The 72,089-nt window shown below is 45.0% G+C and overlaps 1 long non-coding RNA gene across 1 annotated transcript; it reads left to right on the top strand.

Moving 5' to 3' along the window:
• Positions 1–68,452: 68,452 nt before the first annotated feature.
• Positions 68,453–71,702, top strand: LOC132655441 (uncharacterized). Its single transcript, XR_009593252.1, has 3 exons — positions 68,453–68,584; positions 68,915–69,262; positions 70,539–71,702. It is a non-coding gene; the product is annotated as an uncharacterized LOC132655441 (long non-coding RNA).
• The last annotated feature ends 387 nt before the right edge of the window (positions 71,703–72,089 follow it).

Below are 72,089 nucleotides of genomic sequence, written 5' to 3'. Positions count from 1 at the left end.
TCCAGGTTATGTGTTCCAACTTCTGAGGGCACATTTCATTCTGGTGCTGAACACAAGGACCAGGGATCAAGAGAACCAGCCCCCTGACTAAGTGCACTTACTGCTCTTGCAGAACACATAAATTAAAAAATTAGAAAACAGAAAGAAAGCTAACTAGCTTTATGAACACACAAGAAGTCTCCAAATAGAATTCAGAGTTTTCTTACTCATTTTGAAACAGAATTCCAGATTTGTTGTTCTTTATTCTAACAATAGGACCCTCGGTTCCAACATTGGGATTTATGTTGTTTTTAAACAAAATCCCAAATGTTTGATTTTACCAGTAAAGACTCAGAAGCCAGATGCTGGGGTAAATGCTAGCTAAAAAAGACAGAGAAAGCACCCAGCTGAGCTTCATACTCGCCCATTGTCCCAGGTGGAAAATGCCCCTTCTTCTCCACACTGTCTTGAAGCCCTTCAAACTGGATATCCCTCTTTTCTACTTCCTGTGTGTCCCTCTATCTGTCCTCTGAACTTCCTCTCATCCTCTAAGGTTTTTTCCTATGTTCACTCCCTTTCAGCTGGTTGCTGGTTGACCTATGGTTGACTTTATTTAATCCTATTTGCAGAAAGCTCTTGGATTAAAGGTATGCACTAGGGCTGAGCCACGCCACAACTAGACACAGGATTTTCCAGTACACCATCTTGGGGTTCACAGTGTGATCAAATATCCTGCAACAGACCCCAAATTGAGATTAGAAAATGTTCAATCTATGGCTGTTTTCTATTTGAGATTCTTAGAAGATAGTACATAGGAAGTCACAGTCTCAGAAGAGAGAAGAGAAAGAGAGAGAGAGAGAGAGAGAGAGAGAGAGAGAGAGAGAGAGAGAGAGAGGTAATAGCAACAGCAGATTTCAACACACTGACGAGATTTTAGCTATGGAACTGTGATGCCCCAGCTTACCAGTTCTGAGAATGTGTGATACCCACAAACAAAACAGCTCTTGCTAGAGTGCTCTGTACACTGTTGCTTACAGCACACAAAAGCAGGAATTGTGCCCCTGTCATACCTGAGTCACTCCCCAAGACATGGGTTGCTGAAGCCAGAGTATTTTGTGCTCCAAATCTTTCAGAACTCTGAGCCCATTAGTGTGAACAGACACAGACTCTCACTACGCTGTGCCAATGGCATCATTACCTCCTGTTCAGTGGAGTGAGACATGCTGGCTCTCCAAATAGGCTATGTTTACTGAGGTAACAGCCCTCCCTGTCTATATTCCTCCTTGAGGAGGATATTTTTTAAAAGCCTATTTCACAGAATCAATTTTAGTGGGAACTTTAAAACGGGAGTTGATCCGGAGGTAGCTCAGTTTCTTTTAACAATAACTTTGGCTTATTGAAGCAAGCATTAGTGTATCATACCCCCATACAGCGGTCATTACAGCTGGGAAACCTGAAATGCTTATTGCTCTGACATAGCTAGTAAAAAGAATTGAGGACACTTTTATAGGACTGAAAGATTGTGCCAATAAAAGGAGAACAAAATCCCTTTGTACATGATAGGCAAGAAGAAGAAATCTGTGAGGAACTAAAAAATCTGAGCTTGGTAGAAGATAGAAAAAAAAAACAAAGATCACTCAGCTAACTGTTTACTAAGCACCTATTAGTTCCCAAATGTGACAACTTCTGATGATATAGTGACTAATAGGACAACATCCCTGCCTGCACAAATTTCACAGAATAGAAACAAAACCATTGGAGGTAATGGGAGTAAGAAATAATGGGAGGGTTTTTGAGGACATAAGGAATGCCTCTTCCTTAGCCTGTCAGCATAAGACTTGAATATGGCTGCTTCAATCTAGAAGCAGGTGTGTGTGGTTCAAGGAGGTGCAAATGGTTCAAGGAAAAAGAAAATAAGATGTCTGAGCAACTTTCAAGAAGTTCTTTATGTTTCCACTAACTCAAAGAAGGAACTGTCAGGAGGAAAAGCTGAAGAAATGAGCTAAGATCAAGGTCACAAATAGCCTTCCATGGCTCTGGGCAACAGAAAACCATTTAAAGTTTCCAAGTAGGAGACTGATGCAATCATATTTCCATTTTGGAAGACGGTGTCCTGGTTAGTTTTTTTGTCAACTTAACACAAGACAGAGTTATTTGGGAAAAGGGAATCTTAATTGAGAAAATTTTTTTCATAAGACTGGGCTGTAGGCAAGTCTTTGACGGTATTCTCTTGATTAATGATTGACTTGGGAGAGACCAGCCCACAAGGGTTTGAGGGAGCACCACCTCTAGTCAGGTGGTTCTGGATGGCATGAGAAAGTATGCTGAGCTAGCCATCAGAGGTAAGCCAGTAAGTAGCACTCCTCCATAACCTCTGCTTCTGTTCCTGCCTCCAGGTTCTTGCCTTGAATTCCCACCCTGACTTCCCTCAGTGATGGACTGTGAGTTGGACTAAACCTTTTCCTCCCAGACTGCTTTTGGCCATAGTCTTTTATCATAGCAACAAGAGTCCAACTAAGATAGATGGTATTGGCTGCAATGTGGGAAATGGGGCAGAGTCAGGAGAAGAATTGTTGGGAAGCAAGTTGAGACCCTGGCAAAGTAATGATCAAGGGAATGGTCACAGTAGCCTGGACTCAGTCAACTGACATGGAATAGAGAGACGTGAACAGACTGAAGATATTTTAGGAAGGAAATGTTAACAGGACCTGGAAATGTGTTGGAACAGAAAAGAGTGTAAGAAAGAAGCTAAGAGTACTCCGGTTTAAGCCATTGGAAGGAAATGGTACCCTTCACTGAAACGGTGAACCAAGAAGGAAGACCATCCAAAGGAGGCAAATGGTAAATTATATTTTAGAGCTCTCATGTCTGTTTATGGCATATCTAGTAGACTCCATGTCTGATGCACAGGAGAGGGGACAGGTGAGACTTATAGACCAGGAGGCTTTGCCCTAGTCTCAGAAGCAAGGTGATGAGATAGGGATGAGTTTCCTCCAGGTACAGGGATAAGAAAATACTCCTGGGGAACAAAGTAATAGTAATACTTAAGAGAAGAAATGAAATGCCCAGGAGGTAGAGTGAGGACCAACAGGGGAGACCCCGGAAGGGATCTCATCAGAGGGATTGAGTAGAGGCTTTTGGGAATGAGTGGATTGTCAAAATGTCAAAGCCTGCAAAGATGGTATCCATGAAGAAAAAGAAAAAGAACCAAAGGTTCTTTCACTACATTCAACAACTCAAAAACCATGATGAGCCCAGAAAGAGCAGCTCCAGTGGTGTGATGGACAGGAAGACGAAGCTGTCTTCAGTCCCAGAGTTAAGGGAAGGTAAAAAGTGGGGTTTGAGAGTGGGATAATCTCTCCCAAGGAAGAAGTGAGACAAGATCCTTGAAGAAAAAGGACACCAACAGAGGGCAAATATTTGGGAGCTGAGACCTAGAAGATCTTAGAGCTGATTCAAATGCTAATGAGAATCAGCCAATAGGAAAGGAGGGGTGCATGAGATGGGAGGCAGAGGAGGTGATAAATGGAGTATGGGAGGGAAGAGTGAAGTTTGGGGGTGGAGGAAGATGTGTGAAGAGAGATCTCCTGTCTGAGTGGGGAATCTAGTTATCAAATACAAAACATCAAGGCCCTGCAGAAGTAAATGTCAATGCCCTTGTTTCTCGAATTATTCACAGCTCAGTTGTGTGGCTTCCCTGATTTTAGTTGACTTACTTGTCCAAGAAACTGATCGCCTTAGACAGCAGCCAGTGGGAAATTCTGCGAAGAAAATGAGATTCCCTTGGGAACAGCAAAGTTTTGTGATGGCAATGTGAACAGTAAAGTCAGTGATAAGTATATTTAAGGAGGCTGAGGCAAAGAGGAGGTTCTAAAAGCAAAAGTGAGAATTATGTAAGCTATCTGGGGATAATAATCATTGGAAGATGGCCCTGGTGGGAGGCAGTGTAGGACAGAGGTCTTCACAGAAGCATTTGTGTGGAGTTGGAGTGCCAGCACAGTGTTTCTTGCATAATTCTTGTTATCAGGCAACCTTCTTCCTAACCTCTAGGCTTTATTTATTGGCTAGAGCTAACAAACGTGACTCCATTTTGAATCTGACAGCTCTGAGAGGTGCTCCAGCAGTAAGCTGAAGTAGGTATACCACATCTGCTCCACAGGACTTCAACCTGGGACCAGTGGACTTGGCTTCCTCTGAGGGTGGCTGATTGCTGGAGAGAAAACTCCAATAGTCCAATCCTGCAGCCTGTTGCTGTCTCCTCTCATGTCATGACTGCTAATGTCTCGTGGGGTGAAGCATGTCACTGAATACTTAATGTCAGAGAGCACAAGTTCAGAGCAAGATAAATATTAAAAAAAAAAAACTTTTTATTGGTTATTTGTGAGTTTCACATCATGAACCCCAATCCTACTCATCCCCTGTCCCTTCATATCTGCTCTCCAGACTTGCAACCTCCCCAGGCACCTTCAAACAAACAAACAACTAAATTAAGTAAAATAAACACACACACACACACACACACACACACACACACACATACATCTTGTTGTGGAAGCTGTAGTATGCCATCGTGTTTCCCACAGTATACCGTTTTGTCCAATTTAAATTTATATTTTGTGTATACTTTCATGTACATAAAACAGAATAGTGGTATAATTAAATCTTATATAAATAAATACATACATAGTTTAAGAAGTTGAGGGGTATTTTATTTTGTTTTGTTTTGATGTTTTGTTTTGTTTTTGACACAGGGTTTCTCTGTGTAGCCCTGGCTGTCCTGGAACTCTGGAGATCAGGCTAACCTTAATTTCAGATATCCACCTGCCTCTGCCTTCCCAGTTCCGGGATTAAAGGTGGGCACCACCACACTCAGCTAGGAGGGTTTTTGTTGTTTGTTTCATTTTCTTTTTATTTATTCTTCTCTCATAAAATACTTCCCAACCTCACCCTCCTCTCCCTCCACCCCCTCTAGTTCCTTTCCACCTCTCCTCTTCTTTCCCCAGATCCAATGCTCCTTCATTACCCCCCCACCCCCAAGAAAAGAGTGTGCTTCTCAGGGATAGCAACCAAACATGAACACAGCATAACAAGATGTATCAAGGCTGAATGAGGCAATCCAGCAAGAAAAGAGTCCCAAGAGGAGGCAAAAGAGTCAGAGATACCCCAATTCCACTGTTAGGAGCCCCACAAAAAGCCCAAGCTAAATAACCACGACATATTTGCAGGTACCCTAGCACAGACCCATGCAGGTTCCATGATTGCCACTTCAGTCTCTATGAGCCCCTATGAGCCCTGCTTAGTGGATTCTGTGGTCTGTGTTCTTTTGGTGTCCTTGAACCCTCTAGCCCCTTCAACGCTTCCTCCCCCTCTTCTGCAGGATTTCCTGAGCTCTGCCTAATGTTTAGCTGTGGGTATCTGCATTTGCTCCTATCAGCTGCAAAGAGGAAGCCTCTCTAATGACTGTTGGGATAGTCACAGATCAGGAGCGTTGGGAGATGTTCACTGCATAGCAGATGCTGATTTCTGTGCTCCAAAATCTGATTGCAGTCCGAAGGTGGGCCTTGTCATTTCAGTGAAGAATCTCCTCCGTCTCAATGTTGTGTGCCAATTGCTCCCCAGTTATCTCTGATTGGTTAATAAAGAAATTTATGAGCCAAAGACTGGGCAGAGGAGAGAGCAGGCAGAACTTCATTCCCAGTCTGGGGGTCTCAGGTAGAGAGAGGAAGGAGAGAGAAGTGTCAGTGAGGAGAACTAGCAGAAGTAGCCATGAGAACAGAGGGCTACAGCAGAAGGCCAGAGCAAGACTGAGATGGCAGGTGAGAGAGCATGTGGCTAGGAGGTAGCCAGACTAGCATAACTGGCTTAGAATAGATGAATCCACCCAACTCTAGTGTTTTAAAGCTTATTAATAAAATCTCGTAGGTCTCTGTATTAATTATCTGGGAGCTAGGGCAGGTAGACAAATAATACCTTAATTATTAGTAATACCCTACTAACACCTTAATTCAACAGGGGAGCACTGCAGAAATGAGTAGGAGTCATTTCATTGACTTTTTTTTTCCCTACTAATACCTTAATTCAACATGGGAGCATTGCAGAATATCAGTAGGAATCATTTCATTGACTTTTTTCTTTGCCAGTCATGCTTAGTTCTACCCCAGGTCTCCTGGCCATCCAGCCTCCAGTTCTGGGCATGCAGGCAGTGCCAGGCATGGGCTCCCTCCCACAACCAGTCATCAGTTGGTCACAAGCTCTGAGCTACCATTGCCCCAGCACATCTTCTAGGCATGACAGGCAATGGGTCAAAGGTTTTGTGGCTGGGTTGGTGTCCCGGTTCCACCACTGGAAGCCTCACCAGGTCATGGAAGATGGCTGCTTCAGGCTTCGTATCTTCTATAACTGGGACTTATCACAAGGGTCACTCTCATAGGCTCCAGGAAGGTGTTGTTGTTGTTGTTGTTTTTTAAGTAGGTTGTACAATTCAGTGAGACTGGAGGCCTAATGTGAACTAACACATTTATAGACTATAAACTCTGGACAGTCATTTTCGTTCGTTCAGTGGATATTCATAATGTACAAATATAGTTTTAATGAGCACTGCTTACATGTATATTCTAAAATACATTTCACCTAATGGTGATTGGATTTTGTTAGCAATATGCAAACACAGTGAGTTGTCCATGTCCACAGGGAAAAAAAGTCATCACTGGGCAAGATGAGGTGTCTGTTCTGTGGCACGCTCTGCTTTTGGATGGTCCCTGGACAGCCTCCTTCCTCTTCCTTGAGTCAGGAAGGGTGGGATCCTCGTAGCCTCACCTCAGTGAGGAGATCTCTGATGGCCCTTTGGGATGGAGTGTGCAGAGCTCTTGTGCAGGGAAGCTCAAATGCCCAGGCAGGTGCTTGGCAATCACCACCTTTCTGTGGTGAGGGGCTCTAGCTCTCTCTCTTGGAAAAGAGTTTCTGGGGAAATTCTTATCATGAAAACAGTTTTTATAAATTGCCTCTTGTCAAACCATTGCTATTGGCTCTGATAAGCTAAGTCCTATTGTACATAATCAGTGCTTTAAAGAACTCCCCGTGGGAAAACACAACGGAGGCGGTTGACTGCTGCTTAAAGAGAAGTTGAAATTACTTTCTTTGTTAGAGAGAAGCAGGCCCAGAACCGCTGTGCTTTCAGGATAATGGAACAGGAATTCCTTTCTTTCTGTGTAATTGTGTTGCAGGGAAGGGAAGCAGCGGGGCAGGTGCTGAGAAGAGGATGCCGAGGCAGTTGGGAGACTAAGTCTTCAGCAGGCTCTAGGGGAGGACAGGGCTCAAAGCCTACTCCAGGCCTTGCATGAGTCTAGCCGGAAGGTCCAGCTCCTCATAGCATCCCTGAAGCGGGGGAACTCAAGTGGAATCCATAGTCATAAGCGGGGAATATTTCAAAGTAATAATAATTAAAAACAAATTAATTAAAAACAAATTTCTTCTTCTCAGCTTTTCAAGTGGACATACTTGAGATGTACTATACAATTTAATTATAAAGTGGTTCGCATAGACTCTAGCTAATGACTTTTCTTTGTCAGGTCTAGGGTTCATCCCAGGGCCTCGTGTATGCTATTCAAACACTGCCCCAAGGTGGCTAACCTCTAGCCCAAAAGACATAATTTGAATCTCAGGAAGGTACTTGCACCTAATACAGTACGTATAATCAATACGGTGTCCCCTGCCACTTGGTGGTCATACTTGATAATTGCAGGAAAAGAGCCTACAGATTTTTTTTTTTAACGAATCCATTGATTTATCTGTTTGCTCACTTTTGTCCTGTTGCATAAAGTGATAGAAATTTTAAAAATTCAAGGTTACTTACTTAGCAGGTCACTATGGAACAGACATAACTAGGGAGGGGTAGGAATGTTAATGGGTCAGTGTTCTGGTTAGGTTCATTGTCAACTTGACACAACCTTGAAAACCCGGTGTAAGCGTCCAGGCTCACTTACCTGGCCAGAGTCACCTGATACGGCCTCGAGGAATTAAATTAGGCCAGTCGGAGGGGGTCACAGAAAAACCTAAGATGTGGCCATTTTACTAAGGGCAGTCAGACTTTTAATGCCTTTATCAGAAGCAAAATATAAAGGCAATTGCCGGGATCGATACAGTTGTAGTTGCCAGTATTCAATGAAGTACAGAGTACACAACCTTAATGTCTAAGACCAAGCGTCCTGTCAGGCTTCCGTGCTTCCTTGACCACTAAAGGGACACAGAGAGAAACGCAAAGTGGCCTGATCATCCTGCTGCCTGAGGGAGTGCGTCGGTCTCTCGGGAACTGGAAGACACATTGTGCCCCAGGAGCCGTGGACTCTAACCTGAAAGACCAATGTCACATGCCTGTCAAGGCAGCTGGCCCAGGACAACTCCATGGCTCCCTGCAACCTGGGCGGACGAACCTCAACTGAAGAATCACCTTGGACGGACTGGCCTTTAGCCATGTGTGTAGATGATCGTCCTCACTGGTGATTGATGTGGAAGCGGCACCATTCCTAGGCAGGTCATGGGTCTGAGCTGTGTGACGAAGATAGCTGAGCTTGAGCCAGAGAATAAGCCCGTAAGCAGCATTTCTGCCTTGACTTCCCTCGTTGGTGGACTGTCACCTGGAAGTCCACCCCGAGTTGCTTTTGGTCCCGGTGTTGATCTCAAACAGCAGAAAGCAGACTAGAACAATGAGTGGCTGTGCTTTCGTGGCGTTCACACGCTGGGTGAGAAGACAGCTGGTAAAAGACTTACCTGATATTGCTGGGTGTCCGAGGAAAGTCCAACAGGACAAGGCGGCATGGAGTGACTGGGAGAAGCATCTGGGAATGTTGCTTTAGAAGTCGGCATTTGAACTAAAAGAGAAAACAGAATTCCATTTCACCTGGAACTGAGAAAAGGGTATTCCACACAGAGGAAACACCCCACAGAAAATCCCTAAAGTGAGAGCAACCATTTATAGCAAGATAAGGAGACGTGGGTAACCGATTAATTCAGAGGGAGAAGCCGGTGCTAGAATACTCAGGGTTATTTTTTTTTAACTTTACTTTTAATATGAGAATTTGTTTTTAAAAAATGATTAATTTAAGCTTTATTCTAAGTGTGAGGGGAAACTGTGAGAAATAAAAACAAACCAAGAAGCACAATATTTTGTGGTTCTCCACCAGCCTGGAGGACTATTTTCTCATCTCTGCAATCTCTGCTAACCTTAGAACTTGCCCTGCCCGCCGAACATGGCAGGGATGATGTTTTAATTCCAAAGCCTCACCCTCAAGGGTCTCTGTAGCATCCACCTTTACCTTACCGGGGCACGTCTGCCACCAAGTAAGAAATCCCAGGGTGTGTTACTAAGTGGAAAGTGACCGTACGGTCAAGCCCTAGCCAATAATCTGGCCAAGTCATGAATTCCCGACTGTATAAACTGGGGAACTGGACAGTCAGATGGCGAGGAGTGCCTCAGGGCTGCGAACACGGACAAGGACAGAAGAAGAGCTGCCAGTCACCACCTACAGTGGTGACCTGCAGGATTGTAATGGTTTTAAGACTAAATTTTCAGGGTGCCTTGTTGCATAACAATAGCCTTCTGAAACAGAACCACAGGGGAATTTTAATCCTGGAAGTGATATGAGGCCATTTGCATTTAAAAAAAAATCACTCTGGCAGGCTGTACACAGAGAAACATTGGAAACCCGCAGAGGCAAGAAATACCAGGACTTCCACGGAAACACTTCTCTGAATGAGCAATGTTGTCGAGGGGCTGGATGGAATGTTCTCTGTCAGCCGTGAGTTTCACCATAGAAGAACCTGCACTCCCTCAGCAAGTGGTGCCTCAACAGCAAAGATGAACTGATATAAGTTCCGAGCAGACACAAGTTTCCTAAAGCCTGGGAAAGCCTTGCTTTGCTTACCAAAGTGCCCTCTGCAGACCAAAGGCGTTTCTGTGGCAGTTGGTACTCTAAAAGAGCACAGCGCAAGCATGGAGAAGGATGGATCGGTCCTTGGTTTCTGACTCCAGCCATCCGGAGCAATAGTTACTGATCCTACCTGTTCCATACATAACATATACATACCATTTGATACAGTATTGCTCAGATATATTGGGGAAGACCTAGCTGAAGACAGAGATACAGGGTTTATAATTTGGAAAACAATGTTGTTTTTAAAATGTCACTCTTCCTCCAACAGAACTCTGCATTCTATGAGATGCCATTCAAAACCCCACAGAACTTTTTACATTTTTTTTAAATTGGTGTGCTCATTCCAAACTGCATATGGAAATGCATTCAGGATAGAACAGTAACCTTCAAAAACAATAAAAAAGAGTTAGAGAATTTTTATATTTTACATTTCAGCATATGGTTAGAGCAGTAACCCAGTTATGTGGGTTTTGTGTAAGGATAAGTAAGTATATCATTGGAAGCCAACAAAGAGGAAGGAAATTGCATACCAGGCAATTGTCTTTAACAAAGATGTCAAAATTATTCGCTCGGAAAAAAATGTCTTTAACAAGCAATACTCTAAAAACTGAATTTTAATAAAGAATAATGCATCATGGCCTCTGCTTCACATTATATGCCACAAATACATTACAAATGAATCATAAACCTAAGGAGAAAAACCTCAGGCCACAAAGCTTTCGGGGGACAATACTCTTGACCTGAGAAAAGACTATATTTAGACACAAAAACAGTGACCATAAAAATTGATATGCATGAATTTGTTCATGTGAGATACCATTTAAAAATTTTTTACACCAAGGTACTGGTTGCTTAATAAAAAGACTTCTAAATGGGCCCAGGTTAGTTTATTCTATAGGTTTTCTTGTGGTGGTCCTGGTCCCTCCAGCTCTCTCAATCCTTCTCCCCAATTCTTCCACATGACACCTTGAGCTCCGCCTATTGTTCGGCTGTGGGTCTTTTCATCTGTTTCCATTAACTGCTGGATGAAGCATCTCAGAAGATAGTTATGCTAGGCTCCTGTCTACTAACATAGCAGAATATCATTAATAGTGTCAGGGGTTGGCTCTCTTCCATGGGGTGGATCTCAAGTTGGGCCAGTCATTGATTGGCCATTCCATCTATCTCTCCTCCATCTTTTTTCCTGCATGACTTGTAGTCGGGACAAATTTTGGATCGAAGTTTTTGTGGGTGGGTTGGTGTGCCCCTCCCTCCACTGGAAGTCCTGTCTGACTATAGAAAGTGGCCTCTTCAGGCTCCATATCCGCCTCTGGTAGAAGTCTCAGCTAGGATCACCCCCATAGACTCCTGTCCCAGAGATGCACCCCCCACTGATTTCTGTTCTCTCTCTCTGTCATCCTGCCCCCTACTCCTTATTCCCACCTCCATTCCCCTCCTTATTCCTCTACTATCCAGTTCTCTCTCTACATCTACTTCAGATGTCTATTTTATTTCCCCTTCTAAGTGAGATTCCCTTCACAAAACTCAAGTCCAAGTGGATCAAAGACCTCAACATTAATTCAGATAGACTAAATCTACTAGAAGAAAAAGTGGGGAACAGTCTTGAACTTGTTGGTACAGGCGTTAACAGAACACCAACAGCTTAGACTCTAAGATCAACAATCAATAAATAGGACCTCATGAAGCTGAAAAGCTTCTGTAGAGCAAAGGATACTGTCAATAGGACAAAACGGCAGCCTACAGAATTTGAAAAGTTCTTCACCAACCCTATATCCAATAGAGGGCTAATATCCAAAAATATATAAAGAACTCAAGAAATTAAACACCATAAAAGCAAATAACCCAAATTAAAAAATGAGGTACAGAGCTAAACGGAGACTTTCCAACAGAGAAATCACTAATGGCCAAGAAGCACTTAAAGAAATGCTCAATGTCCTTAGTTACTAGAGAAATACAAATCAAAACGATTCAAAAATTGGAAACAATTCTACCTCAAGACCCAGCTATACCACTCCTGGGCATATACCCAAAAGATGCTCGATCATATCACAAGGACACTTGCTCAACTGTGTTCATAGCGGCTTTTTTCATAATAGAAATTGGAAACAGCCTACATGTGCCTCAGACCAAAGAATGGATAAAGAAAATGTAGTGCATTTATACAATGGAATACTACTCAGCAATTAAAAACAAGCAAATCATGAAATTTGCAGGCAAATGGTGGGATCTAGAAAAGATCCTCCTGAGTGAGGTATCCCAGAAGCAGAAAGACATACATGGTATATACTCACTTATAAGTGGAGATTAGCCAGAAAGTACAGGATAAACAGGCTACAAGCCACAGACCCAGAGATTCCAAGTAACAACGAGGGCCCAAGGGAGGATTCTTGAAGGTGCTGGATCTTAAAGGAGCCTTGGAGCATCCGTGGAACATCTCCCACAAGGTAGACAGTGGGCAGGTGCTGAAGAAGGAAGAGCTGGAGGTGGGCAAAGAAAAGAAGCTAAAGCAGGGGTAATGAGACTCTAAGGAAGCAATGATAGCCTTCCAAAGACTCAGTTCCCGACCTAGGAAAACTGCCCTAGCCTCTGGGTCTGTAGGACACCCATCAGGTGGGATCCTGGCTGGGCTGCAGAAGCCCAGGAACTGAGGGATTTGAATTGAGACTTTAGGCTTCAGAACATTTTTAGAAACACTTACCTACCCATAAAATGTACACAGATCCGACTCAGGCCCACTTCGGTCAGAACAGAGGTAGAGGCTCTGGACTTACGCTTTAGGGGATCAAGCAGTGTTTTTACCCCTTGATGCTTAGAGTTGCCGTGTCTCTTTAGTTTGTTGATCCTTAATTAGCAGTGGCAAACTGCTTAAGGCATAAATCTTTTCCCTGATTGCTAATCAGTCTGTTGAAGTCTGCATGCTGGATAGTCAAGAACCTGGAAACCCAGATACACAGTGAAGTCCCAAATCATCCATGTTTTTTTGAAGGTGGTCATGAGATACCAATGGCCTCCTGGAGAACACCTCTGAGAATGAGGGGAAAAGCCTCCAGCTAACATCTTCCCTCTGTCCCGATACAGTCCCACCTTCCCATCACACAGGACAGTGAACATAGCTGAATTGCTTGTAAATAGTGAAGTCAGGACTTGCCCTCTGCTTGAGAGAACCTATTCATGTCCCTTCTGGAGCAGTATGAGAAACTTCTACATTCTAGACCTTTGTTTCTTCAAAACTCCCTCCTGAAAAGTTACCTCTGCAACATGGCCTCACCCTCCAAAAAACCAAGAACAACAACAAACAGCTACTGAAGAGCAAGTCTTGACCTCACATTAAAGCGGTTGCCCAACCCAGCCCAGCTCAGGGGTATCTCTTTCATCACTTGGACTATACAGTTTCAGCTTAGGCAGGAGAATGCCCATCATCTGTTGCTTCTACCCCTGTTCGGACCCAGCTCCTCTCTCAGCTGCGTCTGCACATGATTCAGTGACGATGAGGAGCAGCCCTCACTGAGACCTACCTTTGAAGCCTCTAGGCTTGATACCATCTCTTTCTCTTCTCTCTGAACATGTCTGTCCTGTCTGGACCTGGTCGTACTTGGAATTCCAGGCTGAGTAGCCCTGATTGAGACACGTGTGCTCTTAAGGACAAGATCATATTTTCCCACGTGGCTTTGTTATTTTCTAAGAACTACAACTCCCAGCATTCCAGGGAGTTACCTGGTCCTTGGGCAGGTGGGGAGTACAGGTTAACTTTGGGTCTTACAAAGCCAGCTCAGGAGTTCCTGAGTTACAACGTGTTCCAGTTTTGATGGATGATTCCAAGTTCTATTCCCACCTTTATTCCATTTTCCCTCCAGCTTCTGGCCAAGAGCAACCTGAACAACAGACAAATGTGAATGACCTTTATTTCTAAAAATTCTGACCACCTAGTGTTTGGGAGACAGATATAGTAGAGTCTTATAAGCTGTCCAAAGCATCCACTGTTCCCAAGGTGAAGCCTCAACATGGTTCATGAATGTGTGCTGATCGGTAATGATCTTGTCACTTAGTAGACATTCCCCAGCTACGCTAATGCCAAGCAAGCAGCTAATGCTGGCTCCTGGGGTCAACGAAAGAGTGAATTTAATCCTATAAATGATTTAATATAATACTTTTGAAATATTAATGGGTGCTATTTCTCCTGTCACACAAGGGGCTCTACCCCATCCTGTATCAGGCAGCAGAGCTAACATGGCAAGAGACAGAACAGTGAGGGAGCAAGAAAGGAGAAGAAACAAATGATGGCAACAAAGCAACCAAGGATTACTGCAGACTTTCAGGTTTTAAAAAAGACTAGGGTTTAGGAAATAAGATAAGGACTGTATCTTGGATGAAAATTGTATTAATAAATTAAAGTTCCTCAGGCTCCAAGGTGGCACGCAAGAAAGCACGTGAGTAAATTATGAGTATCTCTTTATCAGTAGGTTTCTAAAAGAAGGAGAAAAATCAATTGAGCCCTTGTTAAAGAATTTCCCTCTTTCCACTCCTGCCCCCAGGCAGATGTGGCCCCCCTCCTCAGCTGCTCCAATCTAAGATCAGCTTATTCCCACAACACTCAATCCTCAACACTTCCGCCAGCCAGGCAAAATGGATGGTTGGAAACGGGACTCCCCAAATAAAGAGGAGGCAGAAGCCCATGCCTCAGGCCTCTGCCCTTCTCTCCCTGTCTTTCCTCAGAACCAGTTATCCCTGCTGTCCACAGGGCTGGCCCATTGCTGCTTACACACATAGGTATTTCTGTCTCTGTTCTCAGGTGTTCTCACGGGTACCCTGGCCAAACTGGTCCAGGCCTGTAACCAGGTCACTGATCCAACCACGCTGGGGTGGACGAGTGACTTCCTTGTCCCTGAAGGAGACTCTGGAATATTGTGAGAGCCCTACGTTTTCAAGTGCTGCAAAGTTGAGTTCCTAAACGACTCTAAGCAATGCCACCCCAAGCCCAGACTTCCTGACTATTTCCTATCAGAAACTTCTCACTCTTGACCTATGAGAAGGTAGAATTAGCACATGAGGTGCACTGGCACCAACATGTCTCCGGTAGATGGAAGGTTGATGGAGTTCTGTTCTTTCCTTTCTTTACTTGGAGCAAGTAATTGCCAAGATGGACTAGCAGGACAGTTCAGTTAAGAGATTAAATCACGAACCAGTGGAAGCTTGGAAGCTGGATTTCCGTGCTGACTCCCCTCTTTATTAACTCATCAATTTACATTCCAGCCTTCATTCCCACTACCATGACATGAAAGCAGCTAACGCTGAATTCAAGATTGTAGTGAAGATCACATAAGACAGTGCTCCTGGAGTGTTCACCTCTATAGCTATTGTCTTGCACATTTTTAAGAAGTTGGTGGTAAATCATGCTTCAACCCACACATAATTCCACCCTCTCCTTCAAAGCTGTGTAGTTTCTTGGCATTGCTCGGTTTTCTCCATGTGACCTGTGGAATCTAATTGTCTTCATGGTGGCCAAATTCACCCTCCATAAAATTGAGAAGCATCTAAGAGTAATATAAGTGGGAAGACAGATTAGAATGTGATCCCTTACCTGGTAGCTTTGCCCAAAGGAAAACCAACCTGACTCTGGAAGAAAATGAGAAGCACCCGTGAACAGCTACCGCTGATGTTCACGGTCCAGTCATCCTGTGGTTGCCAACTAAATGTCCCTGTTTTTGCTTAGTTCCATGGCTTTGAAACCAGAGATTCATTCAAATCCTAGCTCTGCTGACTGGGCGTTATGTGGTCTTGGAAAAGGTCAATCGTTTTGAAGTTCATTTTCTTACATTTAAACTTAGATAACAGACTATATGGAGGTTAAGGATAATATTCTCATCCCATCAGAAGCTCTTTAGAAACTTGGGCAATTTGTACTTCTGTGTCCTCCAAGCTCCCCCAGCCTTGTTGGGAGTGATGCTAATGGCCAGCAACACAACTGCACGATTGTAAATAAGCTTGCTTCCCTAATCACTGAACCAGCAAGTTCATGCAGCTAAGAGAAAGCCAGCAGACAGCTGTGCCTCTCAGCCCTGGCTGCACATTAGAATCACAGAGGGAGCTCTTCAACCTCCAGTGCCCTCCCCACACCCCGGACCAATTAGGCCAGGCTCTAGGGGAGGGGCTCCGGGTCCAGCATCAGAATTTGTAATGCTTCCCTGGTGGTGCCAATATGCCCTCAAGGTTGGGAAACTCTAGGCTGCTTCTCCAACATTAATGTGCATATTTAACACCTAGGAGACTTATTAAAATGCAAAGCCTGATTGAGAAGGCCTAAGATAGAGGTCCAGATTCTGAATTCCTAATGCACTTCTAGGTGATGTAAGGGCTAAAGGAGACTTTCTCGTTATCAAGATAAAACAACCATGAGCCCAGTACTTGGGGAATGAACAGAAAAATTGTAAAATAAGCCTTGAGCTCCAAAAGCCAAGCAGCCTGGGGACCATTTAAAAAAAAAAAAAAAAAAAAAAAAAAAAAGAGGCGAGTAGCCCTGAGCTTATGAGTGACACTATACTGCAACAATGGTCGGGTTAATAGCCAAAGTTATAACCCTGAGTCTCTGAGAAAATTATACTTTCATAGCATAGTGGTGTTTTTCTTAGCCAGTCTGGGTTTCTGCTGAAAAGACTTCAGATGGAGTGACTTATTAACACCAAGAATGTATTTACTGGGGTTCTGGAGGCTGAAGCCTGAGATAAGAGAGTGACAGACAGTGTCAGGTTCACAAGGACCTCCTCGGTTTTGCAGGCTGATGATGACTCTCAATTTGTCCTCACCATGAAACAGGATGAGCATGATTTCTAAGCCTCCCTTCAGAAGGGCACTAATCGCATTCAGGAAGTCGCTCCTTCCAAGCACCCTACCTCCTAATACACTCACTTTGAGGGTCAGACACATGATTCAACTCCCAAGAATTCTATCTGTATAGGGTGAAGAGAATGAGAGTGAGAAGCTCCCTGGTAAGGGAGGGGGGGCATTGTTTATAGTAAATGTTCTCTTTGAAATGAAGGGAGGACATAACAGGAAAGAATACTGGTAGGTGTGGAATCGGCTAGTGAATTATCCTCAGAGATGTGATCTGAAGCCTCAATTTGGAGTTAAAGTCGAGGAGCCCAAAAACGGTATGAGAAATGGCTGCGATCTCTGATGAACTGACAAGCTTAGTTTCCTTGGACACCACATTTTTAAGGTGCATCATTTCTAGTCTCCATGAAGAAGGCACTTGAGGCCACTTGAGCTCTTCCTCATTAGCCCCTCTCTACTCTAGAGGCCTCCTTCATCTGTGAGGAGCACAGGTACACACCTGACCAGACCCCAAGATGCTGATTTCATTACTTCCTTCTTGTTTCTCTGGTTCCGTTCTTGACGATGTTGATGGGTGTGGTTTAAGGGAGTAAGATTCCAGCTTAGGGAAAACTAGATATCCTGGGACCTAAGGTGGCTCACTCAAACTCTGCCCACCCCCTTCCGGTGAGCAAAATCCCCAGGTGTCACGGAATACAACTCTACCTCGTTCAGACTTGCCTGCGCTCCTATCTCCCTGGAAGGGTTCACTTGCAAGAAATAAGTATTGGAGGCAGGTTTCAAGTATTCCCTGTGTCCTCTGGCCAAGTCTTCATCTGTAACAAACACCATTTCAACACTAAATCTCTCAGTGATTTCTAGCACTTCTGGTTGCATGCCTGCTGTCTCTGTAACTATCAATTGGTAGAGATATTTTCAGCCCCAGTGAAGTCTTGAATATAAAACTGCACTTGTGTCTTTTTAAACACTCTGATTGTGCCCATGGAAGGAATATTCTCTCAAACTTCCTCTTCAGTGTATCAGCAGCCAAATGGGAACAAAAGATCCAAAACCTCTGAATGCAGCTCTGCTAATTCTAGACATAAACATGGTGGAGCCAAAGCAGAGGAGGGAGAAGTGACAGTAAAGGGTCCCCAGTGAAGAACAGTTGGTCTCAAAAAAGAAAGACATGGTGAACTCATGGCTTCCTCTGCCTTTTTAATCTCATCACTCCCTCATCTGGTGAAGTAACCACTTTTGGCTTGGTGAAGAGAGCGTTTCTTTCTGTCACAGACTAACAGTTTTACAAAGCTGTTTCTTTTTCTTTTCTCTGCATGCAAAATCCATTACAAAGCTTGAGGCCATCTCTTTACTCAAGAAAAAAGGAAAGTATTTGCGAAGAAGGCAGAAGGATATCTCCATACACACACTAGACAGAAGGCCAATTAAAGCTCTCTGTAGGGGAAGAGTTTCGTGAGCTTGTTTCTGTCAGAAATAGAAAAGCTTGGCCATCAAACCAGCTCCCTTTAGATGAGGAACCAGACTTGAGTCGTAGGATAAGAAAACTGAGCAGCCCATTGGACTTTAGCAGCCTGTAACTGTCCTCTGCCATCATGTTCCAGGCCTCATTCATGAGAGTGCCAGGCTTTTCCCACACTAGCAAAGCTCTTTAATGATCCAGAGCAATCATGAGAGGTCACAGCCTCAATCCATCTCCATTTATTGAGCTGCTTATCTAGGCCTCTGCTTTTCTCCTTTAGTATGCTTCGTTTCTTTTTATTTTTTTTTTCCTGACTCCTTGAGGAATAGAATCCTTTTACTTTCTCTTAGTCACTTCCATTTTAATATCAACAAGGAGGGCTGTCCTCCAATTTAATACCTATCTCCAAAATGAGGTCAGTGCACAGTGTCCCTTGTAGATGCCCCAGCAGGAGTGGAGGTTGAGACAGAGCTTTGCTAGAGGGATGAAAAGATGAGGGGAGTAACACCAGGGCTGAGCTTGAATGCCAGAATGCTGTAGGTGCTGGTGGGCCATGAGTACTGGGCTAGAAGGTGGGACTGCCATATCATTCCAGTAGAGCAGTCATTGTTATGACCAAGAGCTAACAATAAAGAATAAACCCTGTTTTCTGATGTTTGTTGATGGCTATCTAGCCACCCTGCTCCATTCTCCTACATGTCTGCATCCTGTCTGCATTTGGACATGCTATGAAGAAAGTCTGGGTGCTCTCCCCTTTTTTGAGGAAAGTAGGTTCAGGGGAAGGAGAAGGTGGCCAGGCTTGCCGGGAACTCTCGAGCTGGCTGCATCCCTGGCTCACAAGAGAAACACCGAGCCGATCTCCTCTCATGATTTTCACACACCATTTCAGACTTGCTGAAGGGCTGGCACTGCCCTCCCTCAGAGACTGAAATTATATAACTTTGGTCAAGTCAGGTGCTTGATGACAAACATCTAGTGGGTCATCTTGCTGGCCCCTGAACCAAACATGGTAGGCGTGCATTCACCTCTACTGGTAACAGGAAGAATAGACATGGAATGAGCATCGTACTTAAAACACCCAAGAGAATCTCTCGATGGTAATAGAATAAGGAGAGAAGCATGCTTGGGGAAAAACTGGACCATGCTGACAAGAAAAAGGCAAGGTTAGAGGCCACTGTAGCTTAAAGGTGGATGAAGATGCAACTGGTAAGATGCTTTTACCCTGAGCTTCTTGTTCAGGGTGTGTCACTTATGTTGCTTCCTATGATGGTCTGAGTAAAAATGACCCCTATCAGCTCCTAGAACGTGGCATTATTTGAAAGGATTAGGACATATGACCCTATTGGAGTAGATGTTAGTATTTTGGAACACGACCTCCTTCTGGGTTACCTAGCAACTTATGATGTCATCATGTGTCGAGGGGCGGGCCAGGTGGCCACACCTGGAAAGCGGGGTTTCCTTGCCCCTTAAAGGGACAACCCCAACACGTGGTCTCTCTCTTACTCTTGCTTTTCTCTTCTTCTCTTACTCTCGATCTTGGGGCACCCCCTCCCCTTTTCTCTCTCTCTCCCCATCATGTCCTGTTCCCCCCTTCCCTCCATACCCAAATAAACCTCTTGCATAGAAGATTGGTTGACAGCCTCATTCTTTTAATAGATCTAACAGATGTGGCCTTATTGGAGGAAGTATGACATGGGGGGAGGGGTTTTGAGGTTTCAGAAGCTCAAGCCAGGCCCAGTGGCTCACTCTTTCTTCCTGCTGCCTGCAGATCTGGATGTAGAACTCTTGGCTTCTTCTCTAGCACCATGTGCCTTCCAGTGTGCCATCATGCTTCCCAACACGAAGACAACGTAGTAAACCTATGTACCTGTAAGCCTGCCCAATTAAATGTATTCCTTTATAAGAGTTGCCGTTGTCATGGAGTCTCTTCACAGCAGTAAATAAAAACCTAAACTAAGACAGTCCCACAAATTAGACTCTACAAAATGTATCTACTGTAACATCTAAGCCGTGAGCTGATGTCGTCATCTGTCTGGGATGCAGCTGTCTGCTTCTGCACAAAGAACAGGGCATTCCTGGGATTGCAGTTCCATGTCCTTTGGGAATGGTTAGAGTACTTTAGGGTGAGGCCCATGTGCTAGGCCTGAGCTTGAAAAGAGTTTTCCACAGAGTGGTACGGTTGGTTAGCTCTTTTAAAATGACATTGCCTATGGCGGTGGGAGCTCAGGCATTCCAAAGCCTATGGTGATACCGAAGCATTACAGCTCTTTGGTTAAGCCACTGTGCTAAGCACAGCAGAGGCCCAAAGCCAGCCAGAAGGCAGGTCTGGTGAGATACAAGTCAATGGCTTCTGGGAGGCAGTGCTGCATGCACATGCTGGTCACAGTCAAGTCCAGGGTCCAGAAGCTTTCTGTGGCAGGCAGGTAGATGCTTGATTGGCAGCCAAGTTCACGGCACTCAGTGGCTATTCTCCAGGGAGGAAGGGAGCCCTCCCTCCCCAGAATAAATGAGACTCTCAGGCACCCATGGTATCATGCAGCACGAAGCATGCATCATGCAACATATATATTGCATGTGAAATCAGGGACTTATAAACCTTGGGAAGTAGGAGGGGTTTTGAGGGTGAATGTGTTTGATTATCTGGGCTAGAGGTGTTAGGGATACTTGATTTACATGTAGTGGTACCTCATTTACATTCAGTGGCATGGTCCTATCATAAGAGGAAGAATACAATACTTAATTATCCTCTGGGTGGGGGAAAAATCTACAGGTATAGTTGAAGATCATTGCTGAAAACTAAGATCTCCTTAGCATAGGGTGGGGGTGGGGTTCCAGGAATCCCCAGATGCTTGATAAACAGGTTTTATTATAAGGAAAGGGTCTGGTTTGTAATCTTCCCTGAGGACTATGTGATACTCCTTAGAAGTTTTTAGGGTTCAGAGAGAACCCCACTGAGAAAAGGGAGTCCACCATAATAGACATAGCACAGAGGCTATCTAGAAATCTCAGACTTCAATCTTATCCAGCAGAGTTCCAGAAGCTGGAAGCTTTGACAATGGTTCTAGGGCCCTAGCCAACCACCCTTGCTTATTTAACCTATTCTGACACACTCCAGCTTTCCCAGTTTCTTCAGTTTCTACCTACTTTTATCTCTGCCACCCCCCCTTTTTTTTTTTCCTCACAATTTAATGAGCTGCCTTGGATATGACAGTATGTCTTAAATTTGTATTTTCTTTTTATTTCAGCTAGAATTTTATCTTTGTTTTTGCTACTGTGCATCAAGGCTCTAATTAAGTAATACTTCTATAAACACACATACACACACACACCCATACACACACCAAAGGTAATTGTGTATGAATTAGATACATAGATACATAAATACACACACATACACACATACATACATACATAGATGGATAGATACATAGGTAGGTAAGTAGAAAGATAGATAGATAAATAGATAGATAGATAGATAGATAGATAGATAGATAGATAGATAGAGGTCTAACCAGAATAGAGAACTCTTGATATATCTTCATAACCTAGACTTTCCTGACTTCTTCCCCACTCTCACCCCAAGTAAACTATACAGTATAAGGAAATTTTATATATATATAATTTATATATAAATATAAAATTATATATATATATATATACATATATATATATATATATAGTCTACCAGCACCCTCTATCTTGTCTCTGAAATGAGGGCAGGACATCACTGATGGAAGAGTAGAGATTTTTTTTTTTGGAGGTTTTGCTTTATTGTTGTTGTTTAAAAAAAAAAAAAGAGTACTTGGCCCACTACTGTTTGACAGTTAACTAAGAATCTGTTGATAGCTGAGAAGTAAGGTTGAAACTATGATATTTTATGTATATCATAAACTAGCAAAAAATAATCTGTGCAGCAAAAGAGAGAGGTAAGTAGAATATCCAGGTCAAGCTTTGCTATTCTCTCTGTCTTCATTTCTCTAGGCCTCAGTTTTTTTTATCTATAAGTTGGTGATTTTAGAGCAGACTCCAGTGTTCTTCCAATATTAAATTTATAGCAAATCTCCTAGACAAGACAGCTAAGCTGTGTTGTAGTAACAAACTGTGAATTTCAATGGTTTAGGGCGTAAAGTTTATTTCTCACTCATAAAAACCACTGTTGTGGATTCTCTTCTACATTCAGACTGACAGAGACCTCCCTCATTTTATAGCTATTTCTTCTGGAAGACATGGCCTCAAGGTCTTTGCAGCAAGCAGAAGAGAGATTTAAGGTTCAAGCATTCATTTAAAATGCTCTGTCCCAGGTGTGACATGCACCACTCCCACTCACAGCCTTTTGACAGCACTGTTTAACTGCAGAAGGATGGGGTAAGGAGGAAGAACTTCTGAACATTCAGGACCTTAGACCAAGGTCATATGCTCACATTATGTCGGACACAGATTTTTCCAGTGACTGCAGACAGTACCTTCAAGAATGAACTGCTATCTTTGCAGAAACACCTAACAAACATACTAGAAAGTGAACAGCTCCAAGCAAGTAACCACTAAGAAAAAAACAACCTAAACACGAGGTCTAATAGTGGGAGGAAAGGACAGGACATCTATTTGGATTTTATCTGGAGGAGGGGTGCAGAAAGAGCCTGATACATGAAGCTAATAACCATACAATAACTAAAAATGTGTCATGAGTCTTGGTGTCTACTTTTGAATCATGTACTGGAAGAAAATGTATTTTAAAAAGTTGCTTAAAGACTTCTATATTATTCAGCAAGACACACCCATATTCAAACCAACCATACAGGAGACAGGGAAGATATTTGAGCCCAGTAATGTGTTCCCTGTGTGGATGATAGTTGACTCACTCAAATTCAGCAATCAAGGCATAATTCTCCTACAGTCTATACCAACCTCAAGAATATTGTCTTCCACAGAGCTTATGCTACCTTGATGAATTTTGGCAATGAAGATCCCACTTTGCAAAATAATTTAATTTATAGGAGAAGGGAAAGAGGATGGAACAGAACCACTTGGAGTTCTGCCATATTGTTTCATAGTGTGACAGAACAAGACAGTTTAAAGTTTACTCCATCTTGTTTTCTTTCTTAGCCTATTTCAGGTTTTACTAGAACTTGCTCTCCTTAATGGAGAATCTTGTAGAAATTATCCAAATCTATTCTAAGAACCCAAGGTCAAGGTGCCATAGCTAACTTATCTTACCTTTTGTTAAACTGTCTGTTTGTGTGGAACCCCCTCCAGCTAACCACTTATCTAGCTTCTGTTAAATTGCTTGCTTACCCAAAACAACCTTTGCAGCTGCTGAGCAAGATGCCAGAACATGGTTTCTGCCTTTAAAAACCTCAGTGCTCTGGATGCTAAGGGGTACACCTACATACCCAAACACCTGGGTCTAGTCCCAACCACCTGAAATAAAAACTTCCAGTTGCTTACAAACCATGTCTGAGGGGTCATCTCTAATTGATTCCCTGTAATAATAGAAAGTGCATGAGAGTTCCTTCCAAGTCTTGGAATATATTCTACCAGCTGTTAACTTCATAATAAGAGTAAATTTTATTTCAAAGGCATTAAAGGGTCCAGGAAATGTAAGAGGAAAGGAGGACAAAAATGGAGTGATATTTCAGGTTGTAGTCCCGTTTTTCTTTAAGCTTGGACTTCAGCCATGTCTTCATCTTCAAAAATATCCACTGGAGAATGTTTTTAAAGGGTAAACTCTCCTTGGTTCTACTGAATCCCATCTTGAAAAATAAGTCTCCCTCGGTAACACCCAACTTGTCTACATGACTCCACCTGTAGTTTTTCTGAGAAAGAACTCTTGCAGGGCAGGAGAAAATCCCAAACGTGGGGCTACTGAGTACATTTGCTGAGACTACGGGTTCCTAGGTCTCCTCCACCTTCCCTATCCCTAGTCATACTCTTTCGGAACATCCCGCATCAATTAAAGCACACCTAAGATGGATAAGACCAGCTGGAGGTTAGGCCCTATTCATTTAACTCACAAGGTGGGTTTGTCAGAAAGCAAGTATGCCAGAAGATCATTCATTCTGGACAAAGACAGAGTCAAGAACAGCCATCTGCACCCTCAGACAAAACAAAACAAACACAAAAAACCCTGAGTGATCAGAGGAGTCTCGGGTTTATTTCTGAGTTGCCTATGTGGTTTTGTTTCCCAGCAAGTCTGATAATATAACTAATCTTTTCCTGAACAGTTATGTGTCTGTCACTGGTCACTACAAGTGTTTAAAACTCTATCTGACTTAATCCTCAGAATAAGTTAAGACTTTGTAAGATAAAGAGATTGATATGCTGGAGGTAACTGGCCTGGGTTCCAGGGCTGGCAATAACAAGGAGTTCTCCCACCCAGGAAGAGGTGCAGGAGAACCCCAGTGCTACTTGGTATAAAGCGATTTCCAGGGAAACTCTGGGGACACTGTTTGACTTGTTACAGTTGTTACAGTGATTTCTTGAAAGGTGTGTGTGTGTGTGTGTGTGTGTGTGTGTGTGTGTGTGATATGGAATGGTCGGGAATGTAGACTATGAATCATTCTCCTTGGGTTTGGTTCATTTACTAATTATCTATGATCTCAGGCAAAATGCTGAGATAAACCCCTTTGTTCTCAGATTGCTTATCAGTAGATTGCAGCCCACCTACCTCTGTCTTGTTCAAAGACCAAAGCTCTTTCCATCATTCTGTGTACCCCAAATTATAAGACAGAATGTAACACAGAAAGGAAGCAAGGAATTGTTTTCAACTTTCCAACGGTGTTGTCCATAAAATAGCAGGCATGATAGAACAGTAACATGCCTTGCAGGGGCAGACAGGTTGAGACGCACATGAGAAACACTTCTGCTCCCTACTTCTGGAAGCACATGGAGACCACTTACAGGGACTGAGGCCCTAAATGGGCATTTAGGGCAAACATCCATCAAAGCAAGTTACTATCCCTATGATGACACCATTAATTATTTTTCCTCATTTTTAATGTGTGTATGTGGTATGGACATGTTTGTATGTATGTGGGCACATGTTTGTAGGGTGTGAACATGAAAACGGAGGCTGATGCTGGGGCTTGTCTTATTCATTGATGCATGGTCTCTTGGAACTTGCCAATATGACCAGTCTCACTAACCAGCTTGCCCTAGGGATCCTGTCTCCACATTCCAGGACTGGAATTACAGACTGGGCTATCATGTGACCCAAGATTTTTATGGGTTTTAGGGATCCAAACTGTCATCCTCATGTTTGGGCAGGCAAATATTTTTTTTTCAATGCAGTTTATTCAGGAACCTTGAACAAGGCAAATATTTTAACAACCAAGCCCTCTTCCAGGCCAGACACCTTGATTGGCATGGGAAAAATGATATCCTGAGAAGCCAGCATCCACAAACTTAAAAAACAAGAAACTTTAATGTTATTGAAGTAGAATGATCTAAGTCCCTTGGTCTAGGAATTGTCGAACACTGGATGTTTCCGGGGTTTTGATACATCTGGTGTAGGGGGCAGGGGAAACTCAGTGTACTAAAACAAACAAACACACCAACCAAAGCCAACAGGGCATGGTGGCACACACCTTTATTCCCAGCACTCAGGAGGCAGAGGCAGGTGGATCTCTGAGTTCAAGTCCATCCTGATCAACAGTATGAGTTCCAGGACAACCAGGGCTACACAGAAAAATTCTGTGACATACAGTCTCTCCTTGATACCTGTGGATTAAGATGTAGAGCTCTTGGTTCCTCCAACATCATGTCTGCCTGTACACCGCCATGCTTCCTTCCATGATAATAATGGACTAGACCTCTGCAACAGTAAGCCAGTCCAATTAAGTGTTTTCCTTTGTAAGAGCTGCCACGGTCATGGTGTCCCTTTACTACTAACTAAGACAGGAACCATAAACCAGAATAAACTCCACATTAAATTGTTCTTGGTCACCACAGTGACAGAAAAGTAACTTGTACAGATGCTGAGTTCCACAGGCCTGGAAGGAATTTCTAAGTCACATCCAGCTGTTTCATAAAAATGTATTTCTCAAAGTGTGGCTCACAACAGTCTGTATAAACACACATACACACACACTAGCATATATATATATAAAGAATTATATATATATATGCATATATATGTATATATATATATATAATTCTTTTTTTAAGGATTTGTTTTTTATTTTAATTTTGTATCTGTGTGGGAACATGTGAACATGAATGAAGAAGGCCAGGTATCAGATCCCCTGGAGCTGGGGTTTGGAGTGACAAGCAATTATAAGCTGTCCTAAGAACTGAACTCAAGTCCTTTGCAAGAACAGTACTTACTTTTAACAGCCAAGCTGTCTCTCCTGCCCTAGGATACCAGCTAGCTCTTAATAGGAGCTAATCAAGTTTACAATTAAAGATCACCCAAAGGTTGGGTGCTCTTGAGCAGTTTCTGGAGTTTCCTGCATAGACTGGCTTCTTCGCACCACTCAGCGTGTGGCTGGAGCCCTTGTTGCACATGTGATTATGAAGAGAACTGGGATTTGTGGACTACTATGAGATGACTAATGAGAGTTATTAAGGCGGTGTCACTGTTGTCTTGAGCAGAGTTTTTAATTGCCCATCTTTTGAATGAATTAGGTGTCAGCAGAGTCCCCTTACTAATCGCCTAACCCATGCTGTGTTGTTTGCAATGTTATTATGTTCATCCCCAGTGCATTGTTAGCACAGAGTTCTTTTTCTGCTTGAAAATGAGACCAAGTCAGAAGGATAGTTTTGTCCCATTTGGGCCTTGGAGAAGAAGGAACCTAATGAGAAAGAGCTGTGTGAGAGAGACAGTGTGATTTCGCTAGAAGACATGATTTGGAGCAAAATGGGAACCAACTTCTGAGCACCTAGTGTGTGTTAAGCCTGGAGTTAGACGGTACAGACATAGGTGGGAAGGATGCAGCTCTAGAACAAATACAAAATTTAGTCTCAGTTTCTTATGCCCAGCTCCACATTACACACAGCTCTGTGTGGTATTTCTGCCCTGGCTCACTAGCCTCCCTAAACTTCTACCAATTGTTTTGGGCTTTGCTTTATTACTCCATCACTCTTCTATTCCCCCAGGCTGCTGACCTTGGAGTCATCTTTGAGTGTTCCTTTGCTCTAACCATCAATCAATTACCATGTCCCTTAGACTCTGCCATCATCCCCCCATGATTATCATTGTTTAAACCCACATTAATCCTCATCTAAGATATTCTGGCACCTTTCTCTATCTCCCATATCCCTCTCTGCTAGCCATCTTATGCGAATAATTACTCTTCCCTAAGCACAGCTGTGACTAGATATTCCTTCACCAAACCTCCAATGGCTCCCCACTGGCTGACAAATTAAGTCTAAATTGCTCACCCCAGCATTTAAGGTCTTTTATGACAATGCGCCGTTCCACATTCCCCACTCTCAACCCTTCCCTCTACCTTGCACATCAATCAAATTGGATGACCCCAAGTACTTCATCACCATATTTCTGCTCAGCATTCTCTCTACTTAAAAATTCCAGAATTCTTTTTCCAGTCCTTCTAGTTCCACATGATAAAACCCTACCCATCACCCTTTAATGGCTAACTTGAACATCCTTACATTCACATGGCTCTTCCTACCAGTAGAATCGTTGTCTATCTTCTTTGACCCTTGACCCCCCATTTGCATGGTTTGTCCCTCTTTTAAGTTTGATTGCATCTGTCTCATTTGCATTCTTTTCTTGTCTCCATAGTTGGCCATGTCCAGTCCGCCATGACAGAGAGCTCATGTCAACTTCGTGGAACTGCTAACACTGTAGAATTGCCCGTACTATAGAACACAATGATATTTCTAAAGGCTCTGTGTTAAAATACAAAAGAAAGATCTGGCATGCATCCAAGATGGCATGACTTCTTATTTTAAGATTAGTAGAATCTAAAAGGAAAGGAAAATTTAAAAAAGAAAGAAGGAAAGAAAGAAAGAAAGAAAGAAAGAAAGAAAGAAAGAAAGAAAGATAAGTAAAGGTTGTCTTACAGAATGAAACTGTGAAAATAACAGCCAATATTTACAGCTCACTGACCAGGTATCAAACATTGTTCTGGACATTTCACACGTATCATTTCCTCTAATCCTAACAAAGCCCCTTTGCTAATGAGGAATCTCTCAGCACGAAAGATGTTATCTAAGCGTCTTGCCAAAGACCATAGATAGCCACTGCATGGGCACATTCATGTATACTGGTTTCTTCGTCCGAGTTCCCAACCACGGACTATGGGTGGATGCAGAATGTCTATCTTTACCCATTTCACCAAGACAAGGGAGTCCCCTCCTCCAGAGCTGTGTGGAACGCCTAGGACACGGGCTACCCTTTAACATGCATGGGTGTCCAAGAACTCATTGTAACAGGCGAGACAATGCCCATGGTTTTTCTTAGAGCTCTCTTCAGACCAAGTAACATGGGAGGGATCATTCACGAGAGCTTCTACCAGGGTCTCTCCAAATACGGTCCTAGAGCTCTGACCAGAGAACGGACACGATAGGGTGTTTGGCTTAAGTGGCTCTGAGGAAACACTCCCTCGTTTTGTCTTGGCAGCTGGAGGCTGCCTGAAGAGGCTCTATTTCTCCTAGACACCTTGTGGCCTTTCCCTTTCTGCTCCCGGCTTGAGGGCATGATTTATTATGGATTGGAACATCATTCATGAGCCAGACACCTGCTTCTCTGCAATTCTTCTCCCCTCTCCAGATCCCAGCTCATGATCAACTTTACTCTTAGTGTCTTGTGAGAAGATGAAGGACGGCAGGGCAGAATATACAGATGCCATGGGTAGATGGCCATGGGAAACACCCCAGATATCTACTCATCTCTATGAATCAGATGATCTCTCATCGTATGACAGACACGGTTTTAAGAAATTTGGAATGTAATAGTGTACCCGTCTTCCAAATAACCCTTTAGTGAGTTAGTGTACTTTCTCTACCCCTACAATTCCCTCCTGTACAGACAGATGAGAAACCCGAGATGCAGAAAGTTCCAGTGACCTTTATAAGATTACACAGACGATCAGGGGAACAGCCAGCGTTACATCCAGAGCTCTTGCCATTAAGCACGGATCCATGCCAAATGCTGCCTTCATTAAGGATATATGGTTGCACTAAAACAGAATTTAGGTTAGCAACCTTGGTGGTTTGAATAGGGATGGCTCCCATAGACTCCCACGTTGGCCCATAGGGAATGGCACTATTAGGAGGTGTGCTCTTGTTGGAGGAAGTGTGTCACTGTGGAGTGGGCTTTGAGGTCTTCTGTGCTAAACCTCTACCCAGTGCTACACACAGTTTATCCTTGCTGCCTGTGGATCAAGATGTAGAACTCTCGGCTCCTTCTCCAGCACCATGTCTGCCTGCACGCCACCATGCTTCTCGCCATGATGATGATGGACTAACCCCCTGGAACTGTAAGCCAGCCCCGATTAAATGTTTGCCTTTATAAGAGTTGCCTTGGTCATGGCGTCTCTTCTCAGCGATAAAACCCTAACTCTTAACCCTAGGTGCATGTCAGAATCACTCAAAGGAGCGATTTAAGATACAGGTGGTCAGCCTCCTCCCCTAAAATTCTGATCATTTTGGTCCAAAGCATTATTTGAATATCAGTATTTTTACAGTCCCTCTGCCATGGTTTCTAATGTTTTAGATTTGAGCATTTGTATAAAGTGCATTTGTTCTTTCACCCAGACATCACGTGCCTCATGAGCCACTATAAAAGATGACCTCTAAAGAACCACTGAGAGGAGTCTATTGTGTGACTCTTCCTGAAGAGGCATGAACAAACATCTAATTCACCCCAGTGAGGGCACTGGTGACAGACAACAAAACAAACAAACAAACAAACAAACAAACAAACAAATCAGTTCTACCCATCTACCTAGGTGAAGAAATGAGTTTTTTGGGTCTCCTTACAGAACTCCTTACAGTAGCTCAAGTCAGCTCACTAAAACTCCAACCCCCCCAAAGGGTGATAACTTAGAAAAGCTCCATGCTCAGCTTGGAAATACTATAATGAAGAATTTCCTGTGCTCCTGAGAGCAAACCCCTCACCCTCACCCCTTCAAGGAACCCAGTAAACTTAGACGTAGATGGAATATTTCTTCAATCTGTTATTAATGCCTAGCTTGCATAAACAGATGTTTGCTCATCTCCTCAGGAGGAGTCGTGCAACAGAATCTGTCAGCTTGAACACGGGAGCTTTCAGGAATACAGATAATGTTTTAGTATACTGACTTATTAAACAAGTTAGACATATTTGTTTAAAACCACTCGTGTACCCCTGCAGGGTGGTAATTTAATTTAGAAACTCTGCTTTTCTCATTTTCATATTTCACACAATTCTATCCGAACTTTTCACACATAGCATGTCACACATAGCATGTGATTCATGTCTTCACATCCCTGAAGCCACATAGAGTGTCATCTGCAAAAGTTCCTGGTACATGTCACCTGCACGGCTGTTGGCTGATAGCGAAAAGCCGGTTTCGTAATGCCTGCAAGGCACGGTTGCTGGAAACTCTGTTCACGTTACACAGACACCACAAAAAAACATCAGGGCAGTTAGTTTTTCATGCGAGGTCTGAGCAGGGCCAATACTTGGCTTGCCCCTTGTTCCATTCAAACTCATCTGTGCCTTACTCTGATCAGGTGAGATATTTCAGATAGCCTTCTTCCTGTGGTTATCGTCAGGATAACGTGGTGAACTGGATGGGGGTGCCTTTGATGGCTCATGCCAAGGTGTGCCGCTAAGAAATTATGCCAAGCAACAGATCTAGTATAAGAGGTTTATTGGGGGTGGGAGGAGAGCAAAAGGCTGTCATGGAGTGAGGACATGAGAGCGAGAGACAGACAGACAGAGACAGAGAAACAGAGACAGAGGCACACAGAGACAGACAGAAAGACAGAGACATTACAAGACAGAGAATGAGGGAGGGAGAGAGAATGAACAAGAAAAACGGAATGAGAGAGTGGTATCCAGAGGGGGGTCTTTTATGTGCACCTTTAGAACCTGGCGGTGGCAGGTGATGAAGAAAGCTGCTTCTAGCCCCCTGAGAGCAGGCCAGCGGAAATGCCTGATTTCTGAAAGTCATGTTCTTGAGTTTTATAACCTACAACTTATTATAGTGCTGCTTTTAGGGAATCTTAAAATGGTTTCATTATAACAACGGGAACATATATGCACTCATTTTGAAAACCGCATTGGTTTTCTTTATCTCTTGTTTCTTCTTCTGACGCTACCCAGTTGTTCTGGGTGGCCTCTCCCACATTCTGGTTTCAACACAATGTCACCGAGGATGCGTCTGCTACCTCAAAACACCACATAAAAGATTCCAGTGTAAGGCGGCGGACTCTTTCAAAGGCAATGCTGAGGGGGTGAGAGGGAATTTCAGTTTCTGTTCAAGCTTAGACCCCTTAGACTCATCACTAAGGACAAGTGAGGCATCATTACATGACCAAGGAACATCACACGTTCTGCACTTGTGTTACCACTTTCCGTTAGACTTCTTTCGTTAGGCTCTACAGAGCTTTCTGCCGAGATCACAGCTTTGCCCCTCCTCCACCCTGTCTCCTCCACCAGGTGTCTGTCTTCCTGCCAGCTTCCCAGTGGGACCACTATGCATGATTCAACCAGGCTGCCTCAGGAAGACTGTTTGAACAGGGCTGGGATGAGGCTTCTTAAGCTGCTTATCCTAAGTTGAAGATTGTGCCTTCCAGTCAATTGATACTGAAAATAATTGTCTCTTAGAATCTGAGAAAATCAAATGTGTAAAGAGAAATTAAAATCTAATTCAATGGATGTAGGCAGCTCTGTCTGAGCTCAAAACTCTTAAGCCACTGCAGTTTTTCAAAGGTTATGTTATCTCTCTGGCCCTGGGCCCTTGGGCTCCCCTTGGCTCCAAGCCTAACACTCCCTGTCAACACCCTTTGGTCTGCTCTGTCCCGAGGCCCATCGTTCTTAGGGTATAACATCCAAGCATTTCCAAAATATGCAAATGCTTATGGGGTGCTGAAGGGACTCCTGCAGGAGATGGTTTCTCTCTGGTCTTAAAGGTTCGAGCCAGTTTTTCACGACAGAGTTGCTTTAAACACTGTTGGACAGACAAGTATGTGCATGTCTCTGGAAGGGGACAGGGGCCATCCCCACACCAAGCTTGGGAGAGCCACCACTGTGTACCAACTCTAGTCAGACAGACACAGCAAACAGAAGACCAGTGAAGCAGACAGTAAAAGAATTTAACAAGACATGAATGGACGAAGAGAGGATTTATTGAAATACACTGCAAGAAAGCAGCGGGCAAGTTTCCAGAGAGGGGGGGTCATGCTGCTGGGAGGGAGTTGGAATTCTGTTCTAGCAGCTGAAGTGGGGAGTCACTGTGTCTTGAGCCTCCTGTGTGGAACCCAAACCTGGGTAGACATGTACATACCATATTATACTGTTGAGTAATAATTTCGGTAAATTTTAAAGTGTAAAGATGTGTGTGTGTGTGTGTGCGTGAGTGTGTGTGTGTGTGTGTGTGTGTGTGTGTGTGTGTGTGTGTGTTGAAACTAGCCATTTGTGGAAGGTACAGGTTAGACTCCATATCTCTATGAAATCATGGGTAACTAAGGGTCTGACTTCAAACAGTCTTGGCTTTATTTTTAAAGTGTAGGGATTTTGCTTTTATTTTTTGGCTTTTTTTTTTTTGTCTTTGCATGTGGCAGATAGCAATGATGTCCCTTAGATCCTTCTACTCCAATATGACTACCTCCTAGATTAATGTTACCCCCCCCCAGTGTGGCCTCTAGATGGGCCCAACCTATGAGTATGTGACTAAGTCCCTATTAAGATTCCCAAGTGACCAGACAGTTTTTTTTTTTTAATAGCAATTCAACATTGCCACTTGCATTTTACTGATTAGAAAACAAACAAAAAACAGTGTTTAATGAATTGGAGGGGCTGAAAATGAGCCCTTACAACAGATTGTTTGAGAAGTTCTCTCCCAAGACCCTACCCCACCACTCTGCCCATTCTGGGACCTGTTCATCCGCTCTATCTTCTCCACGCCTGCGAACAGGGCCTTTCATCTCTGTGCTTCAAAGTCGTTTTTTCTGACTCTGTTATGTCATGCCTTCCTCCCCTGGTCTCACTCTTCCGCAGAGACATCTTGGATGTCATTCACTCTGCTGGGAGGGAAGGCGGAGTGGGGGTGGTCACTGCAAAGATTCACAGGGAAGGAAGCCGGATGTGTATCTGTGAGAGCTGACAGGATCCAGGGCGTGCGAGAACAGGGAGCAACTGCTGCCTCCACGGCTCCCCAGGGCCTCCTGTCTCCTCCCTCTCCAGAGTCCCGTTGCCATCCCCTACGCTGTGCTTCTTCTGGGTGCCAGCTGTGTCCTGTCTCTGCTCCACCACAGCTTAATCCAGCCTCACCACCACCACCGCCACCACCACCACCGCCACCACCATCACCACCACCACCACCACGACCACCGCCACCACCACCCCACCTCCCTCACCCTCCCACCTTCCAACCCCCACCCTGGCTTCCCTTGCCTAAAGTAACAGGAGAGGGATCTGATGGGCTGTCTCCACTTCTCCTGCTCATGGATTGGAGGTGCTCAGGCCGACCTGGCTCATCAGTCTTCTGACTCAAGGGCAGGAAATAGAGCTGCCACTGAGGTGTAGACTCTCTAGGCTGCAGGGGCTTGGGAGGGGTGATTTTCCTCCAAGATGTCCCCCATTTGTTCTGTTTTACCTCCGCTAGAGGCTCTCACACAGTCTGGCTGTCTCCCTGGCCCACGCTGGTCCTCCCAGGGGACACCGCAACGGGTATTAGATTGCTGCAGGGACGTTGCATACCACATTCTGCAGCACCCATGAAATGCGCAGTGTAGACGTTTCTCTCCTTGAAGCCAAGCCAGTGCCAAGGCTTAGCTGGTGAAGCGAGGTGTAGGAGTTGGCTGGAGGCATTCTCCTCTTCCCAGCCACGCCGTGTTAGATCGCTCCACAGGGGTTAATTGGTTTTTGGCTGATGAAATCACAGCAGAGTTATCCATTGTTGAAGCTCCTCCGCAGCCTAACAGTTATTACTCTCTGGGCACGTTCCCGTTCCCTTTCGAGCCGTTTCATTTTCTCAGTCTTGTCAGAAATGAGCATTCTCATCAGCATGTCAGCGCCCCCCACCCCGTAGTGATGCAATAATATTATTTTGTTTTCACACCACTGTTGGGAATGGATGTCACAGAAGCTGCCACTCATGTACCCCAGTCCTCGCTGGGCCCCCGGGGCGTCACGTAGTGATATGCTTATGTGACTTCACAGGCTCTCTCTGGTGCCAGCAGTGGACCCTCCTAACTAGTGTGGGTGCTCTTGTCCCCGTGATCAATCACTAGGAAATTAGATCTCTTCCTTTGTCCTTCTTTCGGGTCCTGAGTAAAATGCCTGTGCGGCAGGAAAACAAGCCACAGTCCCCTCCACACAGTTGAGGATCATTCTGGCCCATAGGGAGAGCTCCAGGGCTCCCTCAGCCCACTTCTAAAGAAGGCTTCACGTCCTTAGACATAAGACAGAATTTAGAAGAACCCGTTGTGCCGTGCTTGGTCTTGGCTGCAGGGATCAGCAAAAAGCTTGGATCACCTCTCAAGCACTGCTGGATGTGTTTGTTGCTTGGCTTCATTCCCTGGATGTCTCTGCCTCAAGAGTTGGATTTCTGTGGGTAAAGAAGTGAAGATCTCTTCTGGTTCTTTCCCACTAGAACAAAATTACTCCTGGTGTAATCTCTAGAGACTACTGTACTGGTCAATTTTTTCGTCATTGTGATGAAATCTGGTTAAAAAATTTTAAAGAGACTTTTTATTTTGGCTCATTGTTTGAGATGTTGCAATATATATGAGAGAAGAAGAATCCAGGAACAAGATACACCCTTCAGAGTCAAACCCTAATAAACCATCCCTTCAACAATACCCCACCCCCTATTAGTCCCTTTAACCCTGAACCTATGGACAGATTAACTCATGGAAACCTCCCTGATCCAAACACAACTCAAAGTCTCCCCCCCAACCAAACATTGTGTTGGGGACTAAGCCTTCTATTCATGACTGTTAGGGGGACACTCCATATCCAAATCCTAACCGCTGCCACCTCCCCAAGCCACTGTCCCATGAAAGTCAATGCCTCATCATCTCTGATGTTCTCTGCTCAACATTAAAATGGTCGTCAAGGGATGGCTGAAGAGGTGTCTTCAGTATGAATTAACGATCTAAGATGAGGCCACCTCAGTAAATTCTCTATGACAGAAACAAAAATAAGGAAGAAAAGGGACCAAGGATCCAGGGAACTTTGCCACAGATACTTAGTCTTGGCGGGAAGTAGATGCTTCTGCCTTTTGGGAAGGCCTCATGCGACTCCTCACACAAGTTAATGCTGAACAAGGAAGGCATTTAGGGTCAAGAGCCAGGGCTGAAGGTACCCTGGGGTTCTGTGGCACTACTACCTAGCCCACATCCCTGCTCTTCAGTATCAGAAGAGGAGAGATAGGAAGGGAACGACACTTGGCCGGGGGCCCATCTCCAAGGACAGCAGCTAGTCAAGGGCACCTAGACCAGCTAATCTCTTCCCTCCAGGCAGCACACATGGTGACTAATCACTCCACGGATTAGGAATGCATGTCTAAATCTGATACCATCACCCAATGCATTATTTATGACCCCGAATATGAATAATTCAGTGTCCAGTTTTAGCAGGTTTCTGCTTTAAAAACCAGCTTTGACCTGGTTCTTGACTCTTGACATTGATCCAGGCAGGACTGGCAGAGAAACAGCTCAGCTCACGGTCTGTGCAGAGGGGCTGTGAGTGCTCATCCTGGGGCAGGGGACGTTTTCAGTCCTGGACCTGCTTTGACCAATGGGACATTTCATTTAGCACCTTCTCCATATTATTCCACCATGCAACAACCGCAGTGATCCTAAATGATTGCTGCGATTCGTTTCGGCCTTGAAATCCTAATTTCAGAAGGGTCAGAAAAGAGACTAATAAAAGTAGTTCAAGGGGCCTAGAAAGATGGCTTAGAGGTTAAGCCGCCATACTGAACTTGCAGAGGACCCAAGTTCAGTTCCTAGTGTCCACATCAGGTGGCTCACAATTGTAACTCCAGCCTCCGGGGATCTAATGCCCTCTTCTGGCATCTGTGAGCATCTGCACTCACAGGTGCACACCCACATGTGCGCATAGCCATGTAGTCATAATTAAAAATAAAAGAAATCTTAGCCAGGTAGAGTGTCACACACCTTTCATCCAAGCCACTTGAAAGGCAAAGCCAGGCAATCTCTGAGAGTTTGAGGCCAGCCTGGTCTACACAGGGAGTTCTAGGCCAGCCAGTGATACACAGTGAGACTCTGTCTCAAAAAACAAAAATTTAAAAAGCAGTTAGAGCAGATTACTATTCATGGTTTGAAACAGGTTGCATCCAACTGCCTCAAGCTTGCCCAAGTTCCAAGAGCCAAAACTGGGATTTCCTGATTTCCTAAATCTCCAGATGTCTGTGTGCTCCCTTCAGATAGCTGCAAAGTTCCAATTGTCTGAAGTGCACCTGAAGTAGAGGCTTATTTGCCTTTGAGTTTATTGCAGGGATCATCATAGCACCCTGTACTTGGTGAGGTCCTTCTGCAGTACATTAAATGAAAGAATTAAAGTGCAGGTGTAACGTGGTTGTAGCCTTAGTCTTTTTTTTTTTTATCATCAGTTTGGTCCATGTATGTGATCAGTGTTACGAAGTGTCAATCCAAGAGACTCATGTGGAAGGGTTGATCTTCCCAGCTGGGGACACAATTGAGAGATGACTGGATGATCAGGGTGACTAATTTGTGAGAGGATTAATCCACTGACGAGTTGGTAGAGAGCAGGGTTTTCAGAGCCGGAGCCCAGTGAAAGGGATTAGATCACCAGGGCCATGCTTGTGAGGGACGCCTCTTGTCTTCTGTTCCCAGTCTCTTCTGGATCCCGTGCAGGAAATCAGTTTGCTCCTCCCTTGTTCTTTCCCCATAATGTTTCCGCCTCTCGTCAGGCCCAGGACAACAGGGTCAGCCGTCCATGGCTGAAACCTCTGAAAGCCAGAGCAAAAGCGAACCTCCCTCTTTTAGGTTGCTTATGTCAAGTATTCTGTGTTATAGAGACAAAAATTGTCTAATCCGTTCCCCTGGTTTGTGACTGATATCACAGGAGGAGGAGGTAGAGCAACTGAGGTGACAGCAAGAGCCTGCCACAATATGGCCTTGGGGAGCTTTGTTTACTTGCAGAATGCAAGGGCCAGACACAGATTTGTACGAGGACTTTTTTAAATGCAAAATTGTTTAGGAACTTTGGGTTTAGTGACGTTGGGAGAATGAGAGCTGCCATTTGTCCGTCGTGATTCTGAAGATGGAAGAACGATGATGTACCCCGTCCCGGGGCTGGGGCCAGGAGACAGCCGTCCAGATCGGCGCTCATTATCTGTGGAGCCAGCAAGTAGCTGCTAAACCACACCTGCTCCTATAAAAATAACTCCTTGTGTGCTCCTGGGGGGGAAGGGAAGAAAGCTAAAAGCGCCACTTGGGGTGAGGTGTAAGCTCCAGGCAAGAGCCAGCACTTAGCGGTGACGGAAGTTAAAGCTGAAATCCTCCTAGTTTAGCCAAATGTCCCTGAGTGCACCTGTTCTTAGATCATGTCTGAGAAATGGGGAATTATTCTATTTTCAATGATACGAGCCAATGGAGGCTCAATTACCTCTTTCAAGAGCCTATTCTGGCTTGTGATCATGGGCGCAGCTTTCTTCTAATTGAACTTTCTTGATGAGGCCCATTTCTTCCTTTTCTTTAATCTTTTGAGTTGATGGAGAGGCTCCAGCTATAGTTAGAAACTGAGCTCCAGTCCTCCCCCCATCCCCCACCCCACCCCCCGTCCTTTCGCGTTGCTTCTTTTATTTAACAGCATTCCTGATAAGGTCTGTGCTTTAGCAAGGGGAAAATGCCCTGTCACATGAGGGTTGGAAGCCACCCTGTTAGTCAGTTGCTAGGTCTTCTTCCCAAAATGCAGTGGCCTGAGATTAAGCGCCATCACCCCTCCATAGCACAAATTTCTCTTTCCCAGCCCCCTCCCATTTCATGTCTGCTTTTAAATTACTGCACCTTCTGACTTAATTCAGCTGCGGGTTCTGAGTCTCAGATCATCTCCGTAGAATTGCCTGTTTTCACTACCTTGTGTTCAGGTTATTCACATGCCCAGAATGATACTGAAATATTGTCAACAGTGATAACAGCGAAGATCACAGTCAAATAAGAAATATCGACGGCACAGTTTTTGGTGAGAGGGAATAGCGTTGGCATCCTTAGAATACACACAAGCCTACAGAGGTTCTCAGCCAGGGTTCTGTCACCGTCACAAGCGATATGCAAGGAATCACATGGCGTGTAGCCTTGGGCTGTGACAGTCTAACTGGTCAAAGTTGTTTCCACTCTCCTGGAGTACTAATGTTCACCGTTCTTCGAATGTATCTGTGATAAAAAAAAAAAAAAAAAGAGACGTTCTTCAGCTGTTATGAACAACACTGCTGTAGCTCAAATCTAGATCTTCTTTACTGGTCTCAGACATAGAAGGAAAAGTCATGGAGGATAAAGTGAGTGGAGACCTTACTGAGAGCCTCTGCTGCTTGTTTACAGCCAGAACTCTGGCTCCAACATGGAGGCCATCCCTGCCTCAACTTCCCAGTGTAACGGCCTTCTTTAACGGGCTGCAGGTGGCAGAATTAGAAACTCATGGCCAAGACTCTTAGCTAGCCCAGGCCTCAGTTTCCTCGTGCGTGAAAAAGAGGCCATGCCCGTCTCAGAAGGTATTCCTCTGTAAGTGGCTGGGCTTATGAGCAGCTGGTTTTGATAAAGATCTTTCCGATGTATTCTAGAGCCTGTTGTTACAGTGCAGTGTTTGTTGAACGCCTGCCAGCCACTAGGCACTGGGTGTCAGAGGGGAGAAGAGGGAGAGGAGTTCAGAGACACTAAATAACTAGATTCACGCTTGAGATTCTAGTTATGAACAAAGTCCTGTAAGTTGACAGATCAGAAATGGGTTCCCTTCGAGCTGAGGAAGATGGTGTTTAGACTGTGCAGCAGAGAAGAGCTCCTTTCTTTTTTATTATCACAGATGCATTGAAATATATACAAAAGTACGTGTGCCCCGTGATGCCACCAAGGGCCATGTTTGTGTCCAAGGTTCTGTGGGAGGGAGGCGGTTGTGTCAGTGTTGGGGGGGAGGAGAGATGTTGATGTCTGTAGCCTGTATTACTGCTTTCGGCCATGTTTGTGTCCACGGTCTGTGCTCCCACCGGAGCCCATGCTGATGTCTATGGTCCTTGCTGACAGCGGAGGCTACGAGGATGTCCATGGTCCATGCTGTCTCCAGAAACCATGTGAAAGTCTGTGTTCTGTGCTGTCACTGACTGTGAAGGGCAAGGAAGCTTCTTTTGCAGTGGTGACTGCAGACTCACAGTTGAGAAACAGAGGCATAGAAGTCTTCTGTGACAACCTCTCCCCTCACCCCCAAAAGAAACCGAGAAACAATCTAAACAGGAAGCCACTGAAGAGAACTCTTCGAATTTGGGATCCTGAAGTGGCAGGGGTCGGGGAAGGACTCAGTTTTCTTTAAGGCACTGGCCACTGGGAGTTTGACCATGCTTCTCTGAGTAGATAAACAGCACAAAGTCTTCCTCCTCCTCCTCCTCCTCCTCTTCCTCCTTCTCCTCTTCTTCTTCTTCTTCTTCTTCCCTTCTTCTTTGTCTTCACCCTTCTCCACTCCCCCCACCTTTCTTTTCAAGGGGAGGCCACAGGGGTGGAGGGTGGGCCTAGGAAGACTTGAAAGCAAATGTGATGGGGGTGCATTATGTGAAACTACCAAATAATAATAATAATAATAATAATAATAATAATAATAATAGAAACTATGATGGGGAAAAGAAATATATCCAAAAAGAATGGAAAAGACTTTAATGGACCCCCATGTACTTAGCATCTTCCAACTCTCAATGCAAGATAATTCTGGCTTCATTTCCCCTACAGCTGACCCCCACCATGGATCATTTCCACTAAAATCCCAGAAATAGTATCAGTTTATAAGAGTATATATCAAGGTGTCTCCTAAGAAAGGAAGACGATTTTAATATAAGTACAATACAATTATTGCATCTCGGTCAATTTCTTTAATATCACCAAATATTCAGTCAGTACTCAATTGTCTCATAAACATTTTTTTCTTAGCTGTCTTCTTCAAACCAGGATACACACCGGGTTGGTAGGTTACCCAAGCAGGTCTCTCCTTTCCATCTTCCTTGCAATTTGTTGTTTTGGAACAGTTGTAACATTTGTCTGGTAAATTCCACCCCCCCCAAGTATGGACTTTCCTGGTTGCATATCTGGAACATTTAAAGTGTCCCTCTACATCTAACATTTTGTATAAATTGACAGTTTCACCTAGAGTTCAGAGCCCATGGTTTCTGGGAGACCTTTGTGGGCACTTCCATCAGCAGTGTTTCCCTCCCTCAGAGAGAGAGAGAGAGAGAGAGAGAGAGGATGCTAAGAAATGTAGTGCTGCTAGCCCTGAGGGATCTTGACCCAGATGTTGTTGCTCTAGAATTATTCTACCTCTGGAATATGCATATCTCCTGGTATACGATATGCCACATTAAAATGTTTTCAAAGGAAGACTATGGACATTTCACCAGGCTTTCGGGAACTCCTTAGAGGATTTGTGTAGGGCAATCAAATCCATGGGATAAGCAAAGCGCTCAATAGATTAAAGTGAGGACTTAACAATTAAAGTCCTAATTTTTGAAACCTAGAGACCAATTAAGTTAGCGGTTTATAAAGGCACATACCTATAAGCCTCCCCTGTGGGGTGCTCCTGTCTCCTACTGGGATATTCAGAAGGTGCCAAGCCAGCCTGGTCATGAGATCTACGAGAGAGCCTTTATATGTCTAAGTTTATACAAAACTAGAAAGTATTTATTTATTATGGTGGGTGTTTCTCACAAGTAAACATGAATGAGCTTCAAGCAGAAAAAATCCCACAGTTTGGCCAATTAATATGAAGACTTATTGAGAGAAGGAGGAAGTACCTAAATCAGAACACCAGTCACTGCTTATAAACTAAGGCACCAAGGACAAGTTACTAAACCTGATCGAGGCTTAGTTTCTGCACCTATAAAATGGGAATAATTGTACCCATCTCCTGTTGTCACTTTGATGACTAAATGATGTTTGAACAACAGCTTTTGTGTAGTAAAGAAGCAGTAATTAATCAATTCTTATCAGCACCCGATTCCCCTGACATTTGCTTTCACAGCCACAGAACAGCTACTTTTAAGAAATATTAACTGATAAAGCTAATGTTGAAAATGTGTGCAGGGAGCAGGAAGATAGCTCAGAGGATAAAGCACTTGCCACGTAAGCAAAAGGGCCTGAGTTTGAATCACCGGAACCCGTAAAAAGCCAGATGCAATAGCATAGATCTGTAATCCTGGTGTGCTCACTGTGAGAGGCAGAGCAGAGACAGGGGAATCCCTGGATCAAAGACTAGATAGCCTGAGGCTCACGGTAGTACTCCATGGTGCTCCTCTCTATAAACAAGATGGAACATGAGGGCTGGCACACATTCATTCCCTGACCAGCACATACATGCTGTAACAAGTGAATACCTGAATCATAACACATATATGTACACACACACACACACACACACACACACACACACGCACACAGAGTTTTTTAAGAGAAAGAAAAATGCATGTGTGTGTGTGTGTGTGTGTGTGTGTGGTAATTCAATGATGTAGTTCCTAGCATGGTAGGCGTTCCAGGTTAATCCCCAGGTCCAGTAAAAAAGACAGAAGAGAAGGAGGAACGTGACACCAATGTGGTGGAATGGCTTCTTTCCTCTCCATTTCTTTTTTTACAGTTAGAAGGTTCTGTTCATTCAGGATGCTGGCAGTTTCTGAGTCCGAGCAGGATAACTCATGCTGATCACACTGCTTGCTAGCCTGTACCTGGGACCCTATACCAGAACCCCATCAATGTCTCCATGAGAACTGTAAAGTCATTAGAAATAAGGATGTAGTTAACATCCAAACCAGGCAGGGACACAAGCTGTCAAACTTTGTGATTTGCAAATGACGGAGAGGCTGAAATCTCTGAAGAGAAAATTAAAACAGAAAAAGTCGAACTTGCCTGACTAGTTCTTTGCTGTGGTGTGATGAAGGCTGGCTTCAAGCTTTCAGTTCAGAAATGATCTTCAGACGTGATACCTTCTAAGCCTCTCATCGCTGATGCATAGTCAGACACAGTGTGAAGCTCTGGAGAGCCCGTCATAAATCAGGCAGACCAGAGCCTGGCCTTGGGACCCTTACAGTCTAGGGTGGAAACAAACAAACAAACAAACAAACAAAAAACAGTGAGCAATTATAATAGGATGAGCAGTAATTTAAGAGAGCCCAGCCTGATGAAAACTGTCCAAAAAGGTGTCCAGAAGTCTCTAACCATGGCTTTGACAAGAACCATATGATATAAATTATCTTGGTCAATTGTCTGCTGTTTGCACTTGTCAAAGGCATATTTGGGGAGTGAGATAACTCCCTTGTCCTAGACGTAGGACGTGTTTATTTCAAGAGTCCTCTGAAAGTCTCTGCCCTGGGTCAGCCTGGCTCCCTGGGTCTGTAACGAGAGAGAGAGAGAGAGAGAGAGAGAGAGAGAATAACAGAGAATAACAAACAACTAAGACAATGGTGAGGGTCAACCAGCCCTTTCATAGGGTCAGATATCATGGATATCTGATATTTACATCACAATTCATAACAGCAGTAAAATTACAGTTATGACACAGAGAAAATAGCCTTATGGTTGGGGGTCATCACAACATGGGGGACTGTGTTAAAGGGTCGCAGAACTGGGAAGGTTGAGAAGCACTGTGCTAACAGTATTACAAACGTGTCCTTAGGAATCGCTAGTAGGGAAGCCATTTCCAACTGAAGATTTATTGTTTATCCCCTGGTATAAAAATGCCTGCTGTGGGGACAGGAAGCTGTAAGTTCATCCACGGACTGAACGCTGTGATCTGCCTGAGACTCAATCAGGAACACCAGCAGGACTGTTTCGGCAGGGCTTCCGTGGTTATTCTTAATGCGCGTTCGCAAGCCTCTGGTTTGATGATATTACCGTTGCTTCCTCTCTCGATCCAGCTACTCCAGTCGTCTCTGCTGGATGTTGTAACCAGCCGGGCGGATGATGTTCTGCTATCCATCTGCACCTTCTCTTCATCTCTGCTTGCTATTTGTCCTCTTGTGTTTCTTGCTTAATAAACTCACTCGTTCAAGACCCAAAGGATGGCTGCTGTATGTCATTCTCAGTATGGAACAAGCCAGGAATGCTACTATTTCCACCCCTAATTGTTTTGGGTGAGTTTTTTTCACCACTTTGTACTTATAGTTTTAAAGCTTCTTCCATCTGGTAACTCCCTTTCCCAGAAAACAAATTTTATAGTATCAGATCCTTGCAATTAAAAAATTAAGACTTAATTTTTTTTAAATTATAAGAACTCGCATCAGTGACAAGACTAAGTTTATATTCTTTAGGGTGGGCCTCAAACCTTGAGAGCATTTTTGCAGGTAGATAAGGGAAGTGGGCTCAGGGCAGTAGATTTTTCAAGAGGCTGGGGCAGGGAGTGGGATGGGAAGGAACAGTGCCAAAGAGACAGGTATGATCAGTGACCTTCCTTCCTATCCTTCTGCAGGTGAGCTCCTGGAGTCCCTGGGCTTATGCCCCTTCTCCGGAGCTATGCCAGAAACCTCAGCACTACCACCAATTCCTCTTGATTTCAGCACATACAGATCAGAAAAATGTCAAAATCCCAAAGATCTTGCCATGTCTAGGTTAAGCAGGAGTGACCCTAGTTAATGAATGTCCTCTAGAAGCTAAGATAACAACTGATGCTAAGAAGCCAAAAGAAAGAGAATTTAACAAAATAGGTTAAGTCTGCCCTAAGCCATGAGATAGGTAGGACTCCGTAAACCCAATCAATGGCTTTTTCCTGTTGAAAGGTAATTCTCCAAACTTGATCTCAACTGTTAGGTCACCCATCATATTGCATTTTAACTATGCGTCTGCTTACCATCTCTTTGCTCTGACTTAAAGATGCCCGACTGTGGCATCTTTAAGAACCATCTCTTATTCAAGTAAGGCACGTGGCATAAAGCCTAGTACACAGTAGACACTCAAGAAATTGTAAGTGAATTCTGTCCCATTGCCTCACAAAGCCAACTGAGAGAATCTGAGGTCACAGTAATTTGTCCTTTTTTTTTTTTTTTTTATTGTTTCCAGGTCTTGATCTGTCTTATTCATGTATTTTCATGAATTTCTTTGCAAGTTTTAAATGAGTTCTAAAAGTTCACAAGAATAATCTTCTCACAGAAGAAGAAGAAGAAGAAAAGCTACAAATACAGGGGTCACTGAGCTAGCTCACAGAGCCAGTTTTTAAAGCCTTGTGTTCAGGGCAGAAGACACGTGTGCTGCTCCCAGAAAGGGCCCTGGAAGAGCAGCAGTAATGGGCCCCTGTCCTTTAGAAGGTAACTGTCCCTAGGCCTAGTGACCCATACAACTGGAAAGCGAGAAAGGAAGATGATAAATCTGAAGCCAGCTTGGACTACATATCAAGAGCTTATATAAGAATTAATTAATTCACAATCAGAAAGAACAGACAAATGACTGTAACGTAATAACTTAGGCAAACCCAAGCAATGCTTTGAAAGGTAAATTAGTTTACTCAGTCTGGATAGCAGGGATGGAACGTGTCTGAGAATGAGTCAAGGTGGGTTGTGGGGGAGGCTGCTGCTGGGGAGGGAGAAAAGGAGGGAAGAAGGAAGAAATGGATGGAGGGAGGGAGGAAAGGAAGGAGGGAGGGAGAAACCGCTCACAAGCCCTTAAGATACTAAAGGCCCTCACTTTGTCATCTATAGACAGGAAGGTGTATGTGAGCCTTGGTAGATGACTAGTCAGGTTGTAAACCAGGGAACATAGGTTGAGGCACTGACACTAAAGCCAAAGTTTGCTGCGTGGTCCCAGTGAGCCAGAGAAAGGCTGGAACCAAGGTCATCCAAGCCTTCCTAACCTTTCCTGTTTGTCCCAGTCGCCTTTTCCTCCATACCTATACCCTACACTCTCCAGGGAGAGCAGTTGGTGGCTGTAGGCTTTAGTGTGTTTACGTATGTGTGTAGGGATGTGTAGCCATTTGCAAGTAGGGAATTAACTAATGTTGATCCTCTATCTGAGTCTTATCTGCCATGAGCCCTAAGCCATCAGAGGCCAAGAGCTGCACCTTGAGCATCTATCCAATATGCTCCCATTCAGCCTGTAGTGCAGTGGCCAGAGTTGTGTCCAAACAAATAAAGATTTGTGAAATTTGATTTGTTGCCACATACACGGCCTACAGTACATCCCTTTGGAAGGAGGCTCAGTGTCATGTGAGCGTCTTTTCCTCTGTAGGCATGTTGTATATACAATCATGCCATGGAGACTAGCTTGGGCTTGGTCCTCAGTCTCACTCAGTCATTTCTGCTTCCTCTACACGGACTATGGTGGTCTGAATAAGAAAGGCCCCCACAGGCTCCATTAGTTGAATACCTAGACACCAGAGAACAGAATTCTTTGGTAGCATTAGGATTAGAAGGCATGACCTTGTTGGAGGAAGTGTGCCACCGGGAGTGGGCTTTGGGGTTCCAAAATCTCATGGCAGACCCATAGTCTCTCTCAACCTGTGGACCAGGACATAATTCTCAGCTACGGCTCCAGCACCCTGCATGCCGCTATGCTTCTTGCCACGTCAGTAATGGGCTAAACCTCTGAAGCTGTAAGCAAGCCCCCAGTTAAATTCTTTCTCTTATGATAGTTTCCTTGGTCATGGTGTCTCTTCATAGCAATAGAACGATGACTAAGATGTGGACTTAGTTGATTTCTTTAAAATTCAGCCATCTGCGGTGGCCTTTGCTGTTAGGATATACTCAAAAGGCAGAGACAAGGAGGGTCAGAAGCTCACCCTAACCTGTCCCTTTAAACAAGGGACTAGAGCAGTGTCCCAGTGGCTTAAGTACTTACCATGAGACAAGAGAATGATAGGTCCTTAACGCTCACGGAAAAACTGGGTGTGGCGGCATGCGTCTATGAACCCAGTGCTGTGGAGGTAGGTGGAGACATAGCCAGTCTGACTGAAATGGCAAGCTCCGGGCTCACTGAGGCTCTGTTTCAAATAGTAAGATAGAAAGCAATAGAGACAAATGCCTAGAGTCAACCTCTGGCTTCTGGTACATACACATGCACAGATGTGCACACCTCGGGCGCGAGAGAGAGAGTGTGTGTGTGTGTGTGTGCACCCAGCATAAGAAACAAATGACAAAACTGCTTGTCAGCATGGCTGACAGTTACAGACAGCTTTGTTTGCTGCCTGCGTTTCCTTTTTTCTTGATTCAGTAAGAAGAGCATTCCCCAATACAATGTAAATGATTCACAATCACCAGAAATTTCCAATACAGTAAGTTGTATTGAAAATAGTTGATTCCCTTATATGAGTGAGGCAGTTAGGAAGTGTTTAGAGGTCCTCCATGGTCCTCATTAAGACCAGATGCCTGTAATAGCACAGTACATGCCAGTAATTTCAGTACTATGAGTCGCAAGCAGGAGAATCAAAGGTTTGATGCCAGATTAGGTTGTATAGTGAGGTTTTTGTTGTTGTTGTTGTTGTTGTTGTTTTCATGCTTAAGTTCTCTATTTAAACACTTCTAGAGTCATTCGTGATTGTCTAGGGTATCCAAAATTCTGCTTTTTCCATACGTATTTCTTTTTTCCTCTTTAATTGGTTATTTGGGAATTTCACTTCATGTACTCACCTACCAATCTTCTCATGTCCACTTCCCTACACCTGTGAGCCCCCTCCCACCCCCCAAAAAAGGAAGAAGTAAGTCCATTTTGGGCTGCCCATATATTTCCTGGAGCATGATCAAATTCGTAGTGGCCAGCCCTTGCAAGAAGAAATCCACATGCGTCCAAGCCAGAAGCCATCAAGTGAGGTGAGCCTTGCAGTGACTGGGGAGGGGCAGGGCCTGCTCTCCAACATCTGTGGACATTAACATGTCTTCAGGCAGCAGCCCAGAGTATCACACCTGAACCCCGAGCGGTTTTGGCAACTTAAGTTTCTGTAAACCGAACTCAGTGCTTGATGGACAGTGCAAGCGTTTAAAGTCTTTCTTGTGTTTATTCATTTAACTCTCACTTGTTGAGTAGGGATGTGTTTTAGGCATCAAGGTGCAAACCAAAGTTGTAACAGGAAGAAAACCACCCCTCAAGTCAAACAGACACAGCTTTTAGTTTTCTCCTGTAACAAGAGATAAGCTGCTGAGCCTTTGGAAGCCTTAGTTACTTCTCAGTGCAATGGGGCCAACGAAATGACCCTCCACACCTTAATAATCTGGATTTCACTGCAGTCTTCTGTGACCGTTCCCTTTACATCTCCATATTTTATGAGCTTGAGTCTTCTATCCATTTTAGGTTGGTCAGATGTTTGCAAATCTTGCTAATATTTTTAAAGATCTCCCTGTTTGTTCCATCTTTGGGATGAGATAGGGTTAGTGAAATGGCCTTGTTCAGCTCTAATCTCATAGGTTGTTTGTGTAAAGTCAGATCTCCATTTTTTAGGGAATCTTCAAATACACAAGGGAATACAAACAGGAAACAGGTAAACAATTACCTAAACGCAGGGATCATATTGCATTAATTTGCAGCAAACTGCTCAGCATCAAACAAGGGGCGGGAACTGTCTGGCAAGATGCCATCCAGAGACCCAGGGTAATTTTTTTCAAAGATCCTTTCTAAACAAGTGTTGACATCAACTCAGCTTCGGCTGAGCTTCGGCTTTGTGGCACTTAAGAAATCTGTAATATTAAAAGTAAATTAAATAGTGGCTATGGCTAGGCATCGGAGGTGTTTAGTGAGCAATTTCGCAGTTGACGATTCAGGGCTTCCTGTCTGATAGAAATTCACAGTTCACCAGGAACAGAGGAAGAGAGTCCCAGCCACTCAGCCCGGAGACAAGAACTTGAAGGGTATCACTGCTTCTGGAGTGAAATCTCGAGCAAGACTCTGGGAATGCACCTTTGGGAGACCATGGCATGAAGATGGATGCCTCTCTCTGTGTCTTTCTTCAGCAACTGAACAGATTCCCTCCACCACAGAATCTGGGTCAGGAAATGTAGGTTAGCGTCACAGCCCCACTGAAGTCCTGGGTGGTAATTCAGTTCTGGGGAAGCAGGTAGCCATATTGTTTCCCAGGATTCGGGGCCTCTTACTTATCCCCCTAGTTTTTCCCCTGTCTGTTCCTGTTCCCATGGCCTTTTCCTTTGATGTCTTTCAGGCAATGATACATGAGATCTATTTTGCATGAATGTCAGAAAATTGGGTTCCTGAATCCACAGCCAGTGAACAACAGTCAGCCCTCAACAGCAGAGAGGGATTCAGAGTCACTTTTCTACACATTCTTGCCTGCCCACCCACCAGATGGAGCTTGGCAAAGTCCAGAGCCCTTCTGGGTTATCCATCGGAGGCTAGGCATCAGACTTGGTCCCTGTCCAAGAGACAGAGTAAGGTTGGGCCATGTGTCAGCCATTCTGAAGAAAGAGCCAAAAACCCAAAGTTGATCAAAACCAAATTGGACTGGCCTGGATCCAGAGAAGGACAGAACCAAGCCATTTAGACAGAGACAGGTTGGTAACGAGAAGGGGTCCTGTCCACAGAAGACTCAGCGGGGGCAGCTTTGGCGAATTCCATCAAACTGTCATGGAGACAGCTCTAAGGTCTGTTTCTCTACTAGCGTCTCACACCAGCTTCTGCCACATCCGTACAATCTGGCTCAAGCATGCCTGCGGCCCACAGCAATCCACTCCACACTTAGGAACAAGCTCAGGGTTTAGAGTCCATGTGCATTTGCCACCCGTTAGAGTGCCCAACCCATTAAAACTGATAGTTGGTCCCTACCTAATAGCTAGGGGTCAACTTGTGAAACAGGCTGGAACCTACTGCTTTCTTCATGCAGAACCTAGGATCTTGGTTGTTGCTATGTAGCTAAACAGATAGAGAAAGGCTTGTGAGCTCAGAAAGCTAAGGTAACTTAAGAGACTCAGGGAACTTCGGAAGTTATGAGACTAATGAGGCCCCTCCTCAAGGTGTTAGAAACACTGAATGCTTTCTGAGGGAAAGAGGGCTCTTCAATGGAGCTGCCTGCAAGTACAGGGAGCTCCAGGGATAGACACTTCATGAGTTGTCACCTGTCCTAAGGTGGGCTTTTCTGCCATACTATTGCCTTTGAGTCACCCATACTTTCGTAAGTAACTTCACACCCATGCAAGTTTAAGCAACCCTGATAAACTCACTGTTTAACCGAGTTAGAATTGGTCTGTTATTGGTACTCTGTCTGGGGTGAGGAGATGTCTGTTCACATTGCCCATCCCCAGGAAGAATTACACAACAATTGTATTCACAGCCTCTTTTAGTCAATCTAGCAGGATGGAAAGCCATGGCTATTCGTGCTGGTTCACAGACGGAATGACAATATTGCTTGTACCCATTTCTCATGTTTACCTGCTCATATCTAGAAGGTCACAGCAGCCTTAAGGACAACGTGTAGCCCATTCTGGCCACCTGGCACTTATCTGTATTACAGGTGCAAGCGGTGACCCCTCGCCTTTCCTCCACATATGTCCAGATCTCATTTTCTTTATGTCCTATGACTGTACTTTATCACAAGAGCTCATTTTGTACTTGGCACTACTTGGCCTTTAGACAAATCATGACACAGATTTTACAGATAGATAGATATAGATAATCATCACCTGTACGAAATCTCACCAAAAAGAGGTACCAATCAATGTACAGTTAATTAATATAAAACAAAAAATCCTGTTAAAAATCGAACATTGCAACAGACGTGGTTGGTTGGCTAAATATCAGTGCCTTTCGTTTGTAAGTACACCCTTCATGGAATTGTCTTGGACTTGAAAAAAAAAAGGGATTTATTTACTGGCTGGTATTTCACAGAAATTAATTGTTTGCCCTTCATCATCAGTTGCATCCCCTGGAAAGGAGACCTAGAATTTCCTTGGAAGAGCAGTGCACATGGATTTGTGTCCAGAATCACCCTATTCCTGCACTTCCCCAATTCTCATTTCTCTTCCATATCCTCCTACCTGGCATTTTAATTAACAAAGCTCCCTCTAATTGACCTATAACTTTCCAGAGTATTCCCTAACCTCTGCCTTTAAACTGCTTATTGTACAAAACATTTTATTATTTGTTAATACCCTCCTAGACATACTAATTACATGAGAGGATGGACTTATGGGATAATTTTTGGTTCGGGGTAGAATAGATGACTATACAGCTCTCAACCAGACAGTAAATGTTAGAATGTAAGGGCCCCCATTTATGAAAAAAATAATAAAAATATTTCCATCTACTACCCCATTTGTATTAGCTGAGATTTCCTTATAGGGCAGAAGTGACAGAAACCTACTAAAAAATAATGGAAATAAATCATTGACATTTATTGCCTCATATCAGAGAGCCCAATGGAATTCAGGCATGGCTGGATTAAAAAAAGTATCTTTCTGACTTATTCTGTTTCTCTATGTCTGATTCAGTTTCTTGGAGCTGCTATTACAATGTACCAGAGACCCAGTAGCTTGAAACAATAAAGTATTCTGTATATTAGTGTGCATGTACATTTAAAAAGGTAAATTTCATCTTGTCCTTATTTCATCAAAATATTAAAAATAAAACAACAAGCCCAGATATCTATCCTCTCAGAGTTGTGCAAGTTTAAAATCAAGGCCTCAGTAGATTCTTTCTCTCCCTCAAGGCTCAGAGTAGAATCTCTCCTCGATGCTTATGAGATTCTGGTGGCTGCCAGGGTTCCATTCTCAGCCTCTATGCTCTGACGACATCCTCGCTTAGTGTGTATCATCCTCCATTGCTTCATTAGATTAGAGCCTACTCTAGTCCAGGGTGACTTCATCTTAAATCATATCTGCAGTGATTGCTTATGCTAAGGACACATTCTGAGGTTCCAAATGGCCATTTTTCTGCATATCACCATTCTTCCCGGTTTAATACCATAACCCATTTGCTTGTTTGTCTTATTTTCAGTGAGCCTTCCTTTTAGCGGAAGCGGTATAACTTCAGAAAACCCTAGCAGTCTCTGGGCAGGGGGCTTCCTCTTTAGCATCCATACCTGGATTCTGATTGGCTCTGCTTGAATCACAGCCAATCAGTATATGAATGAGAAAGTCAGACCACTTCTGAAGCAGGGAGGTGGGACTGACATGCAGTATTTCTAGACCATTGTGAAGATCTAGGGTAGACTCAGAGAGCAAATGTTTCTTTAATAGTCCATAAATATGTTTCTCTTTTTGAGAAAAGACCCTGTGGTGATTTGAATAAGAACAGTCCCCATAGGCTCACATATTTGAATGATTAGTCACCAGGGAGGGACACTGTTTGAAAGGATTAGAAGGATTACTTATGGGATAATTTTTGGTTCGGAGTAGAATAGATGGCTATACAGCTCTCAACCAGACAGTAAATGTTAGAATGTAAGGGCCCCCATTTATGAAAAAATAATAAAAATATTTCCATCTACTGGAGAAATGTAGGATGTTGGAGAAAGTGTGTCACTAGGAGTAGGCTTTGAAATTTCAAAAGCCTAAGCCAGGCCCAGTATATTTCTCTACCTGATTCCTGAGGGTCTGGATGTAAAACTCTCAGCTACTTCTTCAGTACCATGTCTGCCTTCATGCTGTCATGCCCTCTACCATGATGATAGACTAAACTTCTGAAGCTATAAGCAAGCCCCAATAAAATGCTTTCTTTTATAAGAGTTGTTGTGATCATGGTGTCTCTTCATACTGACTAAGACAGGCTTTTCTACTTATATAAACTTTATTATTGAACTGTGCTGGTAAATCGATGTATGGATGGACAGATGAATGGATAAGTGGGTAAAGTAGACAAATAAATGATATAGATAAGCAGATAGATAGATAGACAAACAGGTATAATCATGGATGTAGATACATACATAGCTATGGATTTAATGTAGTTTGTTCTCCCAGGGTTAGAAGTTAGGCCCTTGATTTGGTAGATTGCTATCTAATGGAAACTTTAAGGGCAGTAAGAGGGGGGATCCTAGAAATAGTGACACCCGAGCTTCTCTAGTCTCATGTTTCAAGCTCCCTCCCTCCTACGAATGCTCCCATCATTGCAACATATCAATTTAGGTCCTTGACAGAGACCAAAGTGGTGGGAACCACCTGATCTTGGAATTCAAACATCTAGGAGTCTATACTAAATAAACCCATGTTCTTTATAGAGTAGCCTGCTGTGGTGGTTTCAGAGAGAAATGTCCTCTACGGGGGCATGTGTTTGAATCCTTGGTCCTGGTTGGCACCACTGTTTAGGGACCTTGTGGAACTTTAAGAGGTATAGCCTGGACGGAGGAAGTGCCTCACTGGAGGCAGCACTGAGAACTTCCCCTCTTCCAGTTTGCCCTCACCCTGCTTTCGGCTCCTGGTTGAAGATGTGATGACTCAGCTTCTTGTTCCGGCTACCTGCTGTCGTGTCATTATGAACTCTCCCCTGGAACCGTAAGTCAAACTAAATCTTTTCTTCCACAAGTTTTCTTTGGTCATGGTGTCTTAGCATAGCATGGAAAGAGTAGCTAATACATCTGCCTAGAATATTCTGCTGTAGAAATACAAACGGACTAATACACCTGTATGAAAGGGAGTAGATTCAACCAGGAGCTACAAAATTAATAATTAATTTTTTTTTCCTTTTTCATTCTTGAACGAAAGCCAGAAATTGAGGGGAAAGGCCTTCTAAAGGTGACCTGTGGCATCAGGCATGATTGTACATGCGGTCTTCTCAGTGTGGATAATTCATTAATGAAGACCCTCCCTCCCACCCTGTCCCAGTTCCATTTTCGTACTCTTCTCAAGCAGGGCCGTGAATGGAACCGCCTCTTCCAAACCTAGACTCGCCAGACAAATTCGCAGTCATGCAGATCGCTGGCTCTGACCAACGCCTCCTCTCTTGTTCGTCAGCAGTAATGTCAGATGTAATTATGTGAGGGATGTTTACTCTGTTTTCCCTGAAAGGTAGGATGTAAGGCTAAAGAGGTTTCGGCCTCTCCAGGGTATGGCCTTTAAGGAAAAAGCTAGTGGTGCTCTCTGGCGGCTCCCATCCTGAATGGTTTGTCTAAGTGCTTGTTTATGCCCAAGTCTCAGTGAGGAGATTTATCCGGACAGACATGCCTGCTGTTGTCTCATTAATTTGCTTAGTCAGCACGTGGTTCCTGCTAGCCCATCAGTTACATCAGGCAGAAGCTAAGTATCCTCCGTGGGGCCTCTTTCGCCTGGTCATGCTTATGCATCAGTTAACAGCCTGTTTCTCCAGAGCCCTGACAGCGTGAATGATGGCCCAGGCTTAAGTACCACAAACAGACACTGTTCCCTGCCCCTGCTTCACCTCGCTTTGCAGGACTCATCCAAGCTGGCAGTGGTTTTGATGGGTCCCAAAGTAATTTAGTCGCAAGATCCTCAGCAGTATCCAAGCTGCCCAGAGATGCTCTGTATTCAACAGTCCACATCCCAGATGGTGTCAAAGGGTGGTGCTGAACAGACATGGAAATCTAAAAGCAAGAGAAGTTGGGGAGGAGAAGTGCCAGGGCAGAAAGAGATAGTAATCAATTTGGCCAAGAGAAGAGGAAGGGCAAACTGTGGATGGCAACACCATAACCAATCCATGCAGGTTTGCCCAGGGCTTTCCCAGTTTTGAAGCTGAAAGGCTTATGTTCTGGAACCTTCCTTGTCCTGGGCAAAGCAGGACAGCTGGTCGACATAGGTGGGTTTTAAGTATGTAGAGAAAAGCCTGAAAAATCACTCTGACATCACACGGAAGCCAAAGCACTTCAAGTTTGAAACTGTGAGCTTTGATTTTGCATCCCTGGTCCAAGAAAGCATGCACAGACCCAAGGCAGACTGCGCCCCCCTTGAAGGCTATGGTTTGGGGGATCTTAACTCCACACTTCTGTGACGTCTCATTGAAAAGCCACAGACATCAAGATCTCAACACATCCATTTCTCAGCGTGCTCTGTAGAATTGTTTGGATTTTTTAAAATGACATGCCTACCTGGCTTTTCTTTTCCTAGATTGTTTACAAACTCTTAAATACCAAAGCAATACCTCTAGAAGAGCCAGAACATGGGCACGAGGCTGATGCTGAAAGCAAGTGATAAAATAACTGTAGGAAGCAGAAGCAGAAATTTGCCCCTGCAGTCAACACAAGCATACCCGCTAGCGGGTGTGTGGCCGTCCAGATCTCTCAGACACGGGAAGCCACTAGCCCAGTAGGCAGCCATTGGCCCAGTAGGCAGCCATTGGCCCAGTGTGTCCCATGGCATGGGTAGCACTTCAGGACCTTCACACTCCAGTCTGCTTGAAGCCTTAGACTGCTGCCGGTGGTGTCAGCATTGACCTCATTGGAGGGGGTCCTCTTCTATTATCACTGTGCCTTCTAATTTCCTACAGCTGCGCAGTGAGGCTTCAGGATTCGACCCACTCCTCCCTCCTCACTGGCCTTGGCCTTGGCTTTCTGGCATTCACGGCTTATGTTGGCCTCAAGAGAACTTTGCCCAGATTACACAAAAGTGTACGAACAAAGCGACTGTCCCCTGGCTGCCCATGCTGCTGACTGCCCATGTTAAGAGAGTAGAATGGACTGGATTAAATTGAATGCTCTTTCAGAAGGGAATGGTAACATCCACCCTTGTTTTTACACACACACACACACACACACACACACACACACACACACGTAGCGACACAGAGAGAGACTGTACAGCCAGCACCAGTACATAGGTGTGCTTTGGATACAGTAGAGACAAAGCAGATTACGATCATTGATTATTGATCATGGTACCTATGCCCTGGAGAGAGAAAGAGGATAATAAATAGAAAGTAAAGAAATGCACAGTAACATTGCAAGAGTAATAGCACACCTGGGAGGAATTTTACTTTTATGCACAGCACTGCCTCCTATTGGCCACCATGGGAAGAACATACTGCATTCTCCTGAGGTTGCCTCCCAGCCTAGGAAACTCACAGACTCAGTAGGCCCAGGCGCCCTTTCCTGGCCTTCTGCTATAGTCTGAGTACTTCAGGGAAATGAGGCTTTAGGAACTGAACCTCTCTTGGTAAACTTCCTGGGCTTTGGTGCTGGCCTGTTCCGTCTGCCTCGCTTGCTGGTGCTGGTCAAAGTGCAGCTAAAGTGCTTCCCTGTCAGAAGCCTTTCCTAGTCTCTGGCAGTATGTGTCATGGCTGCATGACATGATACATGCCACATGCTTATCATCAACTCACATTTGTTTATTTCTGAGAGTGGCGTCTGAGACATAGACATAGATAAAGCTCTTAATATTTGCTAAATGTGTGCATAAAAAGATGTGGCTAGAACTCAGCAGTCCAGCCCAGACCTGATAAATCTAGCCCCCTCCCCTGTCTGGTTTACTGAATATCCCTGAAGTCTGCAAAGAAAGGCAAGGTAAACTTGTATTCTCACAATTTTATCACACACAAACGAAGAGTTAGAAAAATGTCTCTTGGGTGGTGAGGTTGGCTCTCCCTGAGACCAAAAGCATAGAACTGTTTTTCATCAAATACCCACAAACCCCCATCAGTGGATTCCTTCTGAAGCACCTATTGATCTTTAAGAAAAGCATAATTTAGCAGACGTGCTGCTTCCAGCCTCTAGTCTCATTCCGCGAGCTCCCTCCATGTACTTCCAACTGTAAAGCTGTCATGTGAGGTTCACCAGTGTGTCAGCACATTGTGGTGAACTCCCCAGCTCCTCCACTGGCTGGCTGGGAGACAGCTGTCTTCACAAGCTGCTGGCTCCAACAAGGAGCTCGGGCCTCCTGACAGCGCTCTAGCATAGGCAACTACGGAGGCTAACCCCAACGAGCCCGGAGTTTCGGCTAAGATGGTTGACATCTCCCATGGACCCTGCCCGAGGAGCAGAGAATCAGGCTTCAAGGGTTTCTGAGGAATAACAGAAATGTCAGTGTCAACACTGCAGTTAAATACTCTCTTCTGGGGTCAGTGAGAAATGCTCACAGGTCTCAGGAACTGAAGGAGAGTTCACAGAAACCTCTTCACTTTTATTTTGGCCTAGACACTCCAAGAGAAGGCCAGCATCAAGGGTCCAGTCTGTTGAAATATAACCTCTGTTCTCATCATGGTGAGGGAAATGGATTTTTGCTTAACTTGAGTTTGGGGTAATAGCACAGGATAGCCCTGCTATGACAAGAGCACTGAGCTTCTGGGCAGGCTGTGACAGGCCCCATTCTCGGTGGTGGCCACGTTGTGGTATATGAGAACACACTTTTCGAACTCTAAAGCCCAGTAACAACACTAGAGAGCATTTGGTTGGGCCACACGTAAATGACTAATTTGGGGACATAACTATGCAGAATGTCATTTAGTATTTCCTTGGTGTTTCACAAACCACCGTGCCCTACCCGCATAATTCGAACTCCCGGTCGGAGTTCTTCAGCACAGGAGCACATCCCTCCCTGGGGAGCGAGGCTGGTTGGAATGGCGGGGGCAGATCCCACCACCAGGTGGCACTACTCATGACATGTCTTCTTAAAGCAGGTGTGCCATTGAGGATCTGAGGTGCCAAGTCAAGAGGACAAGAAGGGGGCCTTGTCTGGTCTACCACATGGTTAATTACTTAAAAGTTAAATCAATCTAATACCCAAGGTCGATAGGATGCGTTTTCTAGAAAAACATGTCTTCCTAGTGGAAGGGAGGGAGCGGCAGGTGCAAGTTTAGCATGTTTGGACTCTTGTGTGGAGAACAGAGGGTCTCCCCCTCAGTCCTTCTCGTGCTATGAAGGCCTCCTATTCAAGCTTCCCTACTCTACCCTATTCCTGTACTGTTGACCTTGGGGCACTCTTCAGATGTCAAAAGGCCCCCGGGATTTCTGCACACCTGGGTTGTTGAGGCAGGGACTTGGGGAGCTCTGGAGACACCGTATGTGGTCTGACCTTGCTGTAAATGGTCAGATGGTGGCCGCTGTGCGTCCGGCACAGTGTCTGGGCTCAGCTAGTCAGGTTTGCCATTGCAGCACAAATGCGGCTCATGACTACGGCACAGTGCAGTCCTCTGCAGGAAACAGTTTAGCTTTGGTCTTCAGCTAATGTCTCATCTTGAAAAGGGACTTGGAGCGGCCAAATAAAATCCGGAGCGTCAGGCCAAACCTGAATTCCAAGTAACCTAAAATATTTTAATAGAAATCTCTCCCAAATATGGAATGGGGCATATTTAAGAAATGAGTGGTCGTTTATCTGTCTTTCAAATTGAACTATTCATTAAGTGTTTTTGTTTGCTAAATCTGACTGCTCAGGCAAGGGTGGAAGCTGTGGCCCCTGGGGACTCTTCACCCTGCTAGAAGGGCTCTGGCCGGAAAGAGGTTGGAGCTAGGCCTCCGAGGATCAGTGGAGAAAGCAAGGCCATGCCTTCGAGGGTCTAAGGGCAGTCTGGCTATTAAAGGACAGTTTTTAGTACTCACAAAGCATAAACACAATGTGTGTTTTTGCATTTAATTTAAATGATAATTACACATTGGAAGGGCTCTGAAGATATGAACAGTATCAGGGAAGACACCAAGGGAAGACACCCGTGATGAAGCTTGGCCTGAGGTAGGAGCCACTGCGGCAGGTGCTAGCTGAAGCCTGAGAGGAAGGGATTCCAGGGAGAGGGGCTTCCCCAGGGCAGACCTAAAGATCAAACCAATGAGAGGTCAAGGGTGAGGAGGAGCGAGGCAGGGGTGAGAAAGGACAAGCCAGTGTGATGTCAGGCCTGCTGCTCAGGTTCCTGTGAGCAGACTGCCAAAAAAAGCGAAAGGACTGAAGTTTCCTAATACATGGAAATGGTCAGTGTTTGAGGAGCTGGAGATGCTAATCACTGCACATTGTCTACATGTATCAAATTAACGTACTGTAGTCTACAAGCCAATACTATGTGTCAATTAAAAGGTTTATAAACGCTGCAGGAAGCCCCCACAGGTTTTGAGTGGGGAGAGAATATAATCCGATTCTCATTTTAAAGCTCAGGCTTGCCGATTCCTCCTGCGGAGCAGATGGAATAAAAGGAAGAGCGGGTGAGAAGAGACTTGGTAAGGAGCCGCTGCAGGGAGTTCCGGCAGGAAATAATGTTGGAGTGATGTTCCCTGCGGAAGAGCTGGTTGCAGGCACTGGGCAGGAAGGACAGAGGACACAGAGAGAAAGGGCCATGGTGCCTCCTGGACGCCTGCCTTTGCAGAGATGAGTAAAGGTACAGGAGACAGGCTTGGTTTGACAGTGGCCATCCCTAGTTTTGACTTCTAAAGCTGGAAACACTTTTGACTCCATTACTCTACGACCTTTGGCATTCCCCGAAGACTCATGTCAAAAGCTTTGTTCCTCAGTTCGTAGGGCTAGAACCTCTAAAAGGTGAGACCTAACGGGCAGAATTTAGGTGATGGGAGATGCTCCCAAAAGACATTTAGAGAGCCTCGGGCCACCTCTTCCTCTTTGCTTTCTAGCCACCATGGTGTGGGAAGGCTTTTCTGTAGCCTGGCCATGCTGAGCTGCCTTGCCAGTTTCCAAAGCAATGGAAAAAGCTGAAAATTCAGGACCATGTCCTGAATTTTTCTGGACCCGGGGAGATGGCTCAGTGAGCTAAGTACTTGTTACGCATCAGGACCTAAATTCAGAGATCTGTACCAGGGTGGCACATACCTGGAACCCTAACGCTGGGGGAGGATGTTCAGGGACAGGAAGACCCCTGGAGCCTGTTGTCAGAAGGTCTAGCCCACAGTGAGCTCTGGGGTCAGTGAGAGATCCTGTCTCAAAAGTAAAGTGGAGATCAATTAAGAAAATAAGACATTTGGCATCTACCTCTGGCCTCTGCACACCTATGAACACACATACCACTGTAACTACACACACGGGTGTGTGTGCACATATGAACATGTAATACATATACCACACATAAATAAACATTTCTGCTTGTTTTGGTGTGTGTGTGTACGTGCGTGTGTGTGTGTGTGTAGCCTTGGCTGTCCTAGAACTTTGTAGACCAGGCTGGCCTCAAACTCCTTGATCTGCCTGCCCCTGCTGCTGGAGTGCTAGGACTGAAGGTGTGTGCTACCAATGCCGGGCACCGGGCACGTTTGAAACTGAGCATTTCAGACATTTCATGTCAGTAATGGAATGCTAGCCAATGCAAGTGCCAAGTGACCAGATCAGCTACATGAGTGGATACACTTTTCTACAGCTCTGAAGAGAAGTCAGGGCTGGAATGGAGGCAGGGTGAGCAGGTGACCCATAGGAGGCGTTTATGGAGAGGAGAATGGCTGAGATCTTTTTAGCGAAGTGAGAAGGGGTCTGGGACTGGTCCTGAAGGCACTTAAGTGTTTAAGAGGAACAAAAGAAAAAAAAATCACTAAAGGGCAGTGCCCTAGGAGCCAAAATAAGGGCATGTTCTGCAGAGTGGCATTTCTAATGACAGGGGACTACATCCTGTCTTCCTGGGAACTCCTGAGACCCCCTCCTCATCACTGCCTTTCCTTGCTCCATCCGGGTTACATCTATGATGTCAGACAGTGAATAAGGAAAGAAAAGGCGGCTCTCAACAGCTCCTTCCAGTCACTATCGCTATCTTCACACTGGTCCCCCGGAGGAGTAAAAACATCAAAGGGAGGGACAGGCTACAAAAGAGCGAGTGACTTTTGAACAAGTAAATTCTCCTCACACTGGGAAATAGACTTGAAATCATTCAGAATTTTCTTTGACTAACAGCAGCCAGTGGCGCCGTCGCCTCACCAACTCTAGCACACCTTGGCATGTCCCAGCCCAGGGTGACGGACCTCCTACAGGAGGGGCAGCAAAAAGTTTAAGGGGGTTGGTCCTGGGCTAAGCTCCCCAGGAGGAGGGGCACAGCACATTGCTCTAACTACTGAGAGGGAAATCACAAGGCTCCCGATTCACATTAGTGACATTTCCTAGTTCCTCGTAAATAACCTTGTGTTTTGACCTGTAACAAAACGAAATGCTAACAAAGCTGGGAGGAAATTAAAATCTCTTGATATGGTTCGGAAGCTGTCTAAGAGGATCCCGTCCAGGTGACAAAGGTCTGCTGGACCTCGGAAGGAACAAAGGAAGTGAAAGGTTACAGGAGGGAACAGCTGCACAGTGAAATGCCAGAGCGCAAGAGTTTATTTAGACCAAAGAGAATTCTTTTAAAATTCTTTTGCATAAAGAATTTTAAAGCCACGGGTCACTAAGACCCAGTAATAGAGGTTTGGTGGAATCTGATGATTTAGGAAGACGCAGCTGCCAATCACTATGCTGTAACTAAATCTCACAGTGAACAGTAGATGAGCATCCATAGCCCCTAAATCTGAAATCCAGGATAGCCCCAAATTTCAAATGGGGTGAGCACTGACATGACCCTATGGGCAGGACATCCTATACCTGACTTCATGTTGTAGACCTCATATGGGCACTGGAACCCGAGAGACGATGGTCAAAATGCAAAGAAAATTCTCACCCTTTAATAATCAGATCACAGCCACTTGGAGCCCAGCCCAACTTGCTTTTTTTGTTTTGTTTTGTTTTGTTTTCCATTGATCAAACACCTGACAAAAGCAGCTTAATGAGGGTTTCATTTTAGCTTATGGTTTAAAAAGGACTCAGTCTCTGACGGTGGGGGAAGGTATCGTGGCAGGAGCACGAGACAGCTCTATAGTCATATTTCACCCACAGTCCAGAAGCAGAGAGAGATGAATGCCTGAGCTCAACCCCTTTCTCCTTTTAAACAGAAGCTATCAGTTAAGGTGGCAGCTACCGGATCCCAGAGCAGGTGTGGTGTGGGAAGCGCACGTTCCCTGACACAAACGGAGCCCTGGCTGTTACTGCAGGGCATGAAGGGAGGTAACATCAATATCAATTTGTTGCTGCTTGTGTGACAGGAGGGGGGACACGACAGCCGGGCTGTGCTGCAGGAAGTGCGGAGCTGGTCAGAGGCAATTAGACTTCTTCAGAAGGCTTGGTCCTCTCTCTCTCTCCCTCTCCCAGGCTCTTTTCTGGAAAGCTATAGAGGAATTAAGACTGGAATTCCACCAAATTCTGCCCCACCAAGTCAGGCTGTGGTACAGCATGAGAATATAAAAAAAGATATCAAGACTAGCTGAGAATTCTGTGCAGCAGGGGGTGGGGGTGGAAGGTGGGGTATGGGAGTGGGAGAATGTTAAGGATAAGATCCCAGCTCTTCAGGAACAGGTCAAGCTTGGGGCACGGTGAGTTCTGGGGTGCACTCCTTGAGGAATCCCAATGTGGCAAGCAGAGCCATGCAAATAATATTAAGTGCAGGCCAAGCAGATGCCCTTCAACAGACAAATAAGCCTTAGGAATCAATAAGAAAACCACAGAAAGACAAGCAAAAATATCTGAACAGGCACTTCCCTTGACAGAATAACTGAACAGTACATAAGCCAAGGAATAGGTCCTTAATGTTGGTAGAATCAGGGAAATGATAATTAAATGATGAAATGCAAAATGACCTAGCCCTATCTGAACACAGACTGTTGATACACTGGCTGTGGAGTTATCAAAGGATAGAGTATATTGGCCAGCTATTTCCCAGCACATACAGTGGTGTGGGGGGTGGGAGGGGAGGTCTGTGTGTTTCCATGATCCTATAATACTACTCCTTGATCTGTCCCCATGTGAATCCGAAGAACAAACTACACTGTTGAGAAAAGCCATTATTCATAAGAGCCGGACTAGAAGTTGTCCAAATGTCCATCAATGGTAGACCAGGTCAATAATGATACAATCAGGCAATCAAATATCGCACAATGATGAAACTGAATAAACCACACTTGCTCTTATCAATAGGATGTTGAACAAAAGAAGCCAGACACAAAGGAGTTCATGCTATGGATTACACTCCCACAAAGCTCAAACATGGCCAATAAGGAAAAGTTTTGGTTAATGAGAGCTCTATATTTGTTTCAGCTCTATATTTATGTGTGCTACGCTTCCATCCTATATGGAATTCATATATATATATATATTTATAGTTGTATTTTTCTTTTAAAATTCTTCAGCAGGAATTTCTAATTCTGAATAGGGCTTCTGCTGTAGTCCCATAAAAGATGCAACTTGGGAAGACCTTTTCTCAGAAGAAGGTTTCTTCTTTCTTTTCTCGCCTCCTATTACATGTCCTGTTTGGGTAGATTTTTTCCTCTTTCCTCTTCTCCTTTGTTTACTTCTAAATTTAGCCCTTTGCTCTTAGAAGATCTGATCAGAGGAAAGCTTCAAGCCTGGCACCACGCTGGAAGCCCGGGTCTGTGCGGGAAGGCTGGCTCACATGGCATTTTAAAAATTAGATGACAAAAGCAAGAAGCTGTGCGGAGAGCCAGATGTGGTAGGATGCACCTTTAATCCCAGCACAGGCGAGGTGGGAGACAGAATGATTTTGAGTTCCAGGCCGGCCTGGGCTACATAGTGAGACGTTGTCTATGGAAACAAAAGCAAAATACACAGAGTGGTGTTAAATCGCAGGGGTCTCCAGTGGGACGTTAGTTCCTACTGTTTGCTACCAGCACTGGCAGGGACACATCCGCATCTTAGATATGGGAACACAGGCTGTAAGGAACTGAAGTCAAAGACAAAGGAAAATTGGAGTCAGGGTTTGGCTTAGGGGCCTGTTTTAACGTTGGGGGGAAGGGCATATCTAAACATTAAGACTTAATTGTTCCTCTGTAGGCTGATCAGTGGTCCCAGGGACAGGTGAAGATGGAGGCAGATGATCAGGGGTAGCAGGGAGCTGGTGGGGAGAGGGAGGAACGAGGCAGCCAGTAGTTAATGACAGCCAGGGGAATCTGGTGTTTACTTAGCGGCACCTCTCAAGATTGTCCTGGGTTTAGTTTCCTCTGTGATTCCTAAAGCCAGCTTTGATAATTAAAATAAATAAATAAATAAATAAATAAATAAATAAATAAATGAAAATCACATTTTGTTTTTTTCAGAGGAGTTTATTTTTAACTCCTTAAGCAAACATTGATTTATTTCCTCCTTTCTGGAGGAAATTCCCAGAGCTGCGCTGCTCAGGCTAAAACAATTTTTTTTAGGCTTGAGGAAGAGGTTTGGAGGCTCTTGCAGAGGCAGACAGGAGAGAGAAGGTGAAGAGAGAAGAGTATACACCCCTCCCTCCCCCCAGTTTATAACCATTACAAGCCGGAGAGCAAATTTGTATAAACAGAGGCAGAGCCAGGAGCGTCACGCACAGAAAAAAAAGCACTGGGTGCTCTGACCTTTGACATCGACAGTAAACCTTGTCAAGGTCAAAAGCCAGGACCTTGATGGCATGGAAGAATTGCACTGATGATAGCAGGCCTCTTCCAGTGTGGAGGACCAGGAGTTTCTGTACCTGGAGATCCCAGACGTGGGAAACTCCGGAGAGAAAAGACACCAGGGAGCCAGACAAGGGGCATAGCTTCTCTGGGGGGGGGGGGATCCTGAAGCATTGCAGCCCACTGCCTGGTTTTCTTCCGCAAGTCTGTCACAGCCCTGAAGAGAACGCGAGTGAGCAGCTTGGAGACCCAGCAGACCTGGGTGCGCAGGAAACGGAACTGGCCCCTCCTAGTTTCCTACTCTCTGAAGCCTCCCCTCAACTCTATACTTCTCTTTGAGTAGTTTAAAGGTGTCCTTTATTCCGGCTCATGTATCTACTTGTCGGCAAAGGGATGTGTAAGGACTGGAGGAAAGGAGAGTAGACCTGACTCCAGCCACCCTGGCGGCTCATCACCTCGCTGTCAGGGATCCTGCTGCACGTGACATTCAGAGACCTTCAGTGTGGACAGAGTGCTGTCCTGGGCTCCAAAGCAAAATGATGATGAACATCGTGCATTTTCTCCGAGCCGGAAGGACAAACATGCTTCAAAATCAAGTTCCAGCACCTAGGAAGATTAAAAGACAGGGGTGTTTGCTGCCTAAGCCTGAGAGCAGGAGTTCAAATCCCCAGCACCCATGTACAAAGCCGGGAGTGGCTGAACTCCTACATCTATAACCCCAGTGCTATATGGAACAGAGACAGGAGGATCAGTGGGGCTTACCAGCTGCCACACCTAATTCAGGGTTCAGGGAGAGGCCACGTCTCAAGGGAGTAAGAGCGGGACCCCTGGCACCCTCCTCTGAACACCACACACACACACACACACACACACACACACACACACACATACACACACACACATACACACACACACATACACACACACATACATACACACACATATACATATACACACACACACATACATACACACACACATACACACACACACACACACACACACACACACACACACACGTACACACCAAAAACAAAACAAAAAAAACCCAAAATCAAATTCCAGTACAATGAGGTAAGAACTGGGAGCTCTTGAGAAGAAGCCGTGTCTGCACGGACTGGCTGACTGGTTAGAATTTCAGCACCATGGAGAGACTGAAGGCGGCAGGTCCAGAAGCCTATCACCTTGTTTACAGCTAGTTCTAGCCCACCGGAACAGCCATTCTTCACCAGTTTTTGTGTCAGGACTAGCATCTTGTGATTAACAGATAAAAAAATCTTTTGGAGACCATTTTCTTCCACCAACCCAAAAGCTAAGGACGTCATCATCCAGGAGCATCTTGGGCCTACAGAAAAGCTTTGCAGCAATTGCCTCTCTGATGTGTTTTAAACTTGCCCTGATTTGTGACTTTCTTTCTTCGGTAAAACTGTTAGAGTTCACGAAACTCCTTCCATGTTGGGACACGGGATTTGGGGGCAATCTAAATCTAAATGACTGCAGAATAAACTACCCCTTTTTTTAACTTTAAGGTAAGAGTGTGGTTTTTACAATGACAGCATTTTGATGGAATTCCATCACAAAGTAGCTGTGTGGCTTTAGGCAAATCATCCCACAGACCCAAGTCCAAGTCCGTGGGCCTCTCAGGAAGCTAAGTAGACAACAAGAAATGTTTCGTTGTTGGCTCCTCTCCCACGCACATAATTGTTCAATACACGTCTTTTCAAGAGAGAAGCAGAGAGATGCTGTGTCATCGCTTGGCTGTCTGATCTGCATAAGTGCTACTCAAAGGAAGAGCTGAGTTAGCCTCTGTGGAGGGAGCGAGGCTGGGTAGGCTAGCAGGAAGGGGCTCCCGTGGGCTTTCTGCTGAACTAAGAAGCTGGGTAATTTTCAACCGGGAGAAAAATCTGGGTCTTGGAGTGTAAGGAGCTTGCTAACTCAGGAGGAGAAGAGCATCCGAGTAGGAAGAAGCAAGCAAAAAGTCAAACTGAAGGTTTATGGGGGGCTACCCGTTAGATATCTACAGCTCGGGAGTCTGCTGCCGTCAGGGTCACAACCCGCACGGGGCCTGAGAAGAGGGTAGTCTGCCATCCGGGGATGCTGCTTTGATTGAAGTTTTGGGTGATTTTTAAATGAGAATAAGCGTTACGTTATGCAATAAAAGGCGAAGCTGAGGTGAATATTTAAGGTAAGGAATTATTGTACAGGGTCTAGATCCCAGCCCCTGGGGGTTTACTCTGTTTCACCTGTCCCTGGGGAACTCTGGATGAAGGAAGAGCAGAGGCCGCCAGAGCTGCCCAGGATGTGTGAGTACCTTTGAGCTGAGCTCTGTATGCAGCACAGAGCCTAACAGCCTCCGAGGATGATCCAGCTCTGCTGCCGACCTCCACGGTGGGCTCACTGTAGGGCACTGTTGCCTGGCTAGCAGAACTAAGCCAGGGCCACCCAGTTACTCTCCTCATCAAGACCCTCAGTGGCCCCTCACAGCTGCTGAGCAAAGTCCAAACTGCAAACTTAGGCTGCAGATGCTGTTTTGAGAATGAAGTGCGAGCCAGCAAGGCCGGAGGTGAGGAGAAGGGTAAGCCACCAGGGAGCTAAGAAACGAGGCCGAGCTGAAGAAACCCAGCAGGATGGAGGGAAGTAGGTAGCATTGGTCTGAGGTCCTCCTTGTTCTCTGACTTGCCACTGCAACCTCCAGTTTCCCCTACATTTCAATCAGGCCACACCATTCTCCACTCAGGCCTTTGTGAGTATGTTCTCTGCTCATCCCACCTGGATAATCCTCCTCTGACCCCATCTCCTGATGTTAGAAGAGCCTTTAAGAGAGTGTTTTATATTATCTTAATTACATGAGCTGGAGCCCTTCAACTGAGCATTCACTGTGTGCTGGGCACTGTATTAGATGTCCTGCACAATCCACCATTTCTCTTTTCCACAAGGAGAGGAACAGCATCTTCATTTTGCAAAAGAAGGTTCTGAACAAGGATAGAAGGATAGAAGGATAGAAGGATAGAAGACACAAAGCTTGCCAAATGTGTAGGTGTCAGCTCCTCTCCCTTGTACCGTAGTGAGCGGTTCAATAGACATCATTAATAGCTACAGAGCGAAACGCGCTGCCATTTCGTGATTGTCCAGTTTGCATAAAGCTTTCACAAACTGTGTTTGGATTCAGCCTTTCCCCATACAACACCACACCATACACACACTCACACACGGAAGCAGAGATAGAGAGGGGGAGGGAGGGAGGAAGAGAGAGAATGAGGCATGGGCCTTGGTAAACAGACTGAAACAATGAGCTGAGCTAAATCCTCCCTCTTTTATTTATTTGTTTACTTTTTTATTAATTGTGGGGAGGACGGGAGAGTTGAACACATGAGTGTACACCCGTGCTTATTGATGTAGAGATCAGAGGAGGATGCTGGGTGTCTTCTTTTATCTCCGTCCACCTTACTGCCTTGCGACAGGGTCTCCCACTGAATCAGAAATTTTGGCTATGTTGTCAGGGCGTTAGGCGCTTGCAATCTGCCTGTCTGTGCCCCACAGTGCTGGAGTTACAGACACGGCCACCCATGCCCAGCTATTTACACGAGTGGTAGGGATACAAACCTCAGGTCCCCATGATTGCCTAGCAAGTGTCCTTGCTCCCAGCCCCACTCCAGGAAATCCAAACTCTTCAAGCTGTTTCCAAGGTATGATGGACAGTTTCACCACCTTAACTGAATTAAGAAATTCCTGCAGTATTAGTGTGGCCTGGGTCTAGGTATAACTGTGATAGCATTTCTAAAGAGAATGGAAGAGGAGAAACACACCCGAAGGAAACATTCCCAGCATCCCCTGTTTCTGCTTCTAATCCACCCAGATGTGAGCAGTCAGGCACACACTCCTGCTATTATAGCCAGAGTGTCTACTCTCACTGTCGAACTGTCCTTGTTGTGATGGACCAACCACGAGCCAAAATAAGCCCCTTCTCCCTTCACTTGCTCCCTGGCCATTGTTCTGCCACAGCAATAAACTTACCAAGGTGCACACAAGGCCCTCAAGCATCTTTAGGCAGCCCTTCTTGTTTTCCAGATCATTTATGCCTCTGATTCCCCTGATCTCAGTATTCTTCCCCGTCCACACTGGGCCCCTTAACTCAGGGACACAGTCTGAGCTTTCTCATCCCTATCCCTTTGTAAGGGATGAGCTATGATATGACTCTCATAATACCTTACGCTTTCCAGGCTCTCCTAGGAGGCAGAGACCATGTTTTACATTTCCTTTATGTAGCTCTGATTCCAAGGACATAGCACAGTGCTAAAGGCCTCTCTACAGTTTGTTGATCAAACTGAATAACTGACAGAGCCAGCCCAGGGTGTGTGGCTGAGACATACCCTGGTAGAACCCCTAAGGCAGCCCCTCGTGGACCACCTGAAGTTTCAGAAGAACCAAAGAAGGGAAGCAAAGAGACGGAGAAGCCAAGGACACTGCTGCTTGCTGGCCTACCTCGCTCCTTTTCTCTTCCTTCTTGGTCCAGGCACAGTGGGAAAGGCTGTTCAGTATGAGTCTGACCGTGGTCCCTGCCTCAGTATGCTATCACACAGAAAGGGATTTTTTTTTTTTCATACTAGGCCATCATGTCGCCCTTGGGAACTATTCTTATTGCAAGCTTTTTACACACTTTTCACAGAAATTTGTGCCAAAAGAAAGCCTGGGAAAGATTGGGGGAGGGTGTTTTCGCCCTGTCTTCAGATGGAAGATAATGAGAGCGGCATGGAGGATGAGGCATCCCTGATTCATGTCTGGGAAACCAGTGTCCTTCAGTTTTTCATCCTGGTAAGCATTTTTTCAGGTCTGTTGGGTTTTGGCACCTATCAGCAAGGCTATTTTAAAGCACTAAAATCTGAAAATAAATGGAAGAGGGCTGTGGCAGAGGAAGGCTGGTTTGGCAAGCACTGCCTCTGAAGGTGGGGGTGGGAAACTATAGGCAGGAGAGACTGGAGACAAAAGACCCACGGATGTGTGTGTGTGTGTGTGTGTGTGTGACCCTCAAGACTCCCAACAGGCTGGAAGAGATGTTCCAGACAGGCAAAGCCGGAGAGGCAAAGTCTAGAGGCCATCTTACTGGCCTGGAGATGCCCCCTAAAGTCCTTCTGTTATTTCTAGAGCCTGGAGGAAGATGACTGCATGTGGAGAGGCATCTGATACTCACTCTCCCAGGCTCTCCAGTACTTCTCCTTGCCAGGGCCCCAGCTGTGCCTGCAATGCCAGGTGGCATCTCCCTGCTTCTGGTGTCTTCTCCTTGTCGCAAGTGGCCGATGTCTTTCTTCTCAGCTGCATGCTTCCCCACCTTTCTGACTCCAGCTTTCCCTCCTGGTTCCTGTTCATCCTGGAAGCTGACCGCGGGCAACATGCTGAGTGCCTGGCTCCGCTCAGATCCAGCAGAGTCCACCATGCACAAGGCTTCTCATCCAGAGCTGGACTTCATTCCTCTTGTTGAAGATTATCTCACTTGTATCCTAGATCGAATGTTTCAAGGTGCTGGAATTCATCCAAGGCATCCTGAAAGCTAGACCCCCTGGGTACAGGACCCACTTCTGCAGTTCACTTGCTGTGAGCTGGAATCTTCCTGAGCCTTCGTGCTTCTTTTGTAAAATGGGGATTGTAACAACAGATAAGAAGAATTTGCAGCACTGATTTAGAGAGTATGTGCTTTGTCAAGTGCTTAACCCAGAGGCACTCCAGCAACAACAAGGAGAGTGAGGGCTCAGTCAATAACGTGTTTACTTTGCAAATTTGAAGACCTAAGCAGGATCCCCAGAAATGATATTTTTAAAATGCTGGTTATGGTAGCATACATATGTAATACCAGAGTGGGAGAAGTAGCGACATACAGATTCTCAAGGCATGCTGGTTAACCAGCCTTGCCTATTTGATAAGTTACATTGAGAGACCTCCCAAGAAGAAAGAAAGAAAGGAAGAAAGAAAGAAAGAAAGAAGGAAGGAAGGAAGGAAGGAAGGAAGGAAGGAAGAGGGAGGGAGGGAGGGAGGGAGGGAGGGAGGGAGGGAGGGAGGGAGGGAGGGAGGGAGGGAGGGAAGAAGAAAGGAAGGAAGATGTAAGCAATGCCTGTAGAATGACACCTGGCGTTCCCTCTGATCCCATGCACACACGTGTGTCCCTGTCTGTGCATGTACATGCAAATAAAATACTGCAAGATCACAATTCTTCAAGGCCCTACTGCTCTTGAAGAGTGAGAAACGGCTACTTGGTAGCCATTCTCCCAAAATCCAACTAGAAACAGTTACAATTATATATGTTTTTCTGTTCTGGACAAGTGGGATCAGGAACAAACCAGGGAGGACCTACGGACCTGGGACATACAGCGTGGCTGAGGGATGGGTGAGGCCTACCATGTAGGGGCCCAAGGGGTGAGATGTGTTGATTGGGCAGAGGTTGTGAGCAGAGATCTAGAGGTCAGCAGAAAACCCAGAGCAATGAAGATAACAAGTTGACCTACCCAGTAACTCAGGACTGCAAGGCTCTAGGATGTCCAGGACCACTATGTACCTAACAAAGTCCTGAGCAGCAGGTCCTGACAATCTCTGGGGAGGCAGAAGGAACACTTTCAGCGGCACCCGCCAGGGCAAGGGAGGCCGTGGGTGCTGTTCTTTTCCCCTTTAGTTGAACTCAGGTTCAAGTTGGTTCTGTGGTGGCAAGTGCATGATCTGTAAGTCTGTGACCTCTGCCCCTTTGTGGGACTCCCGCCTTTCCCTTGACCTCCAAACTCAGCAATCACGGTAATGCTGGGACCTTCCATAAGTCTCCGGGGAAGACCGGCCTGCTCACCTCGGGGAGGCACAATCGTCAATCTCATTAAACTGCCAACTGCTGCTGACTCAGGCCGAGCTTGGAAAGGGCGCCTGCCTCCCGGCTGCTGCGTGACTTCCCCAGAGGCTGCATGAGGTGGGATGAAAATGCGGAGGTGGACCGGAAAAGAAGATATCGCTCCCGCCACGCACTGGGCTACAGCAACAGTGGCACCGGATGAGACTGTCGCTGGGGTTTGCCTGAGACGGTGGAGACACTGAGAACGGGGGCTTAAGCAAGACAAGTTACTTCACTCAAACCCCGGAGTCTGAACTTGCATGGAATTCCACTGTTGGAGACTCACCTCCCTCCCGTTGCTCCACTATTTTCGGGCGCTTCCGCTCACCTTGTGGTCAGGGAGAGAGTCCCATCACATCCGTACTCCAGTCGGCTGGAGGAAGAATGGAAAGGACAGAGTTCCTGAAAGCTGCCTTTCACGCGTGGGTACTGTACCAGAGCAGGATGCCTCTAGGGCAGCCATGTCATCCGGTAAAATTCAGGTTATCTTTTAAAGCAGAAAATAGATGTAGAGACAAGTAGATGGTCCCTATAACCAAGATGGAGACAGAGCCCTGCTACAGGAATTCAGCATGGAGGCAAATAGCCCACCAAGCATAATATATTACATATTATGATATAATATAAAATCACCATTCATCAGGGAATATTTTTGTTTGTTTTTTGAGACGTGGTTTCCAAGTGTAGCCTTGGCTATCCTGGACTTGCTTTTGTAGACCTGGCTGGCCTCGAACTCATAGAGATCTGCCTGCCTCTGCCTCCCAGACTGCTGGTATAACAGGTGTGTGCCAGTGCGCAGACCTCATCAAGGAATTTATATTAAGGACCATAGTGTTAAAGAAATAGAGGTGAAAGTACAGCCTTTCCTTTGCCACTGAGTTCATGCCAGAGACAGTTCTTGTTCCCCTTACTAGGGAACCCACTTGATGAGACCTGATAGGCTATGGTCAGATAGAAAGGGAGGAAGATTGCCCCTATCTGTGGGACTAGGGAAGGGGCTTAGGAGAAGAAGAGGGAGGGAGGGAGAGACTGGGAGGAGACAAGGGAGGGGGCCACAGCTGGGATATAAAGTGAATAAATTGTAATAAATAATTAACAAAAAATTTAAAAAATTGTTTATTTGTTATACTCCTGCTACATGCCTGCCAGTACACCTATTTTAGGGACATGGTAGAAGACATGGTTCTTGAGCTGCTGGCCTTTTTCAAAGGGAGGCAGACACCTGCTCAGCCCACCACTAGGCTGGTAGTTAAAACTGTACATATAATAGTACCAGGGACCCCTCTGAGCCTGTAGCTCTCAACATTTGGTGTCAAACCTAATGCTTTGACAGCAAATGAGGCTCTAGAACCCCAGTGCTTCCCTGAAGCAGGAGCAGTTCCTATTGGCTGAGAGTTGGATTGAAAAGTGTTTCTTTAAAGAATACAAAAACAGGGTATGTCTTGCCCGCTGGCC

Source organism: Meriones unguiculatus, chromosome 7 (assembly GCF_030254825.1).
Source record: "Meriones unguiculatus strain TT.TT164.6M chromosome 7, Bangor_MerUng_6.1, whole genome shotgun sequence".
NCBI lineage: Eukaryota > Metazoa > Chordata > Mammalia > Rodentia > Muridae > Meriones > Meriones unguiculatus.
This window is presented reverse-complemented; position numbering and strand designations above follow the sequence as displayed.